The sequence below is a fragment of the Dipodomys spectabilis genome, unplaced genomic scaffold (genome assembly GCF_019054845.1).
Source record: "Dipodomys spectabilis isolate Male_0828 unplaced genomic scaffold, ASM1905484v1 ptg000010l, whole genome shotgun sequence".
Classification (NCBI taxonomy): Eukaryota; Metazoa; Chordata; class Mammalia; order Rodentia; family Heteromyidae; genus Dipodomys; species Dipodomys spectabilis.
In genome coordinates, this window is record NW_024870687.1 from 19,720 (window position 1) to 91,808 (window position 72,089).

Here is a 72,089-nt window from a genome sequence, read left to right on the forward strand (position 1 = left end):
ATCATTGAGGACTATTTTTGCCTTCCTGGGGCTCGATCTCAGATCCTGGGAATGGCCCAGCTCCTTAGTGGCTCACAGTCGAGTGTAATCATGTGGACCCATTGGGCAGTTGGGCCTCCTAGGCCCCAAGTTTGAATCATAGCACCGACAAAAATTCACCCTGATGTGAGAAGCCAGTCATTGCACCTGTTTTCCTGTACTGTGCAAGTTCTGGGTCTCAGCTAGGAAGGAGAATGTATACGCAACTCTATACTCATGGGAATAGGTTGTCATCCAGTTCACCACAGTTATATCTGTCATCCTATACTCAAGGAAATACACAATACATCAATGAACAAGACACAAAACAAAGAGAAAGACTACAGCAAAGGCAAGATGCCTCCCACTCATGTTTGGAAATATCGATCCTCTATTTAATTATGAGTTTATAACTATATTGGCCCCCACCAGGGCTCCATCTCAGGTCCCAGGAATGGCCTAGTTCCTAAGTGGCTCACAGCCTGGTGTGCTCACCATGACCCATTCACCAATTGGGCCTGCTAGGCTTTGAGTTCAAATTCCTGCACTACCAAAAGATTCATTCTGATGTCAGAAGCTTATGGTGGCACATGTTTTCCTCTCCTGGGAATGTCCCGGGTCTCATTGAGGATGGAGAATGCTATATAGGCAACTCTTAGCCATGGGAATAGGTTGTCATACATGTCAGCACAGTTATTTCTGTCACCATATGCAATAAAATACACAATACATCCATGAATAAGACACAAAATAGAAAGAATAAGTACACTGAATGCAAGATGCATACCACATCTGTAGTTAAAGAGAAATCCTATATTTAAAAAAGGTGGACTTGCTATTTTGTCCAGTGCTGGGGCTTCAAATCATGCCCTGCATCAGGCCTGACATTCTAGTCTTCAAAGATGGTAAGCTTCCCCTTCCCCCACAGTGCAACAGAGTTACCCAGACCCGAGCTCAAATCCCAGCACTGACAAAAGATTCATCCTGATGTCAGAAGCCAGTCGTTGTGCCTTTTATCCTCTCCTGTAAAATTCCTGGGTCTCTAATATGATGGAGAATGCATAGACAACCCTATAACCATGGGAACAAGTTGTTATCCATGTCAGCACAGTTATACCTGTCACCAAACTTATTAAAATACACAATACCTCCATGAAATAGAGACAAAATAAGGAGGATAATTGCACTGAACACAAGATGCTGTCCACACATATTTATCATTATAGATCCTATGTTTAAATTATGAATTTATGACTATAGTGGACCATCCTGGGGATCAATGTCAGATTATGGGATTGGCCACACAACTTAGTTGCTCACTGGTTCGTATGATCACCTTGACTGATGGGCCAATTGGTTTTGCTCTGCACTGAGGTCAGATCCCAGCACTACCAACAAGTGGATCATGGAGTAAAAAGGAGAGTTTGAAACTTTTTTCCCTTTTCTCTGAGAATCCTGGTGGTCAGGCATGATGGAGAACATTTCTACAAATCTAGATGTTCTGTGATAGGTTGTCATCAATGTAATAAACAGAATGGGTTTCATCATAGTAAAATCAATGGTAAATAAATGAATAAAACAAAAGATACAAGGAACAACCACACCAAACATGTATAGACTAAACATCCATAAGTAAGTATAAATCCTATGTTTACAATATATATAAATAGTATGTATTTCAGGGCTGGGTCTTGAATTCAGGACTCGTGAACAGGCCTGACTTTTTATCTTCATGTAAGGTGATCTTCCGTTTTATTCACATTGCTGCAGATTTACCCAGATCCTGATTTCAAATCCAAAGCCTGTAAGAATAAACTGTGTGAATTGCAAGTCAGGGAGCTAATTTTTTTCTCAGCAAAGGACTTGAACTCAGGTCTTGGCAAGTCTGCCTCAGCTTCGATCACCCTAGGATGGGGTGAAGCCACTGGACATGCAGGTGCTCCTGTGATCCTAGAACCCTAGGTTTTGCAGGGAAGACAATGCACAGAAAAAATGTGGTCTTTTATGTTTTATTCCTTTGCACAGTGACCCTTCTGGTTCTGAACGACACTGTTGCAAATGGTACTTCACCTTGCATTGCTGAAGGCTGACAGACTATCAGGGAAGCCATAGGCCCATGTGGCAACATAGGCCCTCATTTCGAATCCCCGTCCTGACAGCAACCAGTGGCAAGAGATACTAAGAAACTGGTTCCCAACCAATGGAATAACACTGGAATTTTGCCAGTGTCACAGTTGAATGAGTTCATTGTGCATGATGATCCTATAAAATTAAACAGCATCATTTAAGAAGGTTAGTTGATTTTAGTTAATATTTATGAAGCATTAAAAGAATATTATTACTTACAGGAACACAATAATTTCAGGACACTGAGTGCTTTCATTAATAATTTAAGGATTTAAACAATAACATTAATTACATGGACACATAATGAATACTGAGGAATTGGTAGGAATATAGTCTATATAACTGAATAATGTATAGACATCTCTGGCACTCCATAAAGATATATATTTATTGGCATACTGCCATCTGCATGTGAATCTGTTTTTATTTTGTTAACTCCTGGGGCTCATTCTTAGGTCCTGGGAACATCCTGTCAGCTCAAATTGCCCCAGGATGGCCTGTTGACACTCACCCATTCTCCTTGCTTCACAAGATTCTGGCCACACCACCATTCTTTCTTGTTTCTTTCTGACCAATGGGATACAAGAATGCTGGCCACGCCCACATTTCATTGCTGCCAGGTAACACTTTTATTCCCCATTACTTTACACCACTACCAGTAGTTGAGGAAGGTAGAGGTGGCTGAGTGGTGCAGAAGAGACTTGAGGTGACTTTGGAGTATAGTAGGAAATTAATGCCCCTACCCCACCCGTCCCTTTCCCTCCCTTCATGTGGTGCTTGGTTTCAAAACTCAGGCACTGGTGTGCTGCCAGCCGTCCTAAATCCCCGACCTGGTCCCTGCCCCTAGTCTTTTGCTCTGGGCCCATATGTCTGCATTGCTGCTGCCATCTCTGCTGCCCCACTTGGAGCAGCTGGCAACAGCTTTTCTCAGCATCACAGGTGAGTAGCCACCCCAACACCAACTCAACCCTGGTCAAACATCCTTCTGGGGGCACCATGACCCCCCTAGTTGTTTCCTCTCCCCGGCTCTGATGATCCATCTTTCTGTCTTGAGCATTTCTGAGATAGAAACTAAATATATGCTCAGGCTGGGCTGGATCGCGGTACTCCTCTGAAAGATATGCTCCACCAAGCCTGGTCCTCTGTAGTTGGGATGGTAGACTTGGGGCACCATGCTCAGTAGTTGGTTTAGAAGGATTATCCCAAACTCAGTCCATAGCAGTGAATTCTTGACCACACGTGAAGTTCTTGGTAGGGCTTCAACCATTGGACCTCATTATCCTCACAGGATAGTTGTGAGGAAACAAGGGATTTATACAGAGAGATCTCTGGAGAATGGCTAGGCAGAGAGGGAGCAGCCTTCAGATAAGGTTTTGGCAATTCTGTGAGTATATGACAGAAAGATACCAGAAAGGGCTCAGGTGGGGCCTGTTATTAATCATTGAACAGGTGTGGGATTATGAACCGAAACATGGCTCTCTTTCATTATTACACTATCCCCATGAGGAAGGAGATCCTTCACTTTGTTCAGTTTTGCAGCTGGGGAAACAGAGGCACAGAGAAGCCAAGTGACCTACTTATGACCTCAAGTTCACAGGAAGCTCGGCCTGACTTCTCTTCTATGCTCCCTAGGACAATGGGTGCTATTCCATCCACTTCTTGTGGTGGGAAGTCCACTTCTTTTGAGTCGTGGGTCTTGAACTCTAGGATTGAGCACTGTTCCCGAGCTCCTCAGCTCAAGGCTAGCACTCTATCACTTGAGCCCACAGTGCCCCTTTCAGTTTTCTGGTGGCTCTTTGAGATAAGATTCTCACAGACGTTCCTGCCTGGGCTATCTATGAACCATGATCCTCATATCTCAGCTTCCTGTTTAGTCAGTATTAGAGTTCTAAGCCACTGGCACCAGATTTAACTCTAATTCTGGTTTTCTCTCTCTGTCCGTCTGTCCGTCCGTCTGTCCGTCCGTCTGTCTGTCTGTCTGTCTGTCTGTGTCTGGCTCTCTCTCTCTCTCTCTCTCTCTCTCTCTGTCTCTCTCTCTCCCTCAGGAGCTGTTTGAATGGGTGCTGTTTGAATGGTAGGAGGTGGCCCAATGTCCCCAGGTGGCTGGAACCCAAGATCACCTACTCATTCTGGAGGTGGGCACTGGGTCAGGAGCTGTCTCACTCAGCGTGTTGGTACATCTCCATGAGTTAAGCCCTCTGTGCTCTTGCTAGACTGTGAGGGTTATTCATTTTCCATGTAGCCTTACTGGATTTATTTTATTGTATTCTTTTTTACATCATTTTCTAGCATCTGGCCAATATTACGGTACATAGTTATGGAATGAAAATGTAATGTTAAATTAAGAAAGTCATTTAGGGCTCTTGGAATATGGCTTCATGATAAGGTGATTGCCTAGCATACATGAAACCCTAAGTTCAATTCCTCGGTACCACATAAACAGAAAAACACTGGAAGTGGTGCCATGCCTCAAGTGGTAGAGTGATAGAGTTGAGCAAAAAAAAAAAAAAAAAAAATCAGGAATTATTCCTTAGTCCTGAATTTAAGCCCCTTAACTAGCAAAGGAAAACAAAACAAAACAAAACAAACAAAACAAAACAAAACCAAAAAACATTTAGTTAGTAAATAAAAAGTAAAGAACCCATACTTGGAATATATAAATGCTCCTACCATACTGACACCTGACAGTAGTCCCTAATTCATGTACTTTACTTATATTAGGATATTGTGTTGAAAAAAAGTTTTGTTCATTAGGTCACAGCAATTAATGGCTTGAATGTGCTTAGATGTCAGGTGAAGATTAATTCTGGAAATTCAAAGATTCCAGGTTTTTAAATGGTCACTGCTAATCACAATGACAAGGGTAGTCTAAGTGAGATTTGGCACCAAAATGGCAGAGGCAAATTAACAGTTGTCACAGAAGAAAAGGAATAACTCCAGAGTTAATGAATAAATGACAGTAACTGAGATATACCAGAAATTGTTTTAGAGAACCATTTTTGGTTATTGAACAAGTAGTTATCAACAAGTCTTATTACTCATTGCCTTTAGCATTCTAAATCTCTTAGGCTACTTCTTAATTTCAGTATAATAAATGTATCTCCTTCTGTGTTGTTCTTTCATAGCTTATCTTTTTTGCTTTCTAAAAATCTGTCTTTCTATATTTCTCTATGAACATTTCCTGATACTAAATACACCTACAAAGATGGCAGAGGATGCTAAAGTAAGGGTCCCATAGCTCATGAGTCATTAATGAAACAACATGGAAAGGAGGACATATTTATTGCTACTTCAAATTTTCTGAAAAGCTGCAATGCCATCATTTGATTCAAATTTCTATTATTTGTCTACATAGTGTCATTCAGTGCATGTAAGCACAAATATGAGCTGGGTGCTGGTGGTTCACGCCTGTAATCCTAGCTGTTAAGGAGACCAGAGGATTGTGGTTCAAAGCCAGCCTGGTCAGGAATGTCCATGAGACCCTTAAATTCAATTAACCACGAGAAACCCAGAAGTGGTGCTGTAGCTTAAGCAGTAGAGTGCTCAACTTGAGCTGAACAGCTGAGGGAGTGCACCCAGGATAAGAGTTCAAGCCCCACAACCAACAAAAAGTGCAATTATAGCCTTAAGTTTCCCGAAAAAGAAGGACAAGATCAATATTCTTCCCAAGCAGAAAAAATAATTTCAAAATGATTCAGTGCACCTACTTGTACTGAGTTATTTAATTTAAAAATTGACAAACATTAGCTTTACAATAAACTTCATCTAATATTTCTTGTTTCAAAAGAGAAGTCTATACAGTTGATGTCACTTAGCTTTCTTATTACTTAATTCAAAGCCAAACCAGGAAGGAGAGTCTGTCAAACTCTTATAGCAAATTGAACACCAAAAATCCAGAAGTGGAGTTTTGGCTCAAGCAGTAGAGCATTAGCTTTGGGGGCAGGTGGGCAGGAAAGACAACTGTTCAGGTACATGATCCAGCCTCTGGGTACAAGCCCCAGAACCAGCACAAACTAAACAAACAAGCAAATAAAAATCACAGATATTTCTTTGGGACCCTCCCTAAAGGAGTACTGGTCTGAGAAGAGCCTCATTTTGCTGATCATACTCACTGGAATCTGCTTTTTTGGAATCCTTATTGCTCTGGAGAACGCAGGACCAGTCCAAAGGAATTGATAACTGACTCCTGCATTAAGAGAATCATCTCAGGGGTGAAATATCCATCCATACGACACTTTAAAACTTCCATGTCTTTGTTCCTTTGCAGGAGAACACATTTAAATCAACGTTATTTCCTTTTGTTCTATGCTGGCATTCTAATGGTACATTATTTCCTTTTGAAATACTTTCAACTAGAAGTTTACAGAAAAATTTTATACGAGTAAAGAACACACTCGAAAAAGCCAGGGACAGAGTTTCCTTCAAGCCTTGGGATACTTTTCTTGTACTCTAAAAAGGAAAGCACAAGGAAACTTGAACTTTGTTATTCCTCTATGTTCCATTCCTCTCCTGGGGTCAGTTTCCACATCCAGTAACAGTTACTTCCAGTAACAATCAATGGTGCTGCTTGAGGTATAATGAACGTTTTCTGGCTTCACTGAAATCACACTATGACACCTTTGGCCTGAGGTAACACGTGTTTCAGAGTCAACTTAGTAAAGAGAATATATGAAATTTATATTGCTTATTAATACATTATACATGAGTACATTGAGTTCAAACTTTGTAAGTTCTCTGTAAATTGAAGCGAATTTTAAATGGGAAGAAGGTTCTCAGAACATTGTTTTTGTGAGTGTATGTGCTGTTCATTATTTCCCAAGTGGACATGAGCTAACAGTAAGAGAAACAATAGCAATAATAGGAGAAAGAGAAGTTCTGTGTTTAAGTATAAGGGTTCAATACAATATAGAAGACTACAAATAAGACAACATTGAAACAATAAAGCCAATTCCAGTATGTAGATTTATGGGAGTGATATACAGAAAGCAAGACTCATACGTGGAACATGAAGTATGAGGCCAATCTCATTCTAAATCATGCTTGGTAATCATGCAACTTGGTAGAAAGTAGAATGGAAGAATAATCCTGTTTCCAAAGCAAGTCAGATATAAGAGCATGGATTTCACTGGAAAAAAATGTTCATCTTGTGAGAGCAGGGATTATACTAGCAATGAACTGGTGGCTAAGATCACATTTCTTTTATTTTTTCTTTACTTATATATGTATATTTTTTGTTGGCAGTGGTCTTGGCACTTGAACTCTGGGCCTGTGAGCTGTCTCTGTACTATTCAGCTCAAGGCTAATGCTCTACCACTTCATCCACAGTGCCATTTCCAGTTTTCTTTTAGTTAATTGGAGAAAAGAGTCTCTGGGCCTTTCCTACCTGGCCTGGCTTTGAACCCCAATCCTCATATCTCACCACAACCCAGCTTACAATCACATTTTTAACAGTGTACACTCAGGATATGTAATGTGTGTGTTCATTTATATTTATAAGAATTCTTGTGCTAGGGGCTGGGAAGGTGGCTCAGTGGTAGAGTGCTTGCCTTGCATGAATGAGGCCTGGGTTCGATTCCTCAGCACCACATAAGCAAAAAAGAAAAAAGCCGAAAGTGGTGCTGTGACTCAAGTGGTAGAGCGCTAGCCTTGAGCTGAAGAGCTGAGGGACAGCGCCCAGGCCAAGAGTTCAGGTCCCATGACCGGACCACCCACCAAACAACAACAACAAAAAAGAATACTTCAGTTAAAAATCTAGGCTACAGCTTAGACATTACCCTCACAAAAATATTTGTAGTTTTTTTTGGGGGGGGTCCGGTCATGGGGCCTGAACTCTGGGCCTGGGCGCTGTCCCTCAGCTCTTCAGCTGAAGGCTAGTGCTCTATCACTGGAGCCACAGTGCCACTTCCGGCTTTTTTCTTTTTGCTTATGTGGTGCTGAGGAATCGAACCCAGGGCCTCAGGCATGCAAGGCAAGTGCTCTACCACTGAGCCACCTTCCCAGCCCCAAAATATTTGTAGTTTAAAAGTTGATACTCCTGGAGAAATAAAACCTAAGAATGTAAAGGAGTCTGGGAAGTTAAGTTTGCATCCAGCCTGGGCAGAACACTCTTTGCAACAGTACATATAATAAAGCAGCCAAACCTGGACTGGAAGATGGCTCAGGTGATGGAACATCAGTTATGAGCAAGATTGCTGAATAAGAGCTTGAGGATTTTGCATACATACATACAAACATACACATACACACAGAGGCACTTATATGTGCACACACAAATACACAAATGAAACAACTCTCAGAATGTGTAGAAAAGTTAGAAAACAACAGAATATATAGCCTGAAGAAAACTAGAATCAAGTGATAATTTTTAATATTAGAAAGTCCTCAAGTGAACTTCCTTCAATAAAGTTTTACAATATTACATAGGTAGTGACCAGAGATAGTAAGAGAGTCAATTAATCATTATTAAAAGGATTGCATCCATGGAGGAATGAATCAGAGACCCCTCAGGTGCATCTGAAAATATTCATATCCTGTGTCAAATGTTAGAACATCTTTGAAAATAGTAGATAAACAGTCTGAAAGTCACTCTGGTGTATAATATCCCTGGAGAAGTTCAGAATTGGTAGTCTGTATCTAGATTAAATAAACTAAGAAACTATGGCAGGACAATGTGATACAAGCCTAGAATTCTAGCACTGAGATTAAGACAGGAGATTAGAGACTGGAATCACATAGTGATAACTTCCCTGGACCAGGTAGTATACTTTTGTCTTAATAAAACAAAACAAACAAGAAAGGAATACATAGTTGGAAGTTTGGGCTAATTTTGTCATTATGTTTTGAGAAGTCAAATTTCCTGTTGAAATGCAACTCATACTTAATCTTCACTTGTGTTTTAAATTCTCTCTTCGTTACAGAACATTCCCAGATGCAAAATGACTCATGATTGCCATCCAAAATTTGAAAAAGTAAGTAATCATCATTCTGTTGTATCCCAAAGAAATGATGAAGGATTATAAAAACTTAAGCTTGGAAAAATAGCAATTCATCTAATAATAATTCATCTAAAAATAACATTCATCTAATGTAGGATTATGAGGATCTTGCTAAATTAGAATTTAGATTTAAAATAAATATTTTGATTTTGTTTGTAATTTCATATTCTATAGGATACTACAAAATTCGTTTTAAGTAGAGGGTTTAATTGACAAATTCACGAATGATTTTGCATTCTACTTGCCTAGAATATTCTTTCAAGAGAGTTATAATTAGAATTTAGTTAATAGATAATTAAAATAGTTCATGTATAAAATGATAATGTGAATGTTGGAGACAGAGTTGCCAAAAATTGATGATATTAATTTATAAATTATAATAAGAGCAATTTTTTGAGGATTTGGTATAACAAGGTATGAAGAGAATAATCGTGTGACATCTTCTTTCTTCTACCTGTATGTAACACAGGAAGCAATTTCCTTAATTATTTGCCACTGTATACAATGAGAAAAATGTTAGGATTGGGGTTTGTTTTTATTTTTGTTTTTGTTTTATTTGTTTGTCCTAGGGCTTGAACTCTGGGCCTGGACACTGTCTCTGAGCCTGTTTATGCTCAAGGCTCGTGCTCTACCACTTCAACCTCAATGCCACTTGTGTCTGATTTTTGCTGATAAGTTTATTGGAGATAAGAATCTAGGGAATCTTCCTGCCTCGGTGAGCTTTGAACTGTAATCTTCTGATCTTAGCATCCACAATTTGTATGATAGTTAAAAAAGTATAAATATAAATAATATTTGCAAGTGTTCCAATCTCAAGTATACCAGTGGTGGGAAAATGATGCAAACCAGTTTATTGTGGTGTTCTTTCCAGAACATGTATGGCATCACATTAGCAGAGTTGCATTTTTTCACAATAGAGATAAGCTATTCATGATGTGAATTAAGAGAAGTTTGAGGTGCACCCTAAAAGTTCTAAACTGTTGGGCTAGGATGTCTCTACATCATAAATATTGGGATTGGTGGTCATAAAAATAATAGCTTACTGTGATAAAAAATTGCTTACTCTTGAAGAATTATTACCGTTGCTAATTAGTTTTATCTTCTACCAGAATGTACTTATTTTTGTGTTGAATCTCAATCTGTAACACCCCATTTGAAAATGCATCTATTGCAGAATTACATACCATGCAAGCCGGTACTGTTTTGAATCTCTCAGGTATGGAATCTTCCGGAATTGAAATGAGTAGTTATTAGTCATTGGAATGTTGAAGAACACATATATCCTGTCTTTTTAACTGCTTATTTACTTTTAAAAGTTATAGGTTTCCATAGAATTAAACTGTTTTCGCTTTTAATATGAGAAAGTACTATGTTCTTTTTTCAAAATATTGGTAAGTATATTGTGAAAATATTGTCTAGTCAGATAGCATTCAAGTTGATGGTCCTCTGATTAAAAAGGGATAATTACTTCAAATTAGATGCCAAAAAATATTGATTTTTCAAAAGTTACTACATAAAGAATAATATTTACTATACCAATACAGTTTAATTTTATTTCATGCAGCTTATTTTTAAAATTTAATTTTATTGTCAAAGTGATGTACAGTGGGGTTACAGCAATTTTAAGGTAGTGAATACATAACTTTCCAAACTTGTTACTCCATCCCTCATTTTCTTCAGTTATCCTTCACCCCAATACCCCTCACAAGTAGTAATGTACATTTCCAACATATTGTCTTGTGAGTATTACTATTGCATTGGTTTGTCCTTTGTCTCACCATTTTGTTGTTCCTCTTCCCTTCCCTCATTAAGGTAAATATATACACAATACACAGGCTACCAAAATCAAATACAGCAGGGAATAAAGCATAGGGGAAAAAACCAAAAGAAAATAGAAATCATATAGTACATTAAAAACAACAACCACAAATAATACTCTCTGTTTCCATATCTTGGAGTTCATTTTGCTCAGAATCAGATTATAAGGTTATATATATGCATAACATAGCCACTGGAAAATAATAGTTTCATGGACACTATATCATGAAAACAACATGTTAACTGTTTTTGATGGTAAAGGAGGAGTTAGGATTGGTGAATTCGCGGTTCTAATAAAGGAATTTCAAAAGAGTTTTAAAATTATAACAGGTAAATTTTAATTTGTTCAAACTTTTTAACAACTTAGCTATTATGAAAATTTAAAATTGCCTGGGAAAATAGGCTTTCATGCAAAGTAATCCATGGAGACTTAGCTGACAGGGAACAATGTGGGTGAAGATGGCTCAGTTTCACACTAAAAAAACAAACCTCAGAAACCTTGCTGTAAATCCTGTAGGTTCCTTTGAGAATTGTCCTTACCCAGGAAATCTACTCTTACTGTGTGAAACAAGGTTGTAGTGGAATTTAAATTCAAACTTCTTTAAAAAAAAAAAAAAAGACATCAAAATTTGTGACGACTTTAATTACCAAACAGTAATTCTCTGAAAAAGATAATTTGGGTCAAAATATTTAGGGAGAAAGTGCCCTCAACAATGAAAGAAGGTATTGGGTTTACACTTTTCTATTTGTAATACTTTCCACAATGCCTTTGCACATGAAGCCCTGAACCACAGAAGAAAATCTGATTGGATACTTGAAACCAATGATTTCACATTTCTTAGTAGCTCACAAAATATAATATCCTTATTAACATGAGATAGAGAAGACTTTTCTTATTACATAAGCCAAAAAGTTTTGGGATCAGAAAAGAATTGAGCAAATTGAAAAGGCAAGAAAACGCGTACTTAGAAGCCCTAGCTAAGCATATTGGCTTCAGCAGTGGAGGGAGGCCAAACTACTTGATATACATTGTCTTAATATTTTTGCTACCTAAAGTGATTTTACAGAGCCTATTTAGATCACTACAATGCAGAACAGATTGAATGAAGACATGAAAATAAATTCCACATCCAATAAAAAGAGTTGTAAAAGGAAAACCATGAAGATGTAGTGTGGGTAGAGCCTGTCAGATCTGGTTGAGTCAGCTAGAGTAGCAGTTGAATCACACTTTTTGCTCATAGAGACATGATCCACAGGCATGTCTGCCTAGCTTGCCATCCATGAACTGTCCATACTCCGTACATTCCCCCAGGGGACCAATCTGTGCCTGTCACCAAGCAGTGCTCATCACAAGTGCCTTACAGCAACTCTCTGCTAAGTAATTGGCTGGGAAGGACTCAGGAGGTTGGGAAAGCTGGGGCTTTAAAATCACCCCCTTGTGCAGAAATAAACCAGACCTGCTTAAGCCTGTTCTCCCAACGTGTGTTGTTGTGTGCTTCGTTCACACTTACCTCCTGCCAGAGACTAGCCCTACAAGTGGTGCCTAACGACAGGCTTGATTGCTTTTGGCAGATAGATGGTCTAGGGTCTAGTGCAAGGTTAGTGCCTCTATGGGTAACCTTCCCCCACAGTAGGAGAGCCTCAATCACGAGCACTTGTTGCCCTGTTCTGGAGTAGGCAGATAAAAGTATCACAAAAGGAAGCTAGTTTAATATGGGAAATAGTGAGTGAATTGTGTCCCTGGATTGACACCGGGGACATTTGGGATCCAGACAGGTGGACCCATGTCCTTCAGACAGCTCATAAAAAGGAAGTCCGTGAAGGCGCTGAGCTGCCCCTAATCTTTTACCCCATCATAGTAGGTATTCAAGCCTGTCTATCAGGGAAAGAAGAAGGGGAAACTCTGGAGGCATTTAACACCTCGCTGCAAGAAGAAACAACAAAAGGAAAATGGCAAAGCTGCTCAAGCACTCCCATCTTCTTGTGATACAGCAAACAATTCCAGCAAGAACACAGATAACCAACAACTTCCACTATCAAGTGACACAGGGGGCTGGCCAGCTATGCTTGTAAAACCGCCTCCCCCACACTATCAGTCCCAGGAAGCCTGCCCAATCACTTCTTTTTGCTGTTTAGGCCAGCCTGGGAACTCCCCTCAGAAAACTTTGTATACTTGGGCAGAGATATCCAACTTTGCCCAGGAACAAAAACCCATTGTTCCCCATGTAATACAACAGTTGTTCATGGGCCCCACAACTATCGTGGCAACAACAGCCAACCCTATAAATGAACCCCAGTTCATATTCCCAGTAAACGTCCACCGAACCTCTGTATGACCTAACCAATGGTACCCCCATGACCCAAAAGTACTTGACAAATACTGGGCCGCTGTCAGGGAAGATGGGTTACAGTCCCTGAATGCTCAACAGATGCTTGAAACCCTTAGCATTGATCTTAACTGCCCCATGATTGGAAGAGTTTAATGAACACAGCATTATCTTCAGGGTCTTCCTTTTATGGAAGGCTGCTTTTTCTGATGAATGTGAACAACAAAGCACACAAAATATCACTACCAGAGGGCAGGATGCCTCCATGGGGGACCTTGATTGTTTAAAAGGTGAGGCAGCTTATGCGTCTCCTGCCGCACAAGCAGTAGCACCTCCACAGTACTTTGACCAAGTACGCCTCTGTGCGTTGAGGGTTGTCTCCTCAGTGCCTTCTAAAGAAGGGGACAAACAATTAAAACCCCTCATACAACGTCCCAATGATCTTTTCACTGACTTCGTGGCCTTTGTTCAAGAAACAGTGGCCTGGAAAGTATCCCATGCTGGAGCCTGAGATGTGCTAATCAAGAGGCTAATATGGGAAGGGGCTACACAGGAATGCAGAAAAGCCATTGCCCCTGAACGAAATATGGAGATCACTGATTGCATCCTATCCACCAAAGATTTGGGGTCATCAACTCATGCTGAGTATCCTTGCACCTCCTTTAGCCTCTATGACTGCCAGTGCTCGCGCGCCCCCTAATGGCAGAATGGGAAATCGACCTTGTTGGGGATGTGGCAGAACTGGTCATTTTATAAAGGATTGCCCATCACTCTGGGGCTCACCCAAAAGAAAACAACCTCCTTCTGTATGTCGTAAATGCAAAAAGGGTTTTCATTGGACCTCTGAATGCTCCTCTACGACTCAGCCTTTCAACTAAATAAGCGGCAGTCCTCAGCCCCGACAACAATAGGACAAAGGCAACAGCCACCACCTCAAGTGTTATGGACTACTCCTACCCAAAATGGAAAAACTAGAATGAAACTTAAAATCAATGGAACAGAATTTAAGGGCATCATTGATACAGGAGCTGACTGTACAGTCCTTAGAAAAGATGAAGTAGAAGGGTTGGGATGGAACCTAATTCCTGGCGCCTGCATACAAGGTGTCGGTGGAAAAACAGATTCCCTCCATGTCCAATGGCCTGTAAGACAAGAAAACCTCTTGTTGCCCCTGGCCTTCCATACAATCTTTGAGGAAGAGATGTCCTCACTAATATGAGTACTCTGATAACAATAGATGATACGGCTTTTTATGAATACATCATAACCGATGGAGCCGTTAATAACCCACACTACTCCCAATTCTAATGGCCACTGTTGCATGACCAGAGCCAATTCCACTCCAATGGGACACCACCAAACCTATTTGGGTCGAATAGTGGCCTATTTCCTCTGAAAAGCTCCCTCATCTCCAGGTTCTAGTGGAGGAGCAACTAAAAAAGGGACACATAGAACCTACCATCAGTCCCCACAATTCCCCATTTTTATTATCCAAAAAAGGGCTCAAGGAAAGTGGAGATTTCTCCATGATCTACATTCCATAGTCATATACAAAAGATAGGAACGCTTCAACCCGGACTCCACACACTTCTGCAATACCCAAAGATTGGCACATTGCCATTATTGACATCAAGGACTGCTTTTTTTCACCCCCCTACACCCCAAAGATAAAGAATATTTTGCCTTCTCAGTATGTGAACCTAATTGTCAACTACGTACTCACCGGTATCTATGGAAAGTTCTCCCTAAAGGTATGAAAAATAGCCTTACTATATGTCAGATATATGTTGCCCATGCTATTAGGACTTTGCTTTCCAAATGCTTTTGTGTCCATTACATGGATGACTTTTTAATAGCACATAAAGATGCTACAACCATGCAAATCTGTTTAACAGAACTCAAGGAGAACTTTACAGTGCTGGGCCTTAATATTGCCCCCGAAAAAATTCAACTCAAAGCCCCTTACGCCTATCTTGGATACCATTTAAATCAAACAATTACCCCAAATGGGTCTCATATTGTCATTAAATCCGAATATACTTTAACTGAATTACAACAATTATGTGGACATATCAACTGGTTATGCAATTTTATGTGTCTTCCCACCCAACAACTCCAACTGTTATTTCAATTGCTTCAAGGACCCTCTGACCCAACTTCCCTTCATATACTTTCACCTGATGCTCAACAAGTTTCACAAAAAGTGGCTGATTGATTATGTTCAACACCCTTGGTGTTTTTAGATACCACCCAAGAAATCAACCTAATTATATTAAATAATAATGGCCTAATGGTGGCCCTGACGCAAACCCATGGTTTTGTTACAATGGGTATACCTTGCCACTTCTCAATTACCAAAAATTAGCACATTCATTACCATGCTATGCAATCTGGCCATCAAAGGTGCGGAATGATGCCGTCAAACTTATGGCCGATTCCCTGACCATCTTACATGGCCCATTACAAAAACAATCTTTGATTTCCTAACAACCGAAGAGGCATTAGCTTTACAAGTCATCCACTACTATTTTAACATTGATAATCATATGCCCAAAAACCTCGTTTTAAAAGTTACCCAAGAACTCCCACTTTCATGGAAATGTTGTACTCGTCCCAATTTGCAACCTATACATCAAGCCATTGTACTTTTTACAGATGTTAACAAAACTGTTTATGGATTTTACAATGCCAATACTAAAACATACATGCTTCAAAAACATTCCCTGTCTGTTCAAGCTGCTGAATTACTGGCCATTTTGCTCGCCCTCACATCTTTTCCCAAAGAACCTCTTAATATTTTTTCTGATAGTTTATATACTGTACAAACTGTTGCCATTCTTCCTGGAGTTTTATTACAAGATGATGTAGCAAAAATAATGTGTAAACTACAAAATGTATTAGACAATCGTGTCCAACCCTGGTACATTCAACACATTAGATCTCATACTAACCTCCCCAGACCCCTAGCTGTTGGTAATGAAGCCATTGATCATGCTGTCACACCAACTGTACTACTCACAAATATGTGCATGGACCAGGCCCGAACGTTAGATTATCGTTTTCATTTATCGGCAGCTACTATCAAACAGTTATTTCCTGATTTAACACACCAACAATGCAAGCACATGATTCGGTCCTGCTCCTCTTGTGCAACTCTTTTACCCTTAGGATCACTTCAACCCATGGGAACAAATCCACGAGGCCTTAGACCCAATAGCACATGGCAAATGGACATAACCCATATCCCCCAATTCGGTAAACAAAAATACATCCCTGAATGCATAGATACATTCTCAGGCTTTATAACTGCTTTAGCCTTAACAGTGAAAAAAAGGCACGCTGTTAAGTCACTTCTACATGCCATTACAATTATGGAGTTCCTTGGACCCTTAAAACAGACAATGGCCCTGCTTACACCTCCAAACATTTTTGTGAATTTTGTACCTTTTGGAACATTACACCCCAGACAGGTATTCCATATAACCCACAAGAGCAAGCCATTGTTGAACACAGTCATAAAGAAATCAAGACCATTCTTTTAAAAGAAAAGGGGGAACTGGAGGGTCTAGGGCTTAAAAATCCCCAAACACAATTAAATTATTGCCTTATAGTAAAAAACTTTTTAACATTCACACCCACCACATGTGGGACCCCCCACCTCCCTGTACTGGGGACTCATGAAACACCTACTCTGGTCCCTTTGGATAGATGGAGGGACCCCATCACAAGAAAATGGGAGGGCCCTGCTCCCTTAATGGCACAAGGGACAGGATTTGCTTGTATCTTTCCAGACATGAGTGATAAACCTGTTTGGATCCCAGCTGGAGTTGTCTGACCAACCATCACCACCTAAGCAAAAGATGCGTCAGCTATGCTTGAACAGTGCGAGGAGGAGGAGACACAAACCTCGAGCTAGAGCCCATGCCAACACTTGGGGAGACCTAAAGATATTGGTTGAACAAGCCCAGGTTATGGCCCCAGACCCTGACCCGGGGCATGGTACTCTATTCCTCCTATTGTGTGCCATTATTACAGCCAATTCTCAATCTGCTGCAGGGCAGGGTAAGATAACTTTAGTGCCCAGCCCCCAAATCTTAATGATCTCAAATGCTTTCTTCCAATGGCAGGGTTGGCCTTCCTTTCTCAGCAGATGCCTTATGGCATCAAAAAACAAACCTTACTTTTAGATGGAAGGGAGCCATCTGTTTTTGTTTTTCAAACGAGATGATAAAGCAATTTGATGGCTGTACCATCCCCCTCGCAACAGTAACGCATGGGATGGGATGGTGGAACTACACAGGACCCTACCCCATTTGTCCCACTGGAAAAAAATTGTTATCAGGCTACTGACATACATTTTCATATGCAGTTGTGTCCACGCAGGGATTTTGATAGCTTTGGCACTATATGCACTCCTCTTGAGGAATTAGTGATTAGCCTTTGTGTCAATTCCTAGCAAGGCAAAGTGTTTGGGGAGCTCGCGTTGTCCCTCTACCCGGCTATATACAACCAATCTGAAAAAGATCCCAAACCTCAAAATCTAAATGAGTTTTTTGACTCTTCAGGAGGACGATTGGGAGACCGAGGAGCCACCATGCCAATCGTTTGCTCATCACATTCCTGCCTTGATTTGTCCCCTTTCCTATTGGCCAATACTCGTTGCTGTAACCAATATGGATATGACCAGGTGTCAGGAATGGTAGTGGTTAGAGCCCCATTCTTTTTTTGTCTAGGAGACAACTCTTCCACTACTTGCACTCTCAGCAATCACTGGGAACCCAATGACTCATATCCTTTTGCAGGTTTGGTACGTGTTCCCCCATTTATTGTTCTGGCTACTAATGACTCTCAGTTTTCCCAGGTTCAATTAATTCGCCCATGCACTAAAAGAGCAGTAGGATTGATCATTGCAATCGGGTCCGAAATCATCGCTACAGTGGCTTCATCTACCAGTGCTGCTATATTGCTGTCCCAAAGCGTGTCCACTCTGCAACAGATAAACCAGCTCATCCTTCAACTTTCATCCATAGAATTACAACATTTACAAGTTGCCAATCATCTTAAGGGAGGCCTCCTTGTGCTCCAACAACAAATAGTCTTGCTCCAAGAACAGATTACGTTTCTTCGATTACAACAAGGAGGACTATATAATGCAATGACTACTTCTGTCTGTCAGCTTTCCACTCCTGCACCCAATGTCACTGAACTTAGTAACTACATCAAAGGCCCTTGGTCCCTTAAGTACTTAAACTTCACCCCAAACCTGCTGCATGATGTTACCCGCCTAAACCAAACCACCATACAGCTTATTCCCACTGCATCCTTTTTAGAAGAGTGCTTAAAAAGTTACAACAATGGTTTTCGCCATCCTCTCTGGTCATCTGTGGAGGCCTTGCAATTGTAGGGCTTTCTCTCCTAGGAATTATTAAATGCTTGCACTCCCGGCAAAAACGCCTCCAACGACGGGTCACCATAATGACGGTCCTTTTAAAAGAAAAGGGGAAATTTGTGGGTAAAGCCGGTCAGATCTGGTTGAGTCAGCTAGAGTAGCTGTTGAAGCACACCTCCTGCTAATAGAGATGTGACCCACAGTCATGTCCGCCTAGCTTGCCAGCCATGAGCTATCCAAGATCCCTACATGCCCCAAGGGGACCAAACAGTGCCTGTCACCAAGCAGTGCCCATCATCAACTCCCTGCTAAGTAATTGGCTGGGAAGGACTCCGGAGGTTGGGAAAGCTGGGGCTATAAAATCCCAACCCTTGTGCAGAAATAAACCAGACATGCTTAAGTCTGTTCTCCCAACATGTGTTCCTTGTGTGCGTAGTTCATGATTACCTCATGCTGGAGATCTAGCCCTACAATGTAGCAATGGGGGAGGCCCTTATAGTCCTTCAACTTCACTAGGCTTGAAGCCAAGAATCTGTGATAAGTGGGAAATCAGGCAAGAGCTAAGAGGAGGACAGAGAAATAAGATATAGGAGCATTGTCCTTTTGTAACAGATACTGTCATCCAAGGTATGGGTGATTATACTCTATTCTTCTCCATACAACTTTTTGAGTAAATGCAAGACGGATAGAAAAATAATCTATTGAAATAATTTTGCAAAGAATAACTTCAATATTCCTGATATGGTATCTAAGGAGAATCTTAAGAGAGAAGATAAAAGTGGAGTATTCTTTGGTTTCCTCTAAGCATATTGTTAGCAAAATATATCTTTGAGGTTAGAAGTGATTGAACCAAAAATTGGTGGAGTACTGATTTTTGAGGGCACTTTAAACACAAGAAGACTTTCAAGGTAAAAGAAAAAAGAAAAAAGTATAGCTAAATATTTGTGATCACAGCTTCTTGGACTGGTATTTTGGAGACAAAGTTTTACATTAGAGATTGTCCTCATTAACATTGATGCTGGGTTTCCGTGGCACCGAAATGCAAGTGGAAAGTTTAATGGACTCGCTTGGATAAGTAAACAGCATGATAGAAAAAATGGAATATAATATTTACTGAATTATTTTGAACAATTACTTTGCCAGAACAAAGAAGGAAATATATAATGCAAATCACTTGACATAAACTTATGAATGAAAGTAGTCAATAGAAATGAGAGAAAACAGAGAGGACTGTTTCCTCTCCTGTGGAGTAATGGGTTCTTGATCTTGTTTCTTCCATTCTATCTTTACAAGCTATCAAGTATGGCTCAGGATTGGAGTATACAGTTCAGACCAAGAGAACATGCAGAAGAAAATATTTGCAGCAGATATAGGTGATTTATAACCTAAAACAATCAATTTAAATCTGTTAAAAAATCTCCTCTACCCCAAACTGCCCAATTTAAACAACTTTGTATGCTTTTCACAAGATTGTCCTTCATTAACTATTTAAAATTTTGAGAAGTCATCATCATACTCTATAGAGATTGCTGTTTGGTTGTGCTTTTTGTGTGTTTGTGTTTTTTGTTGTATTTTTTCACTGAATTACAAAAGGTTGTGCTAGTGTGTTTCAATTAAGTATGTCCATCTAATTGTCCAATGTTCCTGGATCAGAGTCACTCCTTCTATCCTTCTCAACCAACCCCTTCTACAAGATTTATTTCCGATTTACCACTTCCTTTCTCACATGTGTACATTGAGTATTCTAGCTGTACTTGAACCTTGTGCCATTTTTCATTCATTCTATGTCTTTACAATTATTCCTCTCTGGTTTCAACTTCCTGATAGTCATTCTGTTAAACTGTCTGCTCCTACTTTGAAAGGTTCATATACATTCCATGGAGTTTCAATTCTGCATATACTTAAACTGATGTCAGCTTATATTTCCATAATTCATTCATCTGAAGTAACAATTTGCAAACCTGGAGACATGAAGCACCTAGACCTGATTTTATTCCCCTCCATTTGGAAGATTAATCTGTAGTCAACAAGAAAGTTTAAAAATGGCTGAGAATGTATTCCTATGGCTTTGGAAAGTGGTTTGTGATTATTTTATTTTACATGGGATAATATTTTCTACTACCTATGAGTTTTGGAAAAAGAAGAAAACTAAAATTTACTACTGTAGAGGAATATGATAGAGAAAGAAGACATATTTTATGTTTGTCAAATCTCTGATGAGTACCCATATTCAAGACTTAAAGTCATATTTCTTACTATGTTAGATAGGGAAAACATAAAACACCATATGATAGGGCAACTATTCATGACTTTTTAAAAAGTATTTTTTATGTGATGAAATTTACTTTATTAGCTAATGTTTTGGTTTGAAATATGGGAGGCTGATCTATTTAACAAATTTTCGAAAGCACCTACTGAAAAACACAAATGGTGAGGGGTCCTATTTCTACACTTTAATGAATGGTTGAACCTGTTTGGCATTAGTGCTGGGTAAAAAAATCAACTCTATTTTAACTTGCTCCCTATACTTGAAAAACTAGTAACGTCACTAAATATCATCTACTTGTAAAGTGTTATTTTGGCAAATGTGTTTTTAAAAAGTTTATTTGAAAAGGAATATACTTTCAGGAGATTAAATGTAGGTTATCATTGGTTTGAGAATGACAACCTTTTTACACTACAGAACCAAGTTTGACTGAAGTACTAGTGTTTTGAAGCAATAAGGTTCTTCTCAATCAATGTTTTTTCTGAATTATATTTGAACTGTATGACAAATATTCCTAGCATTGGTAGATCATTTATGGATCTATCTTTCCAGGAACTATTTTTTTGGCCTGATGATGCTGGACCGAAATCATTCATTAATGATTAGAAGATGGGTATTACAAATCATTTTGTGACATTTGTGGTCTTGTTCACTCCTATGGGATGGTCATCTGAAAATAGAAAATTTGAATTACTGTACTTTCACATTTTGTGATTTCATATTGCATTTTAAGTTGCCTTGCATTTCCCAAGTGCTTACTGCTAATTCCTGCATTTTAAGGAATTGGGCCCCTGAAATATAGGAAATGAGAAATTAAGATGGGTCTTCAATTACTTTCTGTTGGTATGTTGCATGGGCCTCGGTGAGATCTCTTGCCCTAGTTATTTGATGATGCAGGTAACTGGGACCTGGGATTCTAGGACCCGTGGATCCTGTGGAAGAATAATACCTTTTAGACATCATATCAGCAAAATTTGAGTATAATCAGTAGGAATGCTTCAGAAATATGGAGAAAAACAGTTTGGGACCAGCGAGTTAAAACAATAAACAGAGCAGCAGAGTAAAATCCCTTATAGATTAAAGAAAACAACATTGGTTTTTTTACCATGTGAATTCAGAAACCAAGAACAATTAGAAGGTATCACAAGTTTACACTGAAAACATTGCATTGATACTTTTTATATTCTAATATATATTCTAATCCTGATTATTTATATTCCAATCTATTTATTGTAATAAATATCAATTAATTTGTCCAATTATAAATTAATTCCAGTAAGATTCACTGTGTGAAATATAAAATCAGCACATAAATATAAAATATATAAGTATATATAATATAAGAAAATGCTTTGCATTTTTCTCTTGTGGTTAAGGTAACAAAGGCAACTGTTTTAAAATATTATTCCATTACCTCTACCTCAGTGTTTGGTAGAATTAAACTTAAAGCTTTACCATTCGGAGATGTACAGCCTAGAGGCAAGAGGAAACACTGTGATTAAAACATTACCAATTTAAGGCCTAATAACAAGGAGAAACATATGGACTTCTCCTGGAGCCTCCTGAGTAGATAGGATTACAGGCATGAGCCATCAGCGCCTGGCTTAGTCTGAACAGTTCTGTCTGAACTGTTCATCACTTTATGATCCTTTGTAACTAAGATTAGTTTTGCTCCAATAAGACAATCTATGCTGTCAGGGTAAGATATTCTGGTAGGTCTGTTCTTACATGGAGCAAGGGTAAAGGGTCAGGCAGACATTTGTGCCAGTAAGACCTCATTTGGGAAGTTTTAAGCTGCAGAAGTTTAGAAGTAGCTCTTAAGCAAGGCTTACTTTGAATCCATTAGCTCCACAAAGCTAAATCAGTTAAAAAATAAGTACTTGAAAATCCATCACCTTTGGACCTAGCTATGAAGGCTTCAATGTATGATCAAATTTCAAATGAAAAAGACTTAAAATAGTTTTTGACAAAAAATTGCAAATGTGAGCAATTGAACAAACAATATAAGTTTTTTCCACCATACACAGAATTTTGCAGAAATAAGATGAATAGCAAATTTGGGAACAATAGGTTTCCTGGTTGCAAATAGGCAACCAAGGATATATGCCTATCTTAAGTTTGCATCATTAACTACGTAAATTTACAAGATACTACATGCTTCAGCAGCATGTCTACCTGAATTACAATACAGAGATTAACATGGCTTTTGCACAAGGATGATATGAAAATTTGTGAAGTATTCCATGTTTTTCATTCTTCAGATGCAAGAAATGAAAAACAGTTATGAAAAAGTTGATTACAAATATACAAGTGTAATAATACATATAATTCATAGAAATAAAAGTTAGTTTGACATGAGTGAATTCAATCTTCACCTTTTTATAAAGGCCTTTATATAGGATAACCTTTATAAAACTTTTGAAATAAGATAACATTGTCATTTTATCCCAAAGAAATAAAATTCTATAAGGACCTAGGAATTAAAGGAATCTTAAACTGTTCCTATATGGAACGCAATCTGAAAGAACACATTTATTAATGGACCTATATATTATAATATAATGTCGAATTCAAAGTATTATATCTAGGAGAGAAAGAAATAGATTATGGACATTATACAAACAGAATATAAATATTTTAAAATATACTTTTTTCAGACAAGCACCAGAAATATCTTTAGTTTCTCTACTACTCATTTCAACAGATAAGTTAAAATTATTTCTGATTTAAAAAAATCACAAACTCTATAGATATCATTATTGATGTATACAAACAACTCGAATATATTTTGACATCAAAATCAGGCAATTCACTTGGAAGAATACCATGGAATCCATGAATTTCTAAAGTAAAATATTGCTGTTGCTTGTTATTGTGAAAATATTTTGTATGGACACATGGGATGGACTGGCAATTTTGAAATTTAAGAAACTTAATGGAAACATTAGCACTTAAGAGAACAATTTGTACAGCTTTCCACAACTTCAAAGAGGTAGTGATACATACTTATCCTTTTGGTAATATCAAATGCAGTTTCTTCTAAGTTGTGCTTCAGATCTGGTTTGATATAATGGTTCAACAGAAGGAGATCCAGCGTATCTTTGCTATATCTATACCCAGCAGCAAGGTGGTCAAGAGGCCATTAGTTTGGCCACTGGTGTCTGCATCATGATGAAATAAAGAAGCCACTCTGGTATTATTCCATGTATAAGTACTGTGCAAGGATATCCAGCCTTTCACAGTTATTCCATGAATATCTGCTTTGAGCCACCAACTCATGGACAATGTCTAAGTGTCCACAGTAGGCTTCTAGATGAAGAGGTGTATATTCATCGTTATTCCGGTGAATTTTCTGCATCTGTTTTTTTCACTATTATTTATTTTCTCTTTTTTCATTTTTACTATTCTAAATTATTCTAACTGGAGAGTAGAGATTTGGTAGAGAGCAGAGGAAAGATTTTCCTCTGTATTCAAAGGGACAAACTGAAAATGAGGACCAGTGGTGTCTTCATGTGCAGCTTATTCTAGGAATGAGAAAATAGGAAATAATGCCTTATATGTAAATGAATTGGGAAATGACAGAGCAGAAAGTGAAATGATGTGAAAAACTATAAAAGCGAAATAAATTAGGATAATTATGGAGTAATCATATTCCCTATGAGAACCATGAGAAGGAAAGAGGAAGAGAGAGACAGATGTGCAATGATATAGCTAGCCACAAAATCCATTCCTCTGATCAAATTATAGAACAAATAATTTTTATTTTTAAAAGAGTTGGAAATAGAATTTATGATCAGATGTCTCCATTGTTTTTAATTATAATTTTCTTATCTTAAATACTTGTACAAGGGAATTTCCATTCAACAAATCAGTTTTTTAATATAATGGATCTTTATATAACTTTTCCACACCCTTCCAAACTTCATCCCACTTTAATTTTTTTTTTTTTTTTGTCAGTCATGGGGCTTGAACTCTGGGCCTAGGCGTTGTCCCTCAGCTCTTCAACTCAAGGCGAGCGCTCTACCACTTGAGCTACAGTGCCACTTCTTGAGCTACAGCGCCACTTCCACTTTAATTTTTTCTAGTTTTATACAGTTGCATTGAATATTATACCTTCACTCTCTTCCTCCATAACTCTCTTTATTCCTTCCTTTTGACTTCCACTCACATCGTCCAAATGATAGTTACCTGCTATTAATTTTGTTGGAGTAAAGTTCAATTTTATAAGAAATTACACCTTTGAAATACTCCTCTGCAAATCGCATGCTTTGGTTAATATTTTTGTGTAAACTTGTATAAATTTCTAGCTTCCAAATATGAGACAGAACATGGGTCCTTTGTGTGTCTGGCTCTGACTTTGTTCACTTAATAAATTTTTAGATCTATCCATTTCTTTGCAAATAATGTAACAGTCTTAAAAATGGATAGGTGCAATCCAATTGTGTATATGTGCCACACTTTCTCCAACCATCACTCCGCCAAAGGGCATCTGGGCTGTTTCCGTAACTTGGCTACGGTGAATTGTGCAGCAGTGAACATGCTTGTGAAAGTGACTTTACTGTAACCTTTCGGAAGAATTCATCACTACCTTTATGGGAGCAATCCCCTAGCCAGTTTTCCAGAATAAGCACATCCCTCCTTTCATCTTCATCACAATGTATTGCAAGTCCTCAAAAACACACTTCTCCCTACAGGTCTCAATAAGCTAAAACCACATTGTGCCCATATTCTTTCAATACTTTTTTTTCATAATTGTACATATAATTCAGTGAGAACCTTCTATATACTTTCCTAATATGGGAATGAGGGACATGACAAAGTAAAAGTAAGAAATATTCAAGTTAATTAGCTATTATCATGTTTAAAATCATTTTCACCTTTAATTCATAGCCTCACATAACATTATTTTATTCTTTATTTGATTACTTCATCTAACCCGTAAATTATAACAGGTGAGTTAAAAGCAAAGGCAAAAAGTGTTGTTTGATTTTGACACTCATGTGTGAGGTTGCACAATATGGGCTAATAGATGGATTGGAATTAATACCTCTTATCCATTTTGTTAACGTAGAGATGGTTTTCCCAAACTGATTCTCGCAATTCGTATTCCATTAAACATCAAGAAACATGTGATAATTTCCTTTGTTTTGATCCTTATTAACTTTTGTTTCCATTTTATTTTATAATGGATAATTTCATAAATCTACTGTAGATACAAAAATATGTTAAAATATTTCTATCCCTATGCATTGATATATACATACACACATATATTACACAGGTTATAATGATAATGTACAACTTCAGTAACTGTACAATTTACTAAATTATGAAAACTATCGACAGCTCATGCCTGGCATCCTGGTTACTCGGGGGGCTGTGATCTGACAATCATGGTTTGAAGCCATCCGGGCAAGAATGTCTAGTATCCTATTATCACCAAACAACCAACAGAAAATCAGAATTGGAACTGTGGCTCAAAGTAGTAGAGTGGTAGTCTTGAGAGAAAAATCTCAGGGATATCATCCAGGCTCTTAGTTCAAGAAGTACAATCTACCTAAAAAAATCTATTTAATTTACACCTGTGTAAGTAAAGTATTTCCATCACCCAAATGTACAACCATGCTCATTTGCAAGGTAACTCTGTTTTCTCTGAAGTACCATAAAACATTTTCACTTAAGTTGAAAGTATTGCACCATGGGTTCATTCTATCTCTCTCATGCATTTTTCCACTCAAATACTCAAATATTTCAATTATTCCAATTATTTAAAATCATAGCTTTTTACATAATACCCAAATATTAGAGTTTGAATTGAGTGTCTTGTGTCCCCTAAATGGGTGTTCTTACCACTTTGTCATGTCCCCAGCCCTAAATCATCCTGATTATTTTTCAGATACTTGTGTATGATCTTGGGCTCAGTCCATGTTATATTATTCTTCCTGGAATTTAGAATAACAGGTACATGGCATTGTGTACAGATATTTCTGTCCAGTCTGGGCTTTAACCTCTATCCTCACAAGAGTAGACTCCCATGTAGTCAGGATTTTCATAAGCTTGTCATAGCTGATGTTTTTTTGAAAAATCTTTGCATTTCCTGAAAGTTCATGAGTACTGAATTAATTTGTTTTCTTGGGTTGTTTTGTTTCATTTGAATATATATGTTGAGTTGTTCCTACTTTTCCTTTTGTTTCTTTCAAAAAAGTTCTTACCTAAAGTGCTGAGAAACCAATTCTTATTTTTCACGATAGTCAATGTGAATATGATTTGTTCCAAAGCAATTTCAGTAATATTTAAACACCTTCATACCTATGGATGGTATATAAATGATAAGTGCTGTGAAGAGTCTTTTTATTTTTACAGCAGTCTTTGTTATACACAGACAGATCATGAAATATATGAAGATAATAAAACTACAGATACTAGCAAGGAGAAGAAAAACCTATTATTAATTGTTTGACAGAAGCTTCCCTTCTAGTGAAAGAAATATGTTGCTTGATGCAGGATTTCACAAAATTATATTGCTTGGAGGGAGCTAAACAATAATCTAATTCTACAGAATTGAGGGAGAAGAATCAAATTCCTGAATAGTTTACATTTGGGTCAAATAAAAGCATGCTTCCAAAAAGATAGTTGAGTTTAGAGAAACACGATGAGTTGTATATAAATAGGTGCTTAGTTGATTTTGTTAATTTGTAAACTAAGACAGGGAAATAGAGTACAGCAAGGTAAAAAAAGAACTTCGCATTGAAATACTCATGTGTGTGTGTGTGTGTGTGTATGTGTGTGTACACATGCATTTGTGTACACACATGCCCATGTGCAAGTGCTCATTCATTCATTCATCATGCTTAAGCTTCTGTGACCAAGGATAGAGGTTTACCACTTGAGCCATTGTTCTACTTTTGGTTTTTCAGAGATAATCACATGTATTTTCATGATTGGACTGGCTTTGAATAGTGGTCTTCATATCTCAGCCTCCAGAGTAGCTAGCTAAGCTTATTCAGCTTCCAAGTAGCTAGTTAAAATTAGGCCTGTCCTCTACGCTTCACTGCTCTTTTATTCTTGTCCTGAGGTGTTCACATGCCTAAGTCATATATATGTCTAATTGCTTTAAGAAATACTCTTACTGCTTGGCACCAGGGGCTCCCATCTGAACTCTTAACTACTGAGGAAGCTTGAGAACAGAACCCAGGCCAAAAGATTAGTAGAAATTTTTCTCAATCTATAGCTGGGTGCATTGGATCATTTGCACCCTCCTGCACTATCTATAGGTTGAGGTTGGAAGGACTGCAGAATCCAGGCCAGCCAAGGTAGGAATCTAGACAAGTTGGTGTGCAACTCTTATGCCATTGATAATGGGGAGGCTAAAAAGACAGATCAGGTTCATGTTCTTGTGGAAAGGGAACCCCTATCCTAAAATTAATCACTGATATGACACCAGTCTAACAAAAACAATACCCCAAGATGAACACAATTTCCCACAACCAAAATAAGTATATACTTAAACATCCAAAAACTTAGTACAATCTGCTCTTTACTCTAATATCAGCTTCATCTAATTATCATATGATGAATAGTTTCTTCATTAAAGTTATTATATATTTAAAAAGACCTAGAAAATTCTTTCTCACTTATTCAGTGCAAACAAATGGCAAATTGCCTCATTTCTTACATATTTGACTACCACTATAAATTCATCTTATGATTATTATTAGTAATAAATATTCTGATTTATTACTTTACTTTGTAACAGTTTTTAAACTTTTGGCTTCTCTGCTGAATTTGAACTATTTAAATAGTATCATCAAATTATATTACTTGGGTACTTAGGCCAGTTTTTTAAAAGTTTTTAACCAATGGTTTCTAGTAATTCTGGTTTGTTTGTTTTTTTTTTTTGGTGGGGGGTCTGGTCGTGGGACCTGAACTCTGGGCCTGGGCGCTGTTCCTCAAGGCTAGTTCAAAGCTAGCACTCCACCACTTGAGCCACAGTGCAATTTCCGGCTTTTTTTTCCTGTTTATGTGATGTTGAGGAAACGAACTCAGGGCCTCAAGAATGCAAGGCAAGAGCTCTACCAATGAGTCACCTTCCTAGCTCTCTACGAATTCTTAATTGGTATATTATTTAGTTTATTTTTAATTTCAATTTAATTTTATTGTAAAGGTAATGTACAGAGGGGATACAGTTACATAAATAAGGTAATGAGTACATTTATTATGGAAAGAACATTGTTATCTTTTCCATTGATTTTTTTGCACACTCAAAAAAAAAACTACTGATACTTTTCCTGTCGCTATTGTCCAATGGGTACTTTTCTTTCTTTGTTAATGCATTTTTTATTATAAAACTGATATACAGAGGGCTTACAGTTACTTAAGTTACTTCATTTAATTTTCTAAATTTCAAATTTTGAACTTAATTATTTTCGTTTCTTTAGGCCAATTCTTTTTTCAGAGTTGTAGGATTAGTTAATTTAGTTTTGCATAATTTTAACACATGTAAATTATTCAGGCATATATTTTGCTTTCAAAATAGTTAACATGTGAATATTTAAAAATTATTTTCTTAAATTTTATATGGTTGGTGAATTTAAATATATTTATTTTCTTATAGTTCTAAACATATTTGTCCAAGTAACAAATACTGTATTTTCAAGAATCACATACTTTATTAAAAAGGCTTCATTACATGGTCACTTTTTGGAAATATTTATACTTGAATTAAAAAAAAAAAAACTGTTTGAGCTTGGCATAGTGATTTGTGGTTTCCATTTTTTAACTATGGTGGGAAGTGTAAATAAGGTTTGTAATTCAGGAGAGACTGGGAAACTATGAGAACTTATCATAAAATTTCCAGAGTGAAATGATTAGAGATATAGCCATCCCTAGCAAGATATAGAGCACCTGGTTATCATATTCTAAATCTTGAGTTAAAACACCAGTAACATCAATCTTTTGTCAAAATAAAAGGATACATATTTCAAAATGTTTATTATTTAAAACTTGTTTGAAAATTTCACATGTCTTTTATATCTTAATTTTCAATTTACTTAATCTATAAGAATCCAATTATCTTATGAATATTTTATTTCTACTAAACTTTTAAATAGTATGAGCAATATTATGATTTTATATATTAAAGTACTTTTATTGTTTGTGATAATTTCCTCTGTTTAATATGATAATAACAATATTCCAAATATGTGTGTGTGGTGTGTGTGTGTGTGTGTTTATGTGGGTTTTTTCTGTGTGTACTTTGTAATGCTTGGGAGATCACACAATTGCTTCACATATGTTAGGCCAATGTTTTACCACTGAACTATACTGTCTAGTTGTAATACAAATTGTATTTAAGTTATGACTTTTAAATTTTCATTGCTAGTATGCTTTTTCAAAATTATATATGATAAAATGTGATCCATCTTCTATCCACTTTAGCAATTGTTATTGATATTCTTTCTCTTATTTCTTTTAAAATTAATTATATTCCTATTGCAAATTTTTTACATTGTAACAGCTCTATACAATGCTTTATTTTCTATTTTATTTTTCCCATGTTATCGGACTTTCAGTCCAAACTATCAGGTGGATTAAAAACAAACTAGATTCAGGACAGTTTATTTTTCTCCTTCTCTTCTCTGAAGTCTTTCTGTTTTTGAAACAATACCAATGACATACAGCTCCTATGTGGTCCACCATTCTTCCCCTCCCCTCTCTTCTGCAGTACAGCTCAAGTAGTTATCATTCAACTTTATTATGCTATAATGTTATCTAAATCTTAACTCATTCCTAAATTAATTTTAGTTGCTTTGAGCAATCTCTAAAGACATTTTTCTATACATAATATCAGGGGTTTTTGTTTTCACAAGTTGGGAAATATGAGTGACTATCAAACATCTAGATATCTCTGTAGAATATTGGTTCACCAGCTCAATAATCTCGTATGTAAATTCAAGGAATACAAGTCAGTCAGAGAAATCTTGTAAAATGGTGTAGCTTGAGCCTTCATACTAGCTTTGAATCATATTACCATGTTTAGTGAAGATAACATAGTTCTACTATAAGAACAGACACATAGAAGAAGGTAACAGATTTGTCAAAAATAAATTCTTAGTTTTATGGTCCACAGATTTTGAAAAGGATGCTATGACTTTATGAAATAAAAACAGAATCTTAAATGGTTGTATTGGCACTATTGCCTCTCTAGATTTAAAGAATGATCTTAGACTACTACCTCAATCCTTTGTTTGTTTGTTTGTATCCCGGTCATGGGGTTTGAACTCTGGGCATGGGCGCTGTCCCTGTGCTCTTCAGCTCAAGGTGAGCACTCTACCTCTTTGAGCAACAGCAAAACTTCCGGTTTTCTAGTGGTTTATTGGAGATAAGAATCTCATGGACTTTCCTGCCAGGGCTGGCTTTAAACCACGATCCTCAGATCTCAGCCTCCTGCGTAGCTAGGACTACAGGCGTGAGCCACCGGCACTTGGCCTACCTCAATCCTTATAAAGAATGATTATCAAACTAAATGTAAGATGTAAAAACCTATAAAACATAAATGTAAAAATTCATGACATTGGATCAGTAAGGTTTCTAAAAATTTGACATGGAAAACATTAGTTGCTAAAGAAAAGCAAGAACTTGATTATATCAAGTGATAACCTTTCATAATTCAAAGGCCACTAAAACAGAAATGAAACCATATAAAACAGATAGAGGGCACATATTTGTTAATGCTACAATGATTCTGAAACTTAAGTATTTTTATATCTTCTAATTCTATATAAATTTTTTCCTGAATATGATATTTCTTTAAATAACATATTGAAATTAATAGTCAATAGGAGGAGCATATGAAATAAGCTACTCTTTGGTGTGTAAGAAATAATAAAATGAAAACTCACTAGTATGACCATAATATAAAAAGAGGATGCAAAATATAGTAATGCATTTGTGAAGAAATTGATATATTTCTCATAGTGATCGATTTGTATAATACTGCAATCATTTTAGCAAACAAGTTTTGAAGTCTTCAAAAGGTGAAAGAGAATTGTATAGGATCCAGGCATTACACTTCTATGAATGTATTAAACAGAAGTAAAAAACTTTTTTGGACAGAGAATGTAGTTTATTGACAGTGAAATTCAATAATATGCGTGAGACCCTGGAAATAATCCCCAAAAACAAATTTTGAAAAGACATACTATAGAGGATGTATGCTGGACAAATTCCTGTAACTGAATTTTACATCTATTTTAATTTTAATGTCTGTTCTAAAATTTATAGCATTTCTATTTGAAGATGCAAGTTTGTGAAAATTAGGCTTTGAAAACCTATGAAGGTACAATTTACTTCCAAAGCACTAAAATGTATATAATAAAAAGAGATAATATATTGTAAGTGAATTGCATGTCAGGAAAAAAAAACTATTGTTAATACTTCTTCACACAAAATGCAGAATAGCTAAAAAGATGTTTTTGGTGTTGGCGAAAAACTCTTTGTAAACTACTGCATTTAAAACAAAGATGTGATTTCTGTTTATTTTGAGGGTATTTTGTCCGTTTGAGTTTATACAGAGATAACTCAATCCAAAAGTATATGTGATAACTGGACTACCTAGGAATTATGCATCACTTCTAAGTAATATTTTTATTATTTTTATTTTTTTATTGTGAAAATAATGTACAGAGGGGTTACAATTACATGGACAAGATAATGAGTACATTTCTTATCAAGCATTGTAGCCTCCTCCTTTGTTTCCCCTTCCCATCCCTTCCCTCCCTCCCCCCCTCCCCACACAATCCTCCCCGCTATCCCCCCACCAAAGTTGTAAATTCCTTTTTGACATAATGACTTGTACATCTCATTGTTGCAATGGGTCCACCTGTAGCCCTATTTTTTCCCCGATGCTGTCCCTTATTTGCAATATCTAGTATATGTCTGAGTCAAGCAGAAAAGGTCAGATAAGGTGATGTTAGGGAAATGAACCCTAAAATATGTATTCAAATGTTATTTTTTCTCTCATGCGATTGTTTCTAACACATTTATAAGATTATTTCTTTGTTCCTCCCTCCTCCACAGTATAGCCCCTGCTTTCACTGTATTTGATGTCAGTATAACTTGTGGAGGGGAAGGGGAAAAACTTCTAAGTAATTGAGAAACTTTTCTGGAAGGAAGTTTTAGCAAATGACAGAAGACCCAAATCTATGCATCTGCATTTTATGAAAGTCATATGTTACTTACTTAATTCAATTGCTTATCTCTACTTTGCTAGGAAAAACATATTCTTAAGATAAAAGCCAAAAGCAGTGAAAAGAACAAAATACAAAATAATCTTGATTTATTTGTGAGCAACAAATGAAATAAAACAATTCCACTTAAGGGACTCCAATATTAGTGTATGTGAAGATGTTCCTGAATGCCAATGTCCATTAAATTTTTGGAATTTTAATTTCTACTAACATATGAAAACTAGAACAAGAAAACAAATATAGACTTAGGGTGAACCAGTCTTGAAATCATTTTCTTAATCTTTTTGAAATTACAAAAGAATTGATATTCCTTTGCTTTGGAAATCATTTAAAAATATTTATCACTTATGATAATTCAAATACCAAGCAAGAGTAATTTTATATAATGATGATAAATATCATTTTATTGCTATTGTAAAATAGAATGAAAAAAACAGTCCCAATATATTACCTATCTATCATTATTCTTAACTTCTAATCATTACCTAAATATCTTAAACAATCTAAATAGTCATGTCTTTAACATAGACGTAAATATTCTGGACTTTTTACTTAACATTTTCCAGGGGTATGTATTCATGTTTCTAAGAAATGTTCACAGTAGTTAAAAGAGGCCTTTGTGAAATTAATGTGATAAATTTTGTTGTTGTGGGTGTTGTTTCTAATGGTTAATTGGAGATAAGAATCTAACAAGTACTTTTCTGTCTGGGCTAGTTTAGAAAACAATTCTAAGATCTCAGCACCCTGAATAGCTCCTATTATAAGGGTCAGTTACAGGCACTTGGTTTCATGAAGTTTTTTTTTTTAATTTTAATTATATTTTAAGATGCTTGTTTCACTATAATGTATATCATTCTACACATAAATTTTTATGTATGTATATATTTCTGAGGAAAAATAATCTCTAAAAATGTACTATTGTATACATAACACTTATATATATAGAAGACAGATATATATATATATATATATATATATATATATATGCAGAGAGAGAGGGAGAGAGAGAGAAGCCAGACTCCCTCTAAAATATTTATGCTACTATTTTTGACCTTTTTCATTTGAAAGATATACAGTCTATTTTTCTAAAAGTTTCCTACAATAAAAAAGCTAATATTTTAATAGAAAGTAGAGTATATTACTTTCAAGAGAATTTTTGATATACACATGATATTGTAGTAACATTTACAGTATATTACTTGAAAAGGTTCTGCCCAAATTCTTAAATATTTGATTGTAGTTAGGGGATGAGGAAGTTAATTCATACTGATTAAGAATATACAATGCTTCAAAAAAATGTATTCCATAATTTGTTATAAGCACGTAGTCAAGCTATCTGATATGGTTTAGTTTTTTGTTTATTTGTTCAAAATTTCAATATGGAGGCATGCACAGTGGTAACATTAAAATTATTAATCAAAAGACAAATAATAATAAAATAATACACACATATCTGACGTTCAATAATTAGCACTTATAATGCTAATAATAATTTTGATGGAGAGGATGATGACCAGAGTGTAGCCTGATAATGACGATGTTGTGATTGAAAAGGAAAAAAAAACTTAAACATCTTTGAAGTTGGATTTCCCACATTGAATGCATAGTTATAAACAGCGTTGGACTACATACAATAAGAATAAAAGGAGGAGGGCTGGGAATTTGGCTCAGTGGCAGAGTGCTGGCCTTGCGTAAATGAGGCTCTGGGATTGATTCCTCACCACCACATAAGCAGAAAAAGAAAGAAGTGGCACTGTGGCTCAAGGGGTAGAATGCATTGAGCTGAAGAGCTGAGGAACAGTGCCAGGCCCAGAGTCCAGGCCCCATGACGAACCAAAATAAAAAACAAAAACAGAATAACAAGAGGAGAGTTTGAATATCAGGAAATACAATCAAATAAGCAGGTAGAGTCAGTAAAAACCCTAATGTTTTTCCAGCAGTCTTTCTAATGTATACTCACCTTTCTTGGTGGTATTATTTTCTTATAAATAAAATCGTTTATTTCCACATTTTGATGGACTAAGATGTAGGTTCCAACTTTGTGTGATTAGTTCAAATAACATTCTCATATGGATACCATTCAATAACCAATGTTTTACAATGATATATTAAGAGTATGTTCTTCATTACAGCTGTAAATACATGACACAATTTACATAATACTACTTATATATCTGCAGGTACCATAAAAGGACACAGGCTCTAGAGCCAGGATTTAAAATTTATTTTTATTTCAGCATGAAACTATTTCTGACTTTATACCAACAAACTGAATTTGACTCTTTCCTTATTTGAAAGCTAAGTTAGAAAATGTAAGGACTCTTCACATTTCTTTTTCCTTGCTCTAGAATTCAACAAATATATTCTTCAATATTTCTGGTAGATTACATCCATTTCCAGATGAGAAATGTAAGATCACCAGTCAATGTTGTGAGTAAATAATGATACTAGAATTTTTGTCTGAGTTCTTCACTCTGTGTGTTTACAAGGAGAGTCATTGCGTGATGGAGAGGACCAATATGAAAAGACTATGGGGAGAAATGCATACTTTGTAAACAGTTGTTTTAGGACTGAGTGACTGGTGATGAGTATTTGCAATAGGCTTGTGTCAGGGGCATAAAAAGGAGTACATAGAAATTACATTAGTGACAGAAACTGAGAAAATCTTGATCATTCATCTTATCTAATGGATGGAGGTAGGGTAAGAGGAAATCTAAAGTGTTTCCACATCTCTGTCTCCTAACTGTGTTAGTTACATTCTTGGTGATAAGGACTACAGGTGGAAAAAACTCTCTGCTAGTTCTAAGGTTTATGTTAAACAGATGCAAGTCTGTTTGAACATCATCAAAATATCCATGAACATGAATAGGAAAAATAATAATGAAATCAGGGACATTATTAAAGGGAAGAGTAAAAGGAAAGTTCTGACTAAAGTGTGAACAATGTGAGTACCAGTGTGGAGAAGATGGAGGCAATAGATAAATAAGGAAACAAAAAAGTAATAAACACAGATTTACAGAAGAAAAGGAAGGAAAGAATTTTCAAAAAGATATTGAAGGAAATCTACTGTTTGGATATGGAAAGTAAAAGGACATAGACAAGTTCAATAAAAATAGTGTTTTGGTGAAAGTCATATTGGTAAAATGTTGAGATATGAATGTGAAGACATAAATTCTGGATCCATTAATTCAACAGATCATGTTGATTCTAAATGTTGGGTATAAATGCTTTAATCCTGACTTTAGAAATATTATACAGATATAACTGTCATGAACTTTACTCATTGGTATTGTGTGAATATTTTTGAAAACTTTATTTAGCCAGGAGATTTTAGCTTGAACAGACAGGCCTAATTTGTCCTACAGTACCAATTAGTGACCCATCTACCCATATCTGTGGGATTTTATTGAAATATATTTAGATATATTTGGATATCTTATCAGCCTACTCATAAATGTAGGACAAGTAACACCAAGTATTAGGTTGAATATACAGCTTTACTGATGTGACAGAAGACTCCAGGAATTTATTCCTCTTTAGAATAGAAAATGCCTCAATAGCCATTGACACATCATAACTGCCATATACACTATTGAAATCTTATTCTTGTTAGGTAAATCTCCATGCTGAAATAACCCTGTCAACAAACCTGACAATAATTCTTATATGAAGGAAAATGTTCTTATAAACTTCAAGCTTTTATTGAATGGAAAAGTTCAGACATTACTCTCACCCCTAGGATTAAATTCCTAAAAAGATAAGACATTTTGTTTTAATGCCTTTCTTTCATTTTCTCACACACATTGTCAAGTAGTGAAGGATTCTGATTTAACAATAATACAATCGTGACTTGTATTAACACAACATCTAGGATCTAATGTTAATTCGGATACTTACTAAATAGCTCCAAATTTTGTGGATATATATATTTCTCCTGGGTAAACTAATGAACTCCAGGAAAATGTCCCTAAGAAGCCTTTCAATTCTAATATCACTGTTTGTCTCAAAATGCTTTAAATTCTACATCCTTTAATATGGGCATAGGGTTATATTGTGGAACTTTTCTCCTCAGAGAGTGAGTATTACCCTATTTCTTAACATGGACAAAGTACCTTCATTCATAGACTGGGCGTGTACAAACAAGGAGTGGTAGTTGAACAATGTTCTTAGCAATTTGTACAGATGAAATGGAAATAGAGCAACTATGAACTGAAAAGGAATGTGCAAAGAAGACAAAGGTACAAAGTAGAATGTGCCAAGAAAAGCTGAAGTATAATTTCAAATAATGTGCTCAGGTGTGAGGGTGTGTTCAAAGTACAGATTCAGACAATGTAGTTGGATATCTTGGGGGGAAACTGCTTTAACCTATTATGGGATAATTGTACAAGTAGAAGCCCCTAACTCTGACTCTAATCAGCCACAACATCATCAACTTAGGGACTGTTTTCCAAGTGCAAAGTGAGAAAATAGGGCTGAGCACAGTGTTCAAGTTGAAGCAATGGCAATCACATAACTTTTCTTATAACTGTTCATTTATTTTGGAGCATATAAGTAGGGAAAAGCCAAGTAAATATTTTGCATGTACCTAAATTAAGTGGGACGTATTATATTGGTCTCACTTTAACTTAGAAGTTATAGATTATGTCTTTTTATACTTTAACTTGGGACAATGATCTACTGTCAGTTATTTTCTTCTCTTACCCTTCTTTTGCCCTTCCACTTACATAACTATTATTTAAAGAGACATAATTGAGCTTGAATTTCTAAGTTCTTCAAAATTATCTGAACTACTTCATACTTCTGGCAGCCTCCTATATCTTTCTCAAGGGAAATATTTTGTCACTACCATTTTTATCCTACATGATATTGTATATCTTCCTGTCTAATTCAGTGCAATATATACCTTAGACTCATCCTATATCTCAACACTTGTACCACCATAAAATACTATCTTACTTAGAAATCATGATATTAGAATATCTAGTGAGGTGGCATCTGTCATTTTTTTTAATTTTATTTGTGAACATAATGTACAGAGGGGCTACAATTACATGGGCAGGATAATGCGTACATTTCTTACCCAGCATTGCAGCCTCCTCCTTTGTTTACCCTTCACCTCCCTTCCCAGCCTCCCCCCTCTCCCCCACCCAATCCTTCCCCCCGCTCCCCTCCACCGACATTGTAAAGCTCGTTTTTGACATGACAATTTGCATCTGTCATTTTTGAATGGTCTTAAGTGATACTTACATGCAATCATGTTTTAAAGCAATATGCCACTCAGTAAATGAACGAATTGACAAAATGTGGTTTATATATGTACAGAGTAAGTCTATGCTTCCAATTCATAAGGAAATGGAAAGACTTGGAAAAATCCTACTAAGAAAAATAAGCAAGACACAAAGAAACAGATTCCATGGTTTCCCTCATTTGTAATAACTATTAAATATCTAAGATAGTCCTAGCAGATGAGCAGAATGGCTCCATAGCTATGTATAAATGACCATATAAAATGATGCTGAGCAAAATAAACTGCTAGATATGGAAAGAGCGGTTTTTCTTTATGGTTGTTGTTTTTAAGGTACGATGTGATTTCTTTTTTTCTTTTGTGTTTTCCCCTTTGGTATGTCCAGTATTGTATTTTATTTCAGTATCCTGTATATTGTATATATATTTATCTTCATTTGGCAAGGGAAGAATAACAATAAAATGTCGAGACAAAGGACAAAAGCAAACCAATGCAATAGCAATACTCACAGGACAACATGTTGAAAATTTACATTACAACTTGTGAGGGGTATTGGGGTGAAGAAAAGTGTGAGAAAAATGAGGGAGGGGGTAAAAATTTTGACATGTCATGTATTCAATATCTTATAGTTACTGTAATCCCTTCTATATATCACCTTGACATTAAAATTAAGTTAAAAATAGCTACATAAAATATATTTTCACGGTATTTGTATAGCAAATATTATTCTATGTATATTACCTTTTAAAAAAATGAACATTTTGGCTGCTAATTTGAATTAGCTCTTTCTTTATCAGAGGGACATCAACTGTTATCAAACTATAAAATATTTTCAGAATATACTTGCCATTCTTTGGAAAAAACATTATTTTAGTATTGTCTCATACTAAAACAGAAAACAGTTCACATCTGTGGAAACTCCTAACTTTGAAAACTGACTAATTGTTAAGAGGACAGAATATATCTGTTCCTCAACATTCCTATGACTACTAACTACTCATTTTCAAATTCTGAAAATGCCATACCAGAGACATTCAAAATAGTACCTCTTTGCATTTTATTTAATTCTGCAATAGATGCATTTTTCAATGAGGCATTACATACTTAAAAGTCAGTGGGCGAAAGACTTAAAGAGAAACTTCTCTGAAGAAGAAAGAAGGATGGCCAATAGACACATGAAGAAATGTTCAACATCCCTAGCCATAAAAGAAATGCAAATCAAAACAACATTGAGATATCACCTCACTCCAGTTAGAACAGCAAAAATCAAGAACTCTAACAACAACAGATGCTGGAGGGGATGTGGACAGAAAGGAACCTTACTTCATTGTTGGTGGGAATGTAAACTTGTTCAACCACTTTGGAAAGCAGTATGGAGGTTCCTCAAAAGACTCCACATAGAGCTCCCCAATGACCCAGCAATCCCACTTTTGGGCATTTACCCAAATGATCACAAACAAGGCCACACTAAAGCTACCAGCACAACTATGTTTATTGCATCATTATTTACCATAGCTAAGACATGGAACCAACCCAGATGCCCCTCAGTAGATGAATGGATCAAGAAGATGTGGTATATATACACAATGGAATTCTATGCCTCCATCAGAAAGAATGACATTTCCCCATTTGTTAGGAAATGGAAAGGCTTGGAAAAAATTATATTAAGTGAAGTAAGCCAGGCCCAAAGAAACATAGGTCCCATGGTTTCCCTTATTTGCAATATCTAGTATAGGTATGAGTCAAGCGGAAAAAGTCAGATAATGTGATGTTAGGAAAACGAAACCTCAAATATGTATTTTAATGTTTTTGTTTCTTTCATGCATGTATTTCTAACGCATTTATAAGATTATTTCTTTGTTGCTTTGTATGTCCCTCCCCCACAGTGTAACCCCCGCTTTCACTATATTTGATGTCAGTATAACATGTGGAGGAGATGGGGACAAACAAGTCGTTTAAGGATTCAGGTGGACCTGTTGCAACAATGAGAAGTACAAAATGTCATGTCAAAACCAGCTTTATAATGTCGGTGGGGGGGTGGGGGGGTATGATTGGGTGGGAGGGAGGGGGGAGGCTGGGAAGGGAGGTGAAGGGTAAACAAAGGAGGAGGCTGCAATGCTTGGTAAGAAATGTATGCATTATCCTGCCCATGTAATTGTAACCCCTCCGTACAGTATGTTCTCAAATAAAATAAAATTAAATTAAAAAAAAAAGTCAACACAAAAAATAGACACGTTCTTGTAGATGATAAAACTATGAAGTATCTATAATAATTCCTTTTTTTTTTTTCTGGTCAGTCGTGGGGCTTGAACTCTTGGCTTGGGCGCTGTCCCTGCGCTCTGCAGCTCAAGGTGAGTGCTCTACCGCTTGAGCTACAGCGCCACTTCCAATAAATAATTCTGTATGAGTAAACGATTGTTCATCAGATTAAGCTATTATTTCTATGACAATCAATCCCAAGTTTTTATGCTGTAAAATCATCCTAGCCCAACCGTTTCCAACTTGTAAGGTGCAACTTAAAATTCCCTAAATTCATGACTAGTTTATCACTATTGTGAATATATACTACACTTCTGCTAATGTGATGTACTTCCTATTGTGGAAAGAATACTACACTACACTTTGCTACATCATTTTCCCCGCAGTGGTATTCTTGAGATCAGAACACTTGCAAATATTATTTATTTTTATTTTTATTTTATGTTTTTTATTACATATATATATATATATTATCTATCATAGATATTCAGGAGATCTGTATATCTTAATATTAAGATTTTAAGATTATGGTTGAAAGCTCACCCAGGCAGAAAAGTTCCTTGGATTCTTATCTCCAATAAACTCATAAGGAAAAGCCAGATCCAAGTGGCACTGAAGTTCAAGTGGTAGAGCAGTAGCCTTGAGCATAATCAGGTTCAGGGACAGTGCCCAAACCCAGAGGTTAAGTCCTAGGACAAACCAAACAACAAAAACAAAATAAAAACAAACCTCTAACCCAGCATTTTTCTCATTGTGTACAGAGGTACATAACTAAGGAAATTTCTTCCTGTGTTATGTATAAGTAGAAAAAAAGATGTCACACAATTACTCTCCTCATACCATGTTACACCAAAGTCTCAAAAGATTGCTCTTTTTCTATATTTATAAATTAATATCATCAATTTGTTGGCAATTTGTCTAGATTTTTCACATTATCATTTTACAGATGAACTGTTGAGATTATCTATTAACTAAGTTCTAATTATACCTCACTTGAAAGACTACTCTAGTCAATTAGAATGCCAGAATCATTTGTGAATTTGTAAATTAAATCTTTCACTTGAAAAGAATTTTGTAGTATCCTATAGAATATTAAATTACAAACAAAAAAATATCTTTTTAAATCTAAATTCTAATTTAGCTAGGTCTACAAAGTCCTACATTAAATGAACTTTCCTATTTATCCAGGCTTAAACTTTTTAATCCTTCATCATTTCTTTGGAATCTAACAGAATGATGCTTACTTTTTACAATATTTGGTTGGGAATCATGAGCTCTTTTTCATCTAGAAATATTCTGTAATTAAGACAAAATTTAAAACACAACTGAGCATTATATATGAGTTGCATTTGTATAGGGAACTTGACTTCTCAAAACATAATGACAAAATTAGCCCCAATTTCCAACTGTGTATTCCTTTCTTGTTTATTATTTATTCCTTTCTTTGTTGGTTTTATTGAGACAAAATTATATTCTGCTAGTTGGCCAAAGTTTCTGATCAGCTCAAGTAACTTGGGAATGGAGTCCATGGAGTCCATTAAATACAAGATCATGGCATCTTCCGGTTTTGTTTTCTTTTTTTAAATTTATTATTTTTTTTCTTGTGAAAATATTGTACAGAGGGGTTAAAATTACCTGGGCAAGATAAGGAGTACATTTCTTCTGAAGCGTTGTAGCCTCCCACTTCGTTTCCCGGATCCATCCATTCCCATCCTCCCCTTGCGTCGCCACCCAATCCTGCTCCCCACCACCAAAGTTGTAAAGTTCGATTTTGACATAATGACTTGTACATCTTATTGTTGCAATGGGTCCACCTGTATCCCTAGTTAAATGATTTGTTTTTGCCATTCCTCTCCAGAAATTATACCAATATCAGGGGTTATACCATGGGGGAGGGACATACAAACCGACAAAGAAATAATCTTATAAATGTGTTAGAAACAATCCCATGAAAGAAAAAAAAAACATTTGAATACATATCTTAGGGTTCATTGACCTGACATCAACTTATTTGACCTATTCTGCTTGACTCAGACATATTCTAGTTACTGCAAATAAGGAAGACCATGGGAGGTGTGTTTCTTTGGGTCTGGCTTACTTCACTTAATATAATTTTTTCCAAGTCTTTCCATTTCCTAACAAATGGGGCAATGTCATTCTTTCTGATGGAAGCATAGATTCCATTTTGTATATATACCACATTTTCTTGATCCATTCATCTACTGAGGGGCATCTGGGTTGGTTCCATATCTTAGCTATGGTAAATAATGATGAAATAAACATAGTCGTGCTGGAAGTTTTACTGTGGACTTGTTTGTGAACATTTGGGTAAATGCCCAAAAGTGAGATTGCTGGGTCATAGGAGAGCTCTATGTGCAGTCTTTTGAGGAACCTCCATATTGCTTTCCAAAGTGGTTGAACAGGTTTACACTGCCACCAATAGTGCTGTAAGGTTCCCTTCTGTCCACATCCCCTCCAGCATCTGTTGTTATTAGAGTTCTTGATTATAGCCATTCTAACTGGGGTTAGGTGGTATTTCAATGCTGTTTTTATTTGCATTTCTTTCATTACTGAAGAGCATTTCTTCATGTGTTTATTGGCTATCTTTCTTTCCGCTTCAGAGAAGTTTCTCTTTAAGTCTTTAGGCCACTTATTTATTGGGCAGTTGTTTCTTTGAAGATTTGTTGTTGGGGGGTTTAATTATTTGTGTTGCAAGTATATTTTAGATATGAGACCCTTGTCCATTGTGTGGCTAGTGCAGATCTTCTCCCAATCCATGGGCTTTCTAGTGATCTTGCTAGCTATGTCCTTTGCCATGCAGAAGCTCTGCAATTTCATGCAATCCCATTTTTCCCATTTGTCTTTGATGTTTTTTTGTATTTCTGGATCTCTATTAAGAAAATTTCAGCCTGTGCCAAGGAGACCTAGGGTTTCTGCTATTCCATCCTGTAAAAATTTCAGAGTGTCTGCTTTGATTCATACGTCTTTAATACATTTGGAGTTGATTCTGGTGCAGTGTGATAAATAAAGATCTAGCTTTATTTTTCTACAAGTAGTTAACCAATTTTGCCAGCACCATTTACTGAAGAGGCTGTCTTTCTTCCATGCTATTTTTTAATCTTCCTTATCGAAAATTAGATGCCGATGGGACTGTAGATTCATTTCTGGGTTTCAATTCTACTCCATTGGTCATCTTGTATGTTTTACTTCATCTTTCCCTATTTGGATTCCCTTTAATTTTTCATCTTGTCTTATTGTCCCAGCTAACATTCTTATACTAAGTTGAAGAGGAGTGGAGAGAGCAGACATCCTTATCTCTTTCCTGAATTTATAAGAAATGACTTTAACTTTTCACCATTAAGTATAATGCTGGCTGTAGATTCGTCAGTCCTTAGCCAAAAGAACAGCACTGGAGCATTATCAGTTCCAAATTTCAAACTATAGTGAAACGCCATAGTAATAAGAACATCTTTGTACTGGCACAAGAACAGACCTGAGGACCAATGGAATAGGACTGAAGACTCAGAAATGAACCAAGTGACCTATAGCCACCTGATTTTTGACAAGGGAGCTAATAAAATAGAATGGAAGAAAGACAGCCTTTTCAGTAAATGGTGTTGGCCAAATTGGTTAAACACCTGTAGAAAACTAAAGCTAGATCCATATATATCTATATCTATATCTATATATCTATATATATATCAGCCTGCATGAGAATCAAGTCCAAATGGATCAAAGACCTCAAAATAAAAGCAGACACCGTGAAAACATTACATGAAGGATAAGAGAAACACAAGGGCTATACAACAAATCAAAGAAAGGTTGTAGAAATGGGATTGCATGTAACAAGCAGAGCATCTGCAAGGTGAAGCTCATAGAGAGCAAGATCAATTAAAAGCCCACTTACTGGGAGAAGTTATTCATGAGTCATAAAACAGACAAAGTCTTATATCTAAAATATACTTAGGACTCAAAATCATAAATCCCACAACAACAAATCCTCAAAGGAACAACTGCCCAATAACTAAGTGGGCTGAACACTTAAAGAGAGACTTCTTTGAAGATGAAATAAAAAATGTCCATTAGACACATGAAGAAATTCTCAACTTTTCTAGTCATAAAAGAAATGCAAATCAAAACATTGAGATTGCACCTCACTCCAATTAGAATGGCTATAATCAATAAATGTAATAATGACAGATGCTGGTGGGGATGTAGCGAAAAGGGAACCCTACTGCATTATTGGTAGGAGAGTAAACTTGTTTAACCATTTTGGAAAGCAGTATGGAATTTCTTCAAAAACTCCATGTAGAGCTCCCCAATGACCCAGCAACCCCACTTTTGGGCACTTACCCAAATGATCACAAAGCTACCAACAAAACCATGTTTATTGCAGTATTATTCACCATAGCTATGATATGGAACCAACCCTGATGCACCTCAGCAGATGAATGGATCAAGAAAATGTGGTATACACACACACACACACACACACACACACACACACACACACACACACACACACACACACACACACACTGGAATTCTATGCTTCCATCAGAAAAAATGACATTGCTCCATATGTTAGGAAATGGAAAGACTTGGTAAAAATTATATTAAGTGAAGTAAGCAGACCCAAAGAAACAAAGGACCCATGGTTTACCTTGTTTTACCTTTGTTTGCAAGGATTAGAACATGTCTAGGACAAGCAGAGAAGATCAAAGGCTGAGAACATATGACCATACAAGATGATGTTAAGCGAAATGTACCCCAAGTCAGAGACACAAGTGGTTTTTCCTTTCTTTCTTTTGTAGGTTCATCCCCCCACGGTATACCCCTGTTTGATTCAAGTGTTCTGCATCGTATATATATATTTGTAATTTGGGGAGTGGAAGGGATATGGCAGAATGCTTTAATGGGGATGCAGGTTGATCCATTGTGACAATAAGATGTACAAGACACTGTGTCGAAAATGAATTTACAATGTCAGGCAGGGGTCGAGGAGGGAGGAGTTGGAGATATGGGGAAGGAAAAGATGGCAGGGGAAAAACAAAGGAGGAGGTAACAATGCTGTATAAGAAATGTATTCATTACCTAGTCCTGTACTCTGAGCCCTCTGTACAGTATTTTTACAATAAAAATATATAAAAAATTCTACCTGCTGTAGATTTTCAGGGCTGCCCTCGGAATTGCATTTTCTACCTATTCTGGCTGTGGTTAGGTCCACCTGCTCAATGGATCAGTAGTCTTCAAGGCATCTTGTTCCTGAAGTGGGACTTGGATTATCCAGTGGTGGTTAGAACCAGGCCAAGGACAGGACAAAACCACTTCCAGGACATGGCTTCTTAATTCCCCATGTAACTAGGATTGCAAGCAGAATTTCTCTGAATTTGACTCCAGAAAACAATCAGTGAATCAAAAGGCAAGTCCACCAAACACCTCACTCCTCCCCCACATTTCCTCCTTTCTCCCTCCCTGTTAAAGTACAAAATAATTTTGCAGGCTTTGGCACACACACAAAATGCCCACCATCTCCACTGGTAAACTAGGTTTCAATTCACTAAGTCATGTAAATGGATAATGCTGCATTCATTATTCTGGACAACATCTTCAGGCTGTTTGATGCTTTAACTGTTGTTGTTGTTGGTGGTGGTGGTGGTGGTAGGGGGGCCTGACCTCTGTGTCTGGGTGCTGTCCCTGAGATGTTCAGCTCAAGGTTAGCACACTTCCACTTTAGCCACAATGCCACTTCCAGTTTTTTCTGCTTATGTGGTGCTGAGGAATTGAACCCAGGACCTCATGCATGCAAGACAAACATTCTACCACTGAGTCTCCTTCCGGCCCTAATGGTTTAATTCTTTAAAATTTCTTCTTGTCAGCCATGGGGCTTGAACTCAGGGCCTGGGTATTAACATATCCTTGAATTCTTGAGCTCAAGGTGAGCCTTCTCCCAATTGAGGCACAGAGCCACTTCTTATTTGGAGATAAGTGACTCGCAGACTTTCCTGCCAGGGTTTGCTTTGAACAGGTGAATTTTTAAATTATGTTTATTCTAGGTGTTTATTGGTACATTACAGTTTTTCTGGAATTTAAAGTTTTCTGTAAACCTTTGTCTTTAAGTAATCCAACAGCATTAAATATTACATTTCGAAGCTATCCTTTAGCACATCCATTTTGAAATTATTATCTTAAGATGAAATTCTAATTCTTTGTAGTAACAACCCATTAAAGTCCAAATGGAAAATATGCTAATTTCAGCAGCCTTGAGTCTCCTTCCTCTTTTTTTTCTCTCCAGTATCTTTTCTTGTTTTGGAACAAGTGTCATGGACTGTCCAACCATTCAAAAGTAAGCTTATTCCATTAATTTAATAGGAAAGGAATAAAGCCTGCCTGCATCTCAAGGCATCTTTGAGTATAATGCTAATCTAATAATTCATGTCAGTGCATTTTCAGTCATTTCGATAATTGTTTGTTTTACTCATTAAAGAGGTTCCAAAATGCAAGAATCAAAAATCATGTTCTGCTTTCTAAGAATGTTTAAAAAGCTAGTAATATACCACTGATCCCTTCCCTTCAAACTTGTAGCTTTTTTCAGTTTTCTTTATCAGCTTTCGTTTTGGTATTAGCCTCAGTAATCTCCTTGTAGTATTTGACATTGCAATTCCATTTATTTTTAGAGAGCTCAATTCATATTGCTAAAGGCAGAGTAATCAGCATATCATAAAGCATAAACTATTGAATATCATTAACATGATCATATGCAACTATTCCATAAATTAATATAAGTATCACATAAATGTGCATCTTCATATACTTTTTAAAATGCAAAGTAGTTACATATCTATGTCATAAAATAATTCACATCACTGGTACAAGAGAATCAGCTAAACTTTTTATATCATCGCCAATATTTTTGTCAAATTTTCTTTTTTCATTAACTTTCACCTTAGGGTCTGCTTTTCTTAGCAACAAGTTATAAGTTGATATCCTTGGATTTTAGTCCCCTCTGAGTAACCTCTTCTCTTTTCACCACTAGTTAGTCCCTCATAATAAATACCTGAGGAATAACGTCCCATTGTACTTGCAAGAGGAGTACCCAAGTCGACTGTCTGTGCCTACTCTTGCCTTGCTTTGTTTGGGAATGCGGTAGCAGAGACAAGGGTGTCAGGGATCAGGTGGCTGGAATCATGGTGATAAGATTTATGGGTAGCAAAATGAGTAGCAGAGAAAGGGAATACCAGGGAAAGGGTAAGTGTGACTGTAATTGCTGAGTTGCAGTGGCAGGAAATTGGGTAGCAGCAACAGCTTTGCAGGGGTTGGGGTAGCTAACACAGGCATCCAGAAAAATTTAGCAGGGACAAAGACACATAGACAAAGTGAAATATAAAAATCGTGAGGCATTGTGGGAATTATTTATCTACCTATGCTAAAAATATGGAGGAAGGTTATTTTAAACTAAAACTACAAAAGAAAATTTAAGGTCTTGGTGCTAACAACTCTGTCCAGGTGTTATTACATTAAACAAAGAATTCGAAACGGTTTTTCTTCATGAATACAGAGATCAAAGGTATTATAATACTTATTGCAAAATGCAGATTAAAGGAGGAAATCAGTCAGGAGGTAAAATTTATATCGAATGTTAACATTTAAGAGGAAAAGAAGATCCTAGATGGCAGACTAAAGACAAAGCAATATCAGAGCACTATAAGTTCAATAATAATTAAAGAACTTTAATTGAAAAATAGAGTTGGATTGTACACGTCAGGAAAAGGCAAGCAATCAGAGCCTACCACCAACAAAGATACACCATAATGTATATCTCAGAAAAAGGAACCAAGTTCCTAATCCTTGATTTCAATAATAAACATAACCCGCCCCCCCACACACACGAATTTTGCAAGAGCTTAATCTACTCACATCCATTCAACATGAATCCAAGATCTTCCTGTAATATTTGAAACTCTAAAAGTTTCAAGTCTTACTCTGAAAACATTACGGGACGGAATAGGAGAAACCCTAGTTCTCCTTGGCACAGGCTGAAATTTCTTAATAGAGACCCAGAAATACAAAAAAAAACAAACAAACAAACAAAGATAAATGGGACAAATGGGATTGCATGAAATTGCAGAGCTTCTGCATGGCAAAGGACATAGCTAGCAAGATCACTAGAAAGTCCAAAGATTGGGAGAAGATCTGTACTAGCCATACAATGCACAATGGTCTCATATCTAAAATATACTTGGAACACAAAAAATTAAATCTCCCAACAACAAATCTTCAAAGAAACAAATGCCCAATTAATAAGTGGGCTAAAGACTTAAAGAGAAACTTCTCTGAAGAGGAAAGAAGGATGGCCAATAAACACAAGAAGAAATGCTCAACCTCTCTAGCCATAAAAGAATTGCAAATAAAAACAACATTGAGGTACCACCTCACCCCAGTTAGAATGGCTATAATCAAGAACTCTAATAACAACAGGTGCTGGAGGGGATGTGCCCAGAAGGGAACTTTACTACATTGTTGGTGGGAGTGTAAACTTTTTCAACCACTGTGGAAAGCAGTATCGAGGTTCCTCAAAAGACTCCACATAGAGCTCCCTTATGACCCAATAATCCCACTTTTGGGCATTTACCCACATGATAACAAACAAAACCATACTAAAGCTACCAGCACACCTATGTTTATTGCAGAATTATTTACCATAGTTATGACATGGAACCAACCCAGATACCTCTCAGTAGATGAATGGATCAAGAAAATGTGGTATATATACACAATGGAATTCTATGCCTCCATCAGAAAGAATGACATTGCCCCATTTTTTGGGAAATGGAAAGACATGGAAAAAATTATATTAAGTGAAGTAAGCCAGACCCAAAGAAACATAGGTCCCATGGCTTCCCTTATTTGCAATATCTAGTATATGTCTGAGTCAAGCAGAAAAGGTCAGATGAAGTTGATGCTAGGTTAATGAACCCCAAGATAAGTATTCAATTTTTTTTTCTTTCATGCAGTTGTTTCTAACATATTTATAAGATGATTTCTATATTGCTTTGTATGTCCCTCCCCCACGGTATAACCCCTGCTTTCACTGCATTTGATGTTGGTATAATTTGTGGAGGGGAAGGGCAAAAACAAATCGTTTAACTAGGAATACAGGTGGACCCATTGCATCAATGAGATGTACAAATCATTATGTTGAAACATGAACTTTACAACTTTGGTGGGGGTAGGAGTGGTTTGGCCATCTACTTTCCAGCTCATCTGTAGGTGTAGAAGCAATACGTAATACAAAGCAATACAAACCAGTTCTTAATATACATAATTTTTCTCTGAACATCTTAAAATTAAATTCTGACAACATGAAATAAAAAAATCTCTAAGCTTAGACAGTCTTCTAGACAAATTAAAGAATTACTGAGAACAAGTATTTTAAGAATAATTTCAGAGAGCTTGAACTCAGGGCCTGGGTTCTGTCTCTGAGATTTATTACTCAACATTAGTGTTCCCACTTTGAGCCACAGTGCCACTTCCAATTTTCTTATGGTTAATTGAACAGAAAAGTCTCACCAATTTTCCTCTCCAGATGGGATTTATACTACGATCTAGAGGTCTCAGCTCTCTGAGTATCTAGGATGATAAGCATGAGACCCTGGCACCTGGGTAGAATAATTGCTTACCTGAGACAGAGGCCAGTTAGCATTAAAGGTCAATCATGTTTAACTTTGTAAAATAAAGTTAACTGAAATGCCTTCCGCTAGAAATAAGGAATCAAATATGTAGGTGGGTTACAAAGTTCTTACCAAAAGCCACATATTTTCCCTGTTTTTTTTCTTCCAAAATTGTGTGGTTTCCAGAATCATACCTTATCTTTCCTTGCTGGTTTCTTTGGTTTATCTTATACATGCCCGCAGCTCCTTCAACTATCCATTCTTTATGGGAAGAGCTTGCAATTATCTATTTTCAGCCCAAACTCCTTGTATGCACCTCTCATCCATATATTCAACTGACATAAAAACGTGTGAAACAGTAATCATCTCTTATCATTACTGGATATTAATGTGTAAGTAAAATTTAAGAAAATAAAGACCCCTCTGTACAGTATTTTCACAATTAAAAAAACTTAATAAAAAACAACAAAGAAAAAAAAGAAAATAAAGAATAACATAAATAAATATATCATGATTTTAATAGTAATGCTAAACATAAATATAACGTTGATTATTTTCTGAGCATTTAATAAAAACCTCAAGGAAAAGAAATCAACTTTTTTGATTGCTGATATTATGGTTTAAACTCATGACCTTACCTTGTCACTTAGGCTTTTTCCCTCAAGGGTGATGCTCTGTATTTGAACGACAGCTCCCCTTCCAACTTTATTTGGGGGACTATATAGAGATAACCCCTATCTTGGGGTTCATTTCACATAACATCTTCTTATATGGTTATATGGTACCATGTACTAGTTACTGCAAGTAAGATTAATCGTGGGACCTATGGTTATATGAGCCTGGCTTATTTCACTTAATACAATTGTTTCTGCGTCTTTCCATTTCCTAGCAAATGGGGCAATATCATTCTCTCTGATGGAGGCATAGAATTCCATTTTGTGTGTGTGTGTGTGTGTGTGTGTGTGTGTGTGTGTGTGTGTGTGTGTGTGTGTGTATCACATTTTCTTGATCCATTCATCTTCTGAGGGGCATCTGGGTTGGTTCCATATCTTAGCTACGTTAAATAACGCTGCAATAAACATAGTTGTGCTGGTAGCTTAATATGATCTTGTTTGTGAACATTTGGGGAAATGCCAAAAAAGGGATTGCTGGATCATAGGGGAACTCTAAGTGGAGTCTTGGAAAAAATTATATCAAGTGAAGTAAGCCAAACCCAAAGAAACATAGGTCCTATGGTTTCCCTTATTTGAAATAACTATTATATGTCTCAGAGAAGCATAAAAGTTCAAAAGCTATGTACATACGACCAGATAAGATGATGTTAAGCGAAATGAACCCCAAGATAGGGTTTATAATCTACCATGTGTTTTTTTTCTTTTTATTTTCCTCCCCTATGGTATAACCCCTGTTTTCACTGTATTTAATGTCGGTTCACTGCATCCTGTATACACCCTTCTCTAGCTTGGGGAGGGGAAGGGAAAAAACAAAATAGTTAAATACGGATACAGGCTGACCCATTGTAACAATGAGATGCACAAGACACAATGTTGAAAAAGGATCTTTACAATATAGGCGGGGAAGAGGGGAAGGGAGGAGAGGGGAGTGGAGTTGTGGAGGTGGGAGGGGAGGGTTAGGGAAAAATAAAAGAGGAGGTAACAATGCTTGATAGAAAATGTACTCTTTAACTTGTACTCTTTAACCCCTCTATACAGTATTTTTGCAATAAAAACCTCTGTTGAAAAACAGGTGTGTCAGGCACTGGTGGCTCACGTCTGAAATCCTAGCTACTCAGGAGGCTGAGATCTGAGGATCAAGGTACAAAGCCAGCCTGAGATGGAAAGTCCGTGAGATTCTTATCTCCAATAAAACCACTAGAAAACCGATACTGGTGCTGTGGCTCAAGCAGTAGGTGGCTCCCTTGATCTATAGAGCACAGGGACAGCGACCAAGCCCAGAGTTCAAACCCCACTACCGACACACACACAAAAAAACACAAAACAGAAGGTTTTATGTACACCAAGTATAGTAGCCCACATCTGTAATCCCAGCTGATTGGGAAGCAGAAATGACAAGCGTCATGGTCTGAGGCCAGGCCAGATAAATAACTGCCAAGACAAACATCTCAACAAACGAGCTGGCCCTAGTGGTTCACATCTGTAATCCTAGTTAATTATGTTATGAGGCATAGGTAGCAAGTCTCAGTCAATCTAAGATCAGACCAGGGCAAAAAGTTCAAGAACTAAAGTAAATAAAATGGACTAGAAGTATGGCAAAGTATTTGAGCTGCTTGGTGCTATACACACAAAGTCTTGTCTAGCAAGCAGAGAACCCCTGAATAGAACCCTAGTAATATTCCTTTCTTCCACCAAAAAGCCTAAATATTTTTGTCCACTTGAACATCTAATTTCAAGGCAACTGACAAATCAGAGATGGTGATATTCTCTTAAAAATTAATATTCAAAAGAGACAAAGTTCTTTATGTTTTGAAAAAAATTGAACAGGAAGGAAAATACATGTGATTTTTGTTAGCTCCATAATTCTTGAAAACATAAAACGTACTCAGGTATTCAATATATATCCATATGTGTGCATATATCCATGTATGTATAAATGTGTGTATGTATATAATCATATATATATACATACATATATATGTATGGTTCATCTCTTTTCTTTGTAGCAAATGGTACAAATGAATCTGTACAATCACTACTCAAAGGCATGAATAGACAAAGAGAATGAGCAGAGAACTCATACTCAGGAATCTATGGTTAGCCCATAACCCTGAAAATCATTTACATCAGTTTGCATGTGTCAGTTAGTGCAGTACAGGGAAAATACAATGGTAATGAGATACAAGGCAGATGACATTAGAAATGAGAGATACAAATGGTACAATATTCTTTTTGATAGGTAAGTAGAATTTCCAGTGTGTGTGTGTGTGTGTGTGTGTGTGTGTGTGTGTGTGTGTGTGTGTGTGTGTGTGTGTGTGTGTGTGTGTGTGTTTGTGTGTATGACATTCCTGGGGTTTGAATTCATGGCCTGGATGCTATCCCTAAGTTTTTATGCTCAAGGCTAGCATCCTACTACTTGAACCACAGCTCTGGTTTTTTTGGTGCTTAATTGGAGAAAAGAGTATCATATAGACTCCTGCCTACACTTGCTTGCAGTTATAATCTTCAGACCTCAACTTCCTGAGTGCTAATATTACATGTGTGAGCCATCACCACCTGCCCTCGACCTCTTACCTATAACCTCGGCCATCCTCTGAGTTCCAGAAGTGTATGTCTCACCAAGCTCACATTTTTTTGCCAGTGTTGTGGCTTGAACTCAGGGTCTGGGCATGTTCCTGAGTTGCTTTTGCTCAAGCCTACATTCTATCACTTAAGCCACAGTGCCACTTTTGGCTTTTTCTGTTTATGTGGTACTGAAGAATCCAACCCAGGGCTTCATGCTTGCTTGGTAAGCACTCTACCACTTAGCCACATTCACAGTCCAAGGTTTATTTATAACAGGATCTATGAGGGTGGGATTTATTGGCATACACATTTCAGCACAGAAATCGCTGGCCATAATACTTCCCAAGGCTATCTACAAATTTAATGCGATACCTATCAAAATTCCAACCTCATTCTTCAAGGAAATAAAAGAGGCAATCCAAAAATTCATATGGAACAATAAAAGACCCCGAATAAAAAAAAACGCTCCTCAACGGAAAGAACACTGCTAGAGGAATATCAATACCAAATTTCAAACTCAACTATAAAGCCATAGTAATCAAAACAGCTTGGTATTGGCACAAAAACAGACCTCAGGACCAAGGGAATAGAATGGAAAACCCAGAAATGAACCTACAGACCTATAGCCATCTAATCTTTGATAAGGGAGCTAAAAAAATAGAATGGAAGAAAGACAGGGTCTTCAGTAAATGGTGATGGCAAAATTGGTTAACTATTTGTAGAAAACTAAAGCTAGATCCTTATATATCGCCCTGCACCAGAATCAACTCCAAATGGATCAAAGAACTCGTAGTCAAAGCAGACACTCTGAAAACATTACAGGGTGGAATAGGAGAAACCCTAGGTCTCCTTGGCGCAGGCCAAAATTTTCTGAATAGAGACCCAGAAACACAACAAATCAAAGAAAGTTTGGACAAATGGGATTGCATGAAGTTGCAGGGCTTCTGCATGGCAAAGGACATAGCTAGCAAGATCAATAGAAAGCCCACAGATATGAGACAAGGGTCTCATATCTAAAATATACTTGGAACTCAAAAAATTAAATCCCCCAACAACAAATCCTCAAAGAAACAACTGCCCAATAAATAAGCGGGCTAATGACTTAAAGAGAAACTTCTCTGAACAAGAAAGAAGGATGGCCAATAGACACATAAGGAAATGCTCAACATCCCTAGCCATAAAAGAAATGCAAATCAAAACAACATTGAGATACCACCTCACGCCAGTTAGAATGGCAAAAATCAAGAACTCTAATAACAACAGATGCTGGAGGGTATGTGGACAGAAGGGAACCTTACTTCATTGTTGGTGATAGTGTAAACTTGTTCAACCACTTTGGAAAGTAGTATGGAGGGTCCTCAAAAGTCTCCACATAGAGCTCCCCTATGACCCAGCAGTCCCACTTTTGGGCATTTACCCAAATGTTTACAAACAAGACCACACTAAAGCTACCAGCACAACTATGTTTATTGCATCATTATTTACCATAGCTAAGGTATGGAACCAACCCAGATGCCCCTCAGTAGATGAATGGATCAAGAAAATGTGGTATATATACACAATGGAATTCTATGCCTCCATCAGAAAGAATGACATTGCCCCATTTGTTAGGAAATGGAAAGACTTGGACAAAATTATATTAAGTGAAGTAAGCCAAGCCCAAAGAAACATAGGTCCCATGATTTCCCTTATTTGCAATATCTAGTATATGTATGAGTCAAGCAGAAAAGGTCAGATAATATGATGTTAGGAAAATGAACCCTTAGATATGTATTTAAATGTTTTTTTCTTTCATGCATTTGTTTCTAACACAATTATAAAATTATTTCTTTGTTGCTTTGTATGTCCCTCCCCCACAGTATAACCCCTGCTTTCACTGTATAAAAAAAAAAAAAGAATTCTCTGGCCATTTCATATCTTTTCCAGGATTTGGGACCAGTTTGAAACTCGGCAATGAGGAATGATGAATGAGTGATAGCCACCAGTCCTCAGAGATCTAGGCTCACATCCTACAGAGTGTTATGGAATATGGAGCCAGAACTTTCCACAACTCCTACCACCTAGGAACAGTAGTCTCCCTTAGTGGCAGCGGCTAGCTGCTAGATGTTCCTGTGGGACAACTCAGCAAGAACATAATGCACCCATTGCATACCCCAGCCAAGGCAAGCCTTCAGTTATTAAATGGCAGAGAAGGATGCTTTGTTCAAGCTACAGGCTCAGACTTAGTACTCTCTGATGGCTTGTTGCAGCTTGTCCAGGTTGGGGATCTGGTCATAGGCAAACTGCTGAATTCCCATCATCCACACATCATCCATAAATACACAGAGACATGGAGTTACTGCCATCTTTTTTTTTTCTTTGACAGGACTGAGTTTGAAATATGAGCCTAGGCCCTATCCCTGATCTCCTCTTTCTCAAGGGTAGCTCTCAGCCCTTGAGCCACAGCCACAACCCATAGGGATATTTTCCTGTGACCTCTTAGAAATAAGAGTGTGGCGGACTTTCCTGCCCTGGCTGAATTAAAATTGGCATCTCTACATCTCAGCCTCCTGAGGAGATAGGATTACATACAGGAGCCTCTGACACCTGGCTTTCTTTTCTTCTTGTTGTTCTTTTTTAATCGTGAAAATCTGAAATCTTCAGTGTCATTCAAATGGTTTGCATTCGAAGTAAATTTCCCAGGCCTGGAGTACGAATGCCAGGATTGCCACACACGAATGGAAGGAGATCCTGACAAACTCATTCCTATTTATGTGAATGCTAGTGGAATGTTATAAAAATAATTAAATTTTCAGTTAATTCATGATTCTATTTTAGAAAGTCACACAAAAATTATTGCATTTACATCTTCCATTCTAGCACCATGTTATGATTCCCCTAATGGAAGGATATTGATTAATTTTTAATTAATGCTTTCATAAGTATTCAACTATGATACTTCATTAAATGGAGACATAACTTAGTAACTAATTATTTGTAACTATATATATATATAAAATTTAATGATATCCTCACATTCTCTCTCTCTACATATATATATGCATATATATATACAGCAATCTACACATCTCTCTCTCTCTCTACATATATATACATATATATATATATATATATATATATATATATATATATATATATATATGGCACTATTGTGGCTTGACCACAGGTCCTCAGAACTTCCTGGCAGCTCAGTTTGTCAGAGGTTGATGTGCTAAGACTCTGACCCCATTTATGGATTGGGCATTGTAGGCTGTGAGTTGAAATCCCAGCATTGCCAAAAATTTATTCATGGAGTAAGAAGCCACTTTTGACACATTTTGTTTCCTGAAAAAATGTCCTGGGTCTCATATATGCAAATATATCCTGTGTGATAGGATGTAATAAATGAAATGTTATATGTGTAATAATACTAAATGAATAAGGGTAATAAATGCCATACTCACTAAGCTCATGTATGTATTTTTCCAGTGCTGGGGCTTCAATTCAGGCCTTGGGAACTGGTCTGAAATTCTTGTCTTCAAGGACGGTGAGCTTACGCTTCACCCACAGTGCCACAGAGATACCCAGATGCTGAGTTCAAATCCCAGACCTGCCAGAAAAATGGTGCAAATTCCAAACCAGGGCCTTATTTTATTTTATTTTATTTTTGCCAAGCACGGGGCTTGAACTCAGGTCTTGGCATCTCTGCCACAGCTACACTGGGATCCTAGGATCCAAGTTCAAATCTCGGGGTTGGCAAGAAATAAAATAAAATGGAGAAGGATAAAATGGAGAAATACACGAAGGTGGTTTTACATTTTTTCCCCTTTGAATTGTGACCATCCTGCGTGTAAATGACAAGGCCCAGAAAGTGTACATGACATTGTATGCTGATGTTTGGCTGGCTATTAGGGAAGCCATAGCCAAAACCTCAACTTAGGCCTGGAGGTCGAATCCAGGGACTGCCACTAAGTCTTGGCCTGAGATTCTAAGAAACCCATTCCCATGTACATCCATAGGAATGTAATTTTATAACAGTAACAAATTAGTAATTACTGTATGATTATACTATAAAATTATACACAACAATTATACTACATTGACTAATTTTCAATTAATACTTTATTATGTATTCAACCATGATACTTAAAAATGGAAGGAATAATTTTATTGTCAATAATGGGTAGTAATATATGTAATTTCATACTATACAGACACCTTTCTCTTGTTTTATACATATATATGTATATATATATATGTGTGTGTGTGTGTATATATATATATGTGTGTGTGTGTGTGTGTATATATATATATATATATATATATATATACATATATACATATATGCCAATCTACACATTTATCTTGTCACTCCTGGGGCTCAGTGGTATAATGATGGCTAGTACATACAAAGCCCTGGATTCGATTCCTCACTACCATATGCATATAAAAATCCAGAAGTTGTACTCTCGCTCAAGCAGTCGAGCATTAACATTGAGCATAAAAGCTTAGGGACTGTGTCTAGACTCTTACTCAAGGTCCAAGATGGGTACCTCATCACAGAGCAAGCCGGGAGTCTGGTGCTTACAGCTGCCATATAAACTGACTTAGTCAGAGGTATACTACTGCAACTCAGCCCCACAGAGCCAGATGCTGCTGGCTTGCTCACCCTTGTCATCCAAGATTCTCAGGGGCTGAGATCTGACACTGGTGGGTTTAAAACCCAGCCCTGGCGGTATGTCTGTGAAACTCTGAGCTGTGGATCAAAGTGGATAGATCTCTAGCCTTGAGCAAAAGATCTTAGGACAGTAACCCCAACATTTTAGTGCAATCCCTGTGGCTGACTCCCATCCCCCCCAAAAAATACCCCTCTGAATCATTAGATGTGAACTTTGTGCTGTTTGTGATGTATTTCTGAAAAAATGGTGATACTGATGAAAGTACCCTAATACTAATGACAGCTTGTGTGATACATCTACTTGATGAGTCCTTCCTGGGGTGCTGGGGCCCTCACGGGATACTATGTGCTGAGTCCTTCACAGGGTGCAGTGTGCTGAGTCCTGCATTGGGTGCTGGTTGCTGAGTCTTTCACAGGATGCTGTGTGCTGACTCCTGTAAAGAGGGTTATTTGCAGGTGGGCACCAGTGGCTCACGCCTGTAATCCTAACTACTCTAGAGGCTAAGATTTGAGGATCGTGGTTCAAAGCCAGCCCGGGCAGGAAAGTCGCTGAAACTGTGATCTCCAATAAACCACCAGACAACTGGAAGTGTCGCTGTAGCTCAAGTGGTAGAGCAGTAGCCTTGAGCTGAAGAGCTGAAGGACAGAGTTCAGGCCCAGATTTCAAGCCCCATGACCGCCAAAAAAAAAAAAAAAAAAAGAGTGTTATGTATTTTGTCCTTCAAAGGGTGCATTCTTTCATCTTGTCCTCGTAAGAACTACACAACTGACATGAGTATGAAGAAAAGAATATTCAGGCTCAGATCTGTCCCCATGGCAGGGACAAAATTATGTACTACTGAAGACTAGTGATGTGTCTATAGGAGACAATTGTTTTGTCTTGATTTTTCTAAGTCATGAACTTTGAACTCAAGGCCTAGGCACTGAGCCATACTCTTGGGCTCAAGGCTAGCACTCCACTACATGGAGCCAAGGACCCCCTTGCAGCAGAGTGCCACATCTTAGGGTTCTATAACCGAGGTCTGTCATCCTGCCTTCTCAAGAAGCTGAGATCTGGGTTCCAAACTATCCCTTACACAAAAGGTACCATGAGACTCTTATCTCCAATTCACCACTAAGAAACCTGAAGTGGAAGCTAGGAGCTTGTGGCTCATGCCGGTCATCCTAGCTACTCAGGAGGATGAGATCTGAGGATTATGGTTCAAAGCTAGCCTGGGCAGGAAAGTCCTTGAGACACTTAGCTCCAATGAACCACAAGAAAACCGGAAGTGGCTCTCTGGCTCAAGTGGTAGAGCACAAGATTTGAGCTGAAGAGCTCAGGGACAGCACCCAGGCCCAGATTTCAACTCCTACAATGACAATAACAACAACAAAGACAGAAACAAATTAACAAACTTGAAGTAGAGGGCTGGGAATGTGCCTTAGGGGTAGAGTGCTTTGCATATATAAAACCCTGGGCTTGATTTCTCAGAACCACATCAGTAAGAAAAAGCCTGAAGTGGCTGTGTGGTTCAAGTGGGAGAGGGCAAACCTTGTACAAGAGAAACTAGGTAAAGTGCTCATGTCTTGAGTTCAAGCTCCAGGATTAGTGTATGCACACACACATGCACTTACACGCACTCACGCACAGAGAGAAAGCAGAAGTGAAGCTGTGACAAAGTGGTAAAGACTTTGGCTCTGAGCTAATGGTCAGCACCCAGGCCCTGTGTACAACCCCAAAACCTAGCCACCCAGGGCCCAACTAGGAGAGGTCAAAGGTTTCAAAACCTTATGAGCTTCACCAGTCCTAGATGACAGGAAGCTTTGTGATATCCAACATGTGCTTCGATTTCCCAAGCTTCTGGAAACCTAGGAGAGGCATTATAGGCCCATCATTGCTGGCAATGAAACGTTTCATTATGTTCAGTGCCCTAGTTGTTTGCCAGAAAGACTCCTGAATTATATTGAGCACTGTATCTGAACACCGGAATATAGTCTCATAAAGGCAGGATAAGAGCACAGAACTTGGCCTGCCATGGGAGGTGGCAAAAATGAAGATCTCCTGTTAAAAGAGAGCACTGGGAAGAGAGATAGCTAAGGGTACAAGGAGGCCTTTTTTTCCTGACTTTCAGAGCCCACCCACACATCCTCACTAATTGGCCCAGATGGAGTTATTTGGTACACAGCTGTACTGGAATGAGGTCTTTTGTGTTCCTGTCCAGACAATGAGGGAGACTTCCTCCAACAGGCCTGGGATGCAGAGAAACCCTCAGGCTACATTGGGAGCAGTGAGGGGAGCCCTGAAACATGCAATATCATAAAAGCACTCTCTGTTCTATGAACTCATTGTATTGAATATAATTTTCCTTGCTTGGTGCCATTCATCATAGCTACTCTGGTGTTTCACCTATGGAATACACCCATACATAGACAAAGAAATTGGGGTAAAGGTTTTTTTTTGAGGGGGCAGGTCCTGGGGTTGAACTATGAGCCTAGGCCTGGTCCAAGAGCTCCTTTTGCTCAAGAGTACTGCATTAAGCTTGAGTCACAGCCCCACTTCTGGGTTTTTCTGTGATCTCTTAGAAATAACATTGTCAAAGACTTTCTTACACTGGCTGGTTTCAAACCCAAATTCTCTACATCTCAGCCTCCTGAGGAGCTGGGATTGCACTCAGTGGGCACTTTCAAGTTCTTTCTTTAGTTCTTTGTTTTATAATCTGGACTGACTTCTTAATAGGGTCATTTCTATGGTTGGGACTTATAAGTAAACTACTAATGTTCTTTACACGTGCTTTCTCTGAGAGTATTTTCTCTCTTCATCTTACCCTCTGGTCACAGGTTTGAAGCCAAAAGTGAGAAATGAGTGTTACAGGATTTAGGAACAAATGTCCACAGGACATGCCAGTTCTGTCACTTAGCAGTGAGCTGCAGTGAATTTACTGTCTCAGGACATGAGGACCAAAACCTGGAGCGATCTTCATACTATCTGCATTGCTCCTTTTGCCTATAAAATGATCTAATAATTATGAGTGTTTTGTATCTCCAACCTTAAGTATCTAGGACACACTAGAAGCATGTTCCTGTTTCCATTTTTCTCTAGTACCTCTCGAGATTTAGACTAAAGGTTTGGTGGAGCGGCTTCTAGGTGAATTCCTGAGGTAATCCTCTTGAAGCCTCCTTAGGAGATCTCCATTCAAAGCCAGCCCTAGGAGGAAAGGTTTATTGTCTCCAATAAACCACTAGAAATCCAGAAGGGGAGCAGTGGCCTAGAGGGTGGAGCTCCAGCTTTGAGAGAGAAAGCCAAGCAGGAGATACAGGCCAGACCAGGCAGGAAAGCCTGGGAGGCACTTATGTTCATTTTACAACCAGATGGCTGGAAGTGGAGCTGTGGCAGTAGTAAAACCTCAGTCTTGTGAAAAACAGCTGAGGAATGCATCGCGTCCTCAGTTTAAGCCATGGGATGGCCACAAAAGAAAATTCAAAAAGAGAAAGCCAAGTTTAGTGTCCTACTTACTTACATGAGTATATTACTTCCCTAAGTGCAAAGAGGCTGTATGCAAAACTTCTGCTTTTATTTACTGATTTATGTTTTAGATATGCTCATTGTACATACTGCATCATTCTCTTCATTTCAGCCCTATTGCTTTTCACTTCCAGGGTTCTAGGCCTGTTTCCTTATAAGATGCACACTGAAGCTCTCAGCAGCCTTTATTTACATTTTATTATGAGGCCAATGCAGGAGCAGTCACAAATCAGGCAGGGAAGAGAAGATCAGAGTTCATAGAAATAAGCAGTATTCAGAAAATTATACTTGGAGACACAAAATGGTAGTATATATATGTAAAAACTACCATTAAGAAAAAAGATGAGGGGGTTGGGAATGTGGATTAGTGGGAGAGTGCATGCCTAGCATGGAAGAGGCCCTGGGTTCCATTCCTCAGTAACACATACACAGAAAAATCCAGAATTGGTGCTGTGGCTCAAGTAGCAGAGTGCTAGAGACAGTGCCCAGGCCTTGAGTTAAGCCCAAGAAATGTCAAAGAGATAACTATGTAGGTAGGTAGGTAGGTAGGTAGGTAGGTAGTAGGTAGGTAGGTAGGTAGGTAGGTAGGCAGGCAGGTGGGTTGGTACATAGATAGGTAGATAGATAGATACATACATACATACATACATACATAGAAAGAAAGAAAGAAAGAAAGAAAGAAAGAAAGAAAGAAAGAAAGAAAGAAAGAAAGAAAGAAAGAAAGAAAGAAAGAAAGAAAGAAAGAAAGAAAGAAGGAAAGAAAGAAAGAAAGAAAGACAGGAAGAATGACAGGAAGAATGACAGGAAGAAAGAAAGAAAGAAAGAAAGAAAGGCCTATAGGTAGATAGATAGATAGATAGATAGATAGATAGATAGATAGATAGATAGATATAAAAATGATAGATAACGCTGGTCTTGGACTTCAGGAGGAAAGAAGGGAACAATTCCAAGTCATGAGGCCTTCTGCAGTGTGCCAGGACACCAGCATCACTTTCACACAACCACAGAGCAGGAAGAATGTCTCTTTCCCACTTCTCAGGCAGGCGAAGGCCCCAGATCCAAGAGGGCAGAGCCAGGTACTAACTCAGCTGCTTGGAGACCAAAGAGAAATGACCCTGCCTCACCTTGGACTGGGGATTAGCAATAATGATGTGGAGAATGAAGGAAGGAGAAAAGACTGGCAGAAGTAGAAGAAGGGCCTTTAAATCTGATAGATGGAGAGTAAAAAACCCACTCCCTAAGACCAGAGAGCAGGGCTTTTCTACTCTGTTCCTCCCTCTCCCTAACTAAACTGGCTCTCGATTGGTAACCTAAAGATAGCCTGAGGCTACATTCACCTGAGGGAGGAAGGTTTGTCATTGTTTGAGGAAGCTGAGAAAAACCTGACCCTGGTGTAACTCCAACAAATGTTTCAGGTTTTCCCCCATTGCTGGCTGTGCCTGGAATGAGTGATGTGGTTTTGCAGCTCACTTCCCTGTTGAATTTGTATATTCTGCCTCCTTGTCCTCTTCACCTAGCCTGGCTTTTGAAACTGTTTTCTCTCCTTCAAATAGTGTTACACTGGAGTTCTTCCTGCTAACAGTGCCAGGGCTTGGATCCTGAGAACTTCATTTGAACCCAGGATGGGTCGATGGGTCAAGAACACTAGAACATTTAGAGTAACTTCTCATCACCAAGGGAAAAACAAGAAGCTCTTGAACATCTGACCTTTCAGACGTGGAAGTCAGAGTGTCATAGACTTTCCTGCACTGGCTGGCTTCAGAGTGATCCTAAGACCTCAGCCTCCTGATCTAGGGTGATGCACAAGAGCTACTGGTGCTCTGCTAGGTTCAGACGTGTAATGACATTGACAATACAAGTCAATTGCTTATCACACAGGGCTTGGGGACCATATTAAGCCTTTCAACATTGGACCTTTCAGAACCCTGTGGACACAAGGTTACAATGCTAGAGTCTGTGAGGATGGGCATGTGGATATTCTACACTTAAGCCTGGAAGTTTGACTCCAATTCTGGTATATATCAGCATTGATTTTCCAGAGAATGTTCTCATAATTAGCGAATAGGAAACATACTTTGATTAACCCTCAGTTTTATTCCAGTTGTGTGTCTTTTATCAACCCTGGGAACTGTCCCTGAGCAATTCAGTCAAGGATAACCCTCTACCACTTGAGCCACAGCTCCACATGGGATTTTTTAGTGGTTCACTGGAGATAAGAGTCTAACAGGCTTTTCTTGCCTAGCCGGTATTTGAACTGTGGTCTTCAAATCTCAGTCTCATGAGGAGGTAGTTTTCCAGGTGTGAGCCACTGGCATCTGGTCTATTGTTTTTGACAGTCCTGGGGATTGTTTTTCTCAAGGCTAGCATTCTACCATTTGAGCCAGTCCACCTCGTCTGGTTTTTTCTGAGTATATGGCACTGAGGATTCAAACCCTGGTATTCATGCATGTTGAGTGAGCTCTTTACAATTATGCCACATTTCTAGCCTCCCACTTACAATTTTATCCCACAACTTGCCTGTCCTCAAGAAAAAGCTTCTCAGTATAAATCATCTAGAGACATCCCTATAGGAAGGTGTCCAAAGATAAATAGGTCAAAGCTCATTCTTGGGAGAGACTATAAACCTGAGAAGACTGTGACAAATGCCTCCATTTAATTATGTATCATGTTTCAACACAAAAATTTTTAATGATAAATGAATCAATGTCTTAAATTATTGTGTATAATTTTATAATAGATGTGCAAAATATAAATGAGAATGATAATATAAATAGAAAAACAATAAAAGAATGAATCAAATAAAAAATAAAATAAATACAAAATCAATCATGAGAATCATAACATGTAAAAAACATACACATGTAAGTATATATCATATATTACACATGTATAGAAATATATTTTCCATTGCAGGGCCCTCATTTAGGACATGGGAACTCTAGCCTGAATTTCTTTTCCTCAAGGACAGTAAATTTTTCCTTCTCCTATGGTATAAAAGAGTTACCTGGAATGTGAGATCAAATCCCACCAATGGTATAAATACTGGCCCCAGTTCCAAGACAGTGACTTAATTTTTTAATGGAAGCAGTTTATTCAGTTTCATGCTGAACATTAAATAAAAAACAGTGTAGAATTTTGTACATCTATTCAGACATCCTTCCTTTAACCTCAAAGTGCTTCTCAGAATACTATATTGTCTATTTTTGGTATGGTTTTATTGTAAAAATGTTGTACAGAGAGGTCACAGTTACATGAGCAAGGTCATGAGTATATTTCCTATTGAGCATTGTTACCTCCTCCTTTGTTTTCCCCCTACCATCCCTTACCTCCCTTCTCCACAATGACTCCCCCTGCCAAGCTCAGTGACTTAATTTTTTAATTTTGTCTTGGCATGGGGTTTGAACTCAAGTAGTAGCAAATCTGCACTTTCCCTCACATTGCTACAAGTTCCTGAGTTCAAATCCCAGTCTAGGAAAGAAAACTGACAGAAATTCAAAACCAGGGAGCTCTATTTTTTAAATTTAGTTAAATAATCAATTTTTGTCTTTTCTCTTTTTTCTTTTTCTTTTTCTTTTTTTTTTTTTTTTTTTTTGGCCGATCATGGGGCTTGAACTCAGGTCGTGGCAACTCTGTCTCAGCTTCGATCACCATAGGCTGGGTGCAGCCTCGGGACCCATACCCAATCTTGGAATCCTAGGCCCAGAGGGCTTGCAGAAAGAAAAAAAAAAGTGAGATAGCACAAAAAGTAGCAAGCTGCAGAGGGCTGGGGGTTTAATTTTTTTTTCTTTGCATGATGACTATCCTGGATCTGAATGCTATGGGTGCAAAGTGGACCTCGCCTGCCATTGCTGAAGGCTGGCAGGCTAGCAGGGAAGCCATAGGCCAACCTATCAACATAGGCCCTGGGTTCAAATCCAGGTTCTGACAACTACCAATGGCAGGGGATCACAAGACACTCATTCCTATGTATAGGAATACCAATTAAAGAGAAGTTTGTGCATTGGTTGAGCATAAAATTTGATGCAATAATCCTAGGACAATGATTGATTTTAATTTCATGCTTCATTAAGCATGAAAAGAATAATATTCCTTTAATTATGGTATAGTAAACACCTAAGAGTTGGTAGGAATGTAGTATATGTCATTCAATCATACATAGGCGGCTATGGTGCTTTTTACCAACATATATTTATTTGTATACTACTGACTGCCTATCCTTGTATCGCTGTTTTGGCCAATCCTGGGTCACGATTTCAGCACCTGGGAAACACCTCACAGCTTCATTGGTTAGAGGCTGCTATGCTCACACTCACCCATTCATGAATTGGACCTGCTAGGCCCTGAGTTCAGATCCTAGCACTGCTAAAAATTTAATCTTGGAGTATGAAGCCAAGTGTGACACCTGTTTTCCTTTTATGGGAGAGTCCTGGGTGTCAGGCATAATGGAGAACACATCTACAAATCCAGATGGTATGTGATAGGATGTAAACAATGTAATACATAGTTAGGATTCATCACAGTCAATAAAATAAACGGTAAATTAATGAAAAATATAAAACATACAATCAATAACCACACCACACATAATATAGACTGAACATCTGTATGGAAGTTTAATCCTATCTTTAAAATATGTAAAGGAGTACATTTTCCAGGTCTGGGGCTTGAATTCAGGCCTAGGGAACAGGCCTGACATACTGGTCTTCAAGCATTGCGAGCTTCCCCCTTCCCCACAGTGCAACAGAGTTACCCAGATCCCGGGTTCTAATTCCAGGACTTGTAGACAAAAAAAAAAATGGCACACATTCCAAGTCAGGGAGCTTCATTAGCATTTTTAATATTTTTTAAGTTAACTTCGCCTTTATTTGATATATATTGATTTTATAGCATGAGAGTTTTTCAAAAAAAGGGGTTTAAACATTTACATTTCAGCATAGTACATAGGTGTTTCTATTTTGACCATCTGCCCTGAAGATTGAGAATGAAAATAAGGACATCATTTCTCCCTAGAATGTCGGGACAGATGAATTTATTTCTATTTAGTGTTATTTCCACAATTATAAACTCTCTGCATTTGCGTCATATGAGTTTTCCTCAGTGCCTACCACGAAATACACTAGGGGAGTCCTCATAGCACAAAATGTTGGGTTTCTGAATAAAACCTCAATAAAGTGGATTGTAAAATGAAAAACAAAAACAATGGGACTGGGATGTATCTCAGTAGTGGAGTATTTGCCTAAAGAGCATAAGACCCTGGCAGAAAAGTTTCCTAAAGCTCAGAATGTTAGAATTTTATGATCTGCATGAACAAACTTTTTTTAAATTTTATTTTTTGGCCCTGGGGCTTGAACTCAGGGATTATCCCTGTGCTCTTCAGCTCAAGGAGAGGGATCTACTACTTGAGTCAGAGTGCCACCTCGGTTTTCTAGTGGTTTATTGGAGATAAGTCTCATAGACATTCCTGCCTGGGCTGACTTTGAACCACCAACCTCAGATCACAGCTTCCTGATTCTGAGAAAAGAAACTTGGAATACACTTTTAGTACAAATAATTTATAATGCCATGGTTAAGGCACTAATTCAGAAGTATTTTTTCATTGGCTGGATTCTTAGTTTATTTCAAGATATATATATATATATATATATATATATATGTATATATATATACATGGATTATTAATATATATATAAATATATTATTAAAAACAGCTTTGAAGTGCACCTAAGATCTTATGTGCTAATGTAAAGTTATACAACTGAACAAGCTTCATTTTTTTTCAGTTTGGTTGGTACCTTAAATTAGGTGGAGTTTGTGTATTGTCGTTCTGTTCTCTGTTTTTGGAGGATTTCTCTCCCTTTTATCCCCCTACCTCCTCTCCTCACATTTGAACTCAGCTTGCTCTTTCTTGGCTTCATTGTTCATAGCTGATTTTCTACCACTTCAGCTATGCCTGTAGCCTGGCATTTGCCAGTTAATTGGAGATGATATCTCTCAGGCTTTTCTGCATTCATTGGCTTTGAAATTTCATCTTCCAGGTCTCAGCCTCCTGAGTAGTTTACAGATGTGAGCTACTGTGGTGCCTAGTGATAAACTAGACTTTGGTTGGTGTATTCTTTCTGTTTTTCTAAGGATGGAATCATCTACTATAGTATTTCTGTGAATGTCCTGGATCTGAAGTAAGATATATAATACGTAGGCAAATCTGTATAATTTTCATAAGATGTAATAAATTTAATATGTGTTATAAGTGTAATAATAGTCTATAAATATAATGAATGAATAATACAAAAAAGCAATATGCAGTAAACATAAGTATGTGGATATTAATAATTTCAAATGTGGATGAAAATTAATTTACAGGGCTGGGGATTGAATTCAGGCCTAAGGAACAGGCCAGAATTGCTTTTATTCAAAGAGGGTGAGTTTCCCCATTCCCCATAGTGCATTAGAGTTTCCCAGACTCCAAGTTCAAATACCAGTCCTGGCAGAAAAAAAATGAGCACTCATTCCAAGCCAGGGAGCTCCATTAGTATTTTTAATATATTAAATTTTTTATTTTAATTTATTTTCTATATATTTCATTATTTTATTGTTTTATTTATTTATTTGTTTAGCCAAGCACGGAGCTGGAAGTTGTGGAAACTCTGCCTCAGCTTCCATCACCCTAGCCTGGGTTGGTGCAGCCTCTGGACCCACAGCCTATCCTGGGATTCTAGTCTTCAGGGGCTGATAGGAAAAAAAAGTGAAAATGGCAAGGAAAAATAGCCATGAATTGCTAACAGTTAGAAATTTCTCAGTTTACTTTCCTTGCATGGTGATAATCCTGGGTCCAAATGACACAACTGCAACCTGTAGGCATTGCTGTCAGCAGGCTGTCAGTGAAGCCATAGGCCAATCTGCGCACCTAGGCTCTGAGTTTGAATTCCGGTCATGACATTTACAAATGGCTGGAGAGCATAAGAAACTATTGCCTGTCCATAGGAACACCAGAAGAATGTGGTCAATGTCATGGTTTGAAGACTAGTTTGTCAATTAGTCTAGCATAAAATTAAACCCAGAATTCACAAGATATGGATTGATTTTAATTTATAGTTTATTATGCATTAAAATAATACTGTGTGCGTGTGTGTGTGTGTGTGTGTGTGTGTGTGTGTGTGTGTTTTGTCTGTAGTGGGTCCTGAACTCTGGGCCTGGGTGTTGTCCCTCAGCTTTTCAGCTCTGGTTTAGTGTGGTACCATGTGAGACACAGCGCCATTCCTGGCTTTTTCTGATAATGTGTTGCTGAGGAATCGAACCGGGGACTCATGCATGCAAAACAAGCACTTTCCCAATGAGCCACCTTCCCAGCCCCTAAAAGAATACTATTGATTAAATGGAGTCCTCACTAAATACCTGAGAATCACTAGGAAGGTACTATATGTCATTGAATACTAGATAGACATCACTGGCAATATCTAAATATCTAAATATATATTTATTTGTATACCACCGTCTGCATAGAAATGTATTGCTATTTTGGCTCAAAGGAAAACAAAATGAAAGCAGCATCGAAAAAAAGACACAAACCACGGACGGTCAACAGTTTCTGTTTTCCTTCCTTGCACGTTGACCATCCTGGGTGTGAAAGACATGGCTGCAACCTGTAGGTCACCTGGCAGTTCTGAAGGTTGGCGCTGTCAGTGAAGCCATAGGCCAACATGGACACTAGGCCCTGAGTTCAAATCCTGGTCATGCCACTTACAAGGGGCTGAAGAGCCTAAGAAACTATTGCTTGTCCATAGGAACACCAGAGGAATGTGATTAATGTCATGGTTGGATGAGTAGTCCCTCAATCAGTCTTGCATAAAATTAGACCCAATAATCACTGGACAGGATTGATTTTAATTCATAGTTTATTATGCATTAAAAGAATACTATTGATTAAATGGAGTCCTCACTAAATACATGAGAATCGGTAGGAAGGTAATATATGTCATTGAATACTAGATAGACACCTCTGGCAGTACCTAAATATCTAAATTTATATTTGGGTTGGGAATGTGGCTCAATGGTAGAGCTCTTGCCTTGCATGACTGAGGCCCTGGGTTTGATTCTTCAGTACCACATAAGCAAAAAGAAAAAAGCCGGAAGTGGTACTGTGGCTCAAGTGGTAGAGTGCTAGCCTTGAGCTGAAGAGCTGAGAGATAGCGCCAGGCCCAGAGTTCAGGCCCCACGATGGAACCCCAAAATAAATAAATAAATAAATAAATTTATATTAATTTATTTACCACCATCATCATAGAAAGTTACTGCTATTTTGGCCAAACCTGGGGCTTGCTCCCAGGTCCTGAGATTCACTTGGCAGCTGAATGGGCTAGAGCGGTGCTGACACTCACCCATTCATGAATTGGGCCTCTCAGGCCTTCACATCAGGTCCCATCATTACCAAAAATTTCTTCCTGGTGTAAGATTTCAAGGGTGACACCTGTTTTCCTTTTCTGTACAAGTTCATAATATGTCTGCAAAGTTACATGCTATGGAATAGATGGGAATAAATGTAATAAATGTTATAGGTGCACTAACGGTCCATAAGATAAATGCCAAGTAAATAAATAAATGGTAAAACACACTGTATCACTCCAAAAAACATGATATAGTCTGAATATATTGATGTAAGTATAAATCATAAATTTAACATGTCTATAAATGTTATGAGGTGCTTGAATTCATAGGAAATGATAGGCAAGATGTATGGCACAACAATTAGTTTTAAATAAGAGTTCATGAAGTGTGACAATAAGAATCATATTCAGGAATTACAGGCATTGGGAAAGATCCAAGAATCGGTACTCAAATGGTACATAGGATTCGAACACAGCTCACTACATCTCCTACTCTATCCAAATAGGTAATTAGCATACTAGCTTCAGCGTATGAATGGATGAATATTGTGCCTCATCCCCACCCTGGGGCTCAATCTCAGGTCCTGGGTATGGCCTAGCTCCTTAGTGGCTCACAAGCTGATGGGCTCATGTGGACCTATTTGGCTGTTGGGCTGCCTAGACCCCAAGTTCAAATCCCAGCACTACCAAAAGGTTTATTCTGATGTGAGAAGCCAATCCTTGCACCTGTTTCCCTGTACTGTGCAAGTGCTGGGTCTCAGCAAGAGTCAAAAAAAGCATATGCAACCCTAGATCTGTGGGAATAGGTTGTCATCCATGTCAGCTCAGTTTTATATGTCATCCTATGCTCAATAAAATACACAATACATTCCTGAAAAAGACACAACATAAAAAGAATTAATACACTGAATGCAAGATGCATACCATATCTGTATGTAAGTAGAGATCCTATGTTTAAAAGAGCTGGGCTTCTTATTTTGTCCAGTGCTTGTGCTACAAATCAGGCCCTGCACCAGGCCTGACATTCTAGTCTTCAAGGATGGTGAGCCTCCCCTTCCCCCACAGTGCAACAGAGTTACCAGACCTGAGTTCAAATCCCAGCACTGACAAAAGATTCATCCTGATGTCAGAAGCCAGTCATGGCACCTGATTTCCTCTCCTGTGAAAGTTCTGGGCCTCAGCTAGGAAGGAGAATGAATGCATAGGCAACCCTATAACAATGGGAACAGGTTGTCCTCCAAGTGAGCACAGTTATAACTGTCACCATACTCAGTAAAATACACAATACCTCCATGAATTAGACACAAATTAAGGAGAAGTGCACCGAATTCAAGATGCTATCTGCACATGTATGTCAATATAGATGCTATGTTTAAATTATGAATTTAGGACTATCCTGGCCTCAGCTTCAATCACCTTAGGGTGGTGGGCTGCCATGGGCCCATAGTCAATCCTAGGATCCTAGGCCCTGAAGTCTTCCAGGAAAACACACATACACACACAGAAAAAAAAGCCACAGGATGGATTTTTAACAATGTTTCCTTTCCACGGTGATTATCCTGGGTCTGAATGACACGCCTACAAAGGGTAATTCACCTTGCATTGGCGAAGGCTAGTGGGCTATCAGGGAAGCCATAGACCCATGTAGCAATGTTGGCACTGAGTTCAAGTGCTGGTCCTGACACCTACAAATCAGGGGATTTCCCAGAGACTCATTACTATGCATAGGAACACCGATGGAATGTGAGCAAACTCATGATTGAGAAGTTTCTCCATGGATCAGTCTAGTCTAAAATTAGACACAATGATCCTAGGATGCTGACTGATCTTATTGAATAGTTTATTAAGCATGAAAAGAATCCTATTCTTTCAATGGCGGCATAATAACTACCTAAGAGTTGGTAGGAACGTAGTTGATGTCATTGAATCCTAGGTAGATGTCTCTGG

At 37.6% G+C, this 72,089-nt stretch overlaps 1 pseudogene; it reads left to right on the forward strand.

The window, feature by feature from the left end:
* The first annotated feature begins 23,094 nt into the window (after positions 1-23,094).
* On the forward strand, positions 23,095-23,191 carry LOC122128198 (annotated as a pseudogene).
* Positions 23,192-72,089: the final 48,898 nt, after the last annotated feature.